We start from the raw sequence: 60,552 nt of genomic DNA, 5'->3' as shown, positions 1-60,552 counted from the left end.
AAAAATATTTTCCATTTGGTGTAAGTTCCTTATTTTTTTCTTGTTAAGAAAAAAAATCTTTTGACATTTTTTACATTCCTTTTTCCAGTTACTCAACCTAAATAACACTAATTATTCTAACGTTTTTGTTAGCATCTCTCAAACCCATTGAGGGGAAAGGGAAAACACAAATGTAGCTTTCCAAACCGTTTTTTTTTTTTTTTTTTTGCTCTCTCAACTTTCATCGATTTAGAAGTTTCTCCAAATTAAAGGATCCAACATACAGCCATCAATTATGTATATGTATGTGTATATGTAAATGTGTATGTATATGTCTGTATATATATATATATGAAGTGATTTTAAACCAATAAGAGGAAGAGGCTTTTCCACATGAGTGGGGGGTATCATCTAAATAAAATTCAAAAGTTTACTCCACAAAAAGTAAAGGCCTTTGTGGTCCAGGGTGATGCAACAAAGGTTAAGATGGCAAAACGCCTGATAATTGGTACAATCAAAGGATTGTTGAGAATCCCAATTTATTTGCTTGACCGCCATATGTACACAATACTTGTGCCTTTTGAATAGCAGATTCCAAGTTTTCTTTTAAAAAAATGGAAACACATAAATGCTTACATACACATACATAAAACGCCCAGAGAAAGATAAAATATTTACATTTCAAGGACACAGGAAGAGAAATCCAAGTTTCCCCTAAAGGGGAATTTGTTTTTATAAGGTCAGAGTTCCAAAAAATGTTTTTATTAGGCCTGGCTAGTTATTTTCAGGGTGAAATTTTTTAAATTCCCAATTAAAATTGTAAGTTTTGTACATACATAGACCTGACTGGGGGATTAGTTGGAGGCTGGCAATCACTCATTCTTCTTTTGTTTTGAAAGTTCTATTCCCCATTCTAAGGTCGGATTGTCAGAACAAAATCGCTAGTAGGTTTTCCCACAGGGACAACTGCACGATATGAGGTCTTTGCCTCAATCACTCCTGCAAGTTTCTCATTGACCTGAGAAAGCTGTTGTCAGCCAGGAGGAGAGTCCCATTTTTGGAGTTGAAAAGTTCCTCATAAGATTTTTACTTTTATCCCGACAAATTTAATGGAGGTAGCCAAACTGAGGAAAGCGTTAGACCAGCCTCTTACTTAACCACTCAGTCCAGAGCCCAGTATCTTTCAACCAGGCCCCACCCGGATGTCTCCACTGAGTGGGTATTTCCCTGGTATCTTTCAACCAGCCCCACCTAGGACGCCTCCTCAAGGTGGGTATTTTCGTGGTGTCTTTCAACCAGCGCCCCCCCAGGATGTCTCATCTATGTGGGTATTTCCTGGTATATTTCAACCAGGCCCCACCCAGCATGTCTCCACAGGGTGGGTGTTTCCCCCCAGTATCTTTCAACTGGAGGGCCAGGTACCTGGATACACTGCCAAATAAAACTCAGGATCATCAACCAATATGGGAGACCTGAGAACCAGGAAAGACTCACCAAATTTGTCTGGACTCCGCGAGGAGGTGCATGGGCACAAAAGGCCAATGCTGGTACCAAGGTTGCAGTTCCTTGGAGAGTTCAGGTGAAGGAGAGACATCTGCTCTGGGTCCCTTCATGGTCGCCAAAACCATTGACTGAAATAAATGCACAGCCTAAAAGTTGAGTTATGTTTTATTTGGCAGGAGGACTCGAGCCAGGATGACAGCTCCTCAGATGGCTCTGAGGGACTGCTCCGAAAGGTAGGGGAGGAGCTAGGATATAAAGGAGCTTTACAACAAAGACCAGGTAGTTGGAACAATAGATTACTAGTTATCTAAAGAAAACCAGGCATCTTGAGTTCAAGAATTTGAACTTTTCTATGTATGGGAGGAAGCAAACTTTTGGCCTCATTGAATTCATTCCTTTGACAAGCATCTAACTATCTAGGTTCATTATTTTGTCCTTTATCATTGTGACTCCACTCAGAGAGAACCATTGAGAGCGGCTGCAGATGCTGGGCTGTAGGCCTGTCCTTACTGGGGGGTGGCAGCAGCCACTGATGCCTTGGTTTCAGCATTTCTTGTTTACTGATATGGTTGCAGTATTTTCATTCAAACTTTCTATTCCTAATTCAGCCAGGAGGCCACCTCAACTGGCCTCAGTCCTGTAGTAGTTATGAAATACTGTTTAGGTGAATTGCCCAAGATGTTTTTCCATATGTTTCTTGAAAATTAATGTGTGGAGGTGTTTGTTGGGTTATAAATAGGAATCATAAGATTTCAGAAGAATCAGTTTGAAAGGCCAGAAGAAAATTCTCTATTTGAAGTTACAGTTGGAAGCATCATATCCAGATTTCTCAACGGAAGTTTAATTCCATTTTGTGGACACATTTTATTAGATAGATAGATAGACTGATTGATTTTAACTGAAGTATAGTTGAATTACAGTATTATATTAGCTTCAGGTGCAGAGCATCGTGACAAACTATTTTATAGGCTTTAATTCATTAGAAGTTATTTCAAAGTAATTGCTGTGATTCCCTGTGATGTACAGTATGTTGCTGAAGATAATTGCTTAATTATGTTATATATAGTAGTTTGGATTTCTTAATCTTGTACTGTTATCTTACCCCTAGCCTCTTCCTTCTCTCCAGTGATAACCTCGATTGTTTTCTATATCACTGGATCTGTTTCAGTGTGGCTATATGCATTTATTGGCTTTAATTTCTACATTCCAAATGCAAGTGATATCATACTGCCTTTCTCTTTGATTTGTTCCACTAAGCATAATATCTTCTAGTTCCATGAATATATCTGTATTTCACTTCTTTCTCCATCCATCTGTTGATGGGTACGTGGCTTGCTTCTACGTCTCGGCTACTGTAAATAGCCCTAGTAAGAATATTGGGTTGCGTGTATCTTTTCGAATGAGTGGTTTTTTCCACGTATATATCCAGGAGTGGAGTTGCAGGGACATATGGCAGTTCTATTTCCAGTCGTTTCAGAAACTTCATTTTCAAAATCATGTATTTCATTATTTGCTTAAAGAGACTGCTTTGCACAATTTACATATTTAGCTTGGACTTCTTCACTTTACTTCAGTGGAAAACCTAGAGAATGTATAAACCAAGGGCTTGTCTTCAGATTTGTGTGGCATGGAAACTTACATAGAGGAACAACAGGTGCAAAATAGATACAAGATTCTCAGATTTTCAGCTTCACTGAGAGTTGCAATGATACAACGTTCAAAATGGGGGAGCAAGAGACTTGTTGCTAAGGTGCAGGTGCATCACTAGGACTCTGGAAACAAAACGTGTTAATTGCACCTTAAAATGCATCTCTCCAGTTCCTCCCCATCATGCCATTGTGTCTACCGTCATGTCTTCCTTCCATTTGTACAACAGCACTATTACCTGAATTCAAAATGCAGATAATAGCCAGTGCTTCTTTGATTGCATAACTTGCACACAGTAGGAGGCACCATTTTCATTTGTACAATATAGTGTGATTTAGTATGTTTGCAAGTTGTCTGACAACAATATTATCATCATACATCACTCTCTTAAAGAAAATGTTCAGCAGCAAGGCATTCATTGAATGAATTGATAAAATGACACAATAAATTACTATAGAGACATTATGTTACTTATATGTATTTAGTAAAAAGAGAAACTTGATTTTTGAACACCTGCCTACAGCCAACTTCCACAAAAGATTTCACATCACCATTTTGTGGTTCCAGTGCTTTGACTGAAGTGAAGCTCCAAGGTAAATCTTTCTTCACGTTTATAATGCACCTTCCTTCTACAAGTCATTTCCTTATGAGAATTATCATATCACAAGACACCCAAAATAACTCACTGATTTATATACTTCCCTGTTGTAAAATAAAGGAAAAGCACAAGGAAGAGAAAAAAATGCTAAGAAAAATTTTACAAACATATTTTATTGCAATAGAAAATTAACCACGTAACATATCGTCTGATCCACTAATTTGAAATTCAAACTTTAACAGACTTTTGATAATTGCTCCTCTAGTACACTGCTTAGTTATATTATCTACAAAACATGCCCAGACACCAATTCTTAGCAACCTAGTGTAAAAGTCTTACATGATGCATCTAAGGAAGATTTTTCTCAAGCATTTGAAACAACTGTATTGAACAATGGGATGTTTCTCTGCTTAGAAGGATTACACCTCACTGCAACCTCTTCCTGCTTGGCCTGAGTGATGAAGGTGACAAAACAATCTGAGGGCTTCCTCTTTGGAGCAACTTTAACCAACTGGAACTTCAAACCCTAAGTGGGTATGCTCCCCTAAGCCCCCACCTAGCAATCACATTAACACACCAAGCAACTCACCATTCCTTGTTTCTTCATATCATTTTTATAACAACTAGAAACTCTTCCCTGTCCCCTGAGAAATCTGAATTATAGAACATTCTCATAACACTTGAATGTTAATATCACTCTGAATGACCAAACCAACTTTTGGCTGGAGGTCCGTCCTAGCCCAGTGAATGGCCACAAAAGCAAATCAGCAACAACAAAGAATATTTTTGCACAATATACGAAATTCCTAGTTTATCTATCAAACAAACATGTTCCCACTGTACAAGGTTCATTTTTACAGAAACCTGAGGAATATTGTTCTTTTCTAATTATTGTACTGAGTTGGCCAAGAGCAAAAGTGAACTTGTAGAATTTTTTAAATTTCTACTATTTTTCATATGCTTACTACATTCCTATTTTCCCTGCAAGTAAATGAAGGTGGAAGTCATGACACTGATTTGGCTGGACAAAAAACCCCAGGAGAAATATATTCATATACTGAATAGGAAGAAATATTCATATGCTGAATATTCAGGACTAAGGAGCAGCTTTTAGGGAGTGTTTAAGAAACAAACGAAAATAGTCCCAAGGTGGAGTCACCCACAAGACAGCAAAGCAAGACTTAACTGTAGTTTCACCCCTCAAAGAAACGCGACAGTAAACCAACCACTGTCAAGTGTCCTGAACGCCACTGAGGTAACCTACAAGGGAAGATTTCTGTCCTTCCCCTAAACAAGGCAGCCTTGCCTGAGAGAACCTTTCCCTTTACCAATAACTTTCTACCCCACCCAGTTTATGCCTGAAAAGGCTTTCCATAGTGTACAGCTCCTTGGAGCACCTCTTTATGTAGAATAACAAATCATTCAATAAAACCAACTAGATATTTCAGTGTACTCTCTTCAATTTTTGCACATTTTTGCACATTAGTCAGAGTCTGAAATAAACTGCTCTGCCACTCAGGTTCTTTTGATTAATTTTTCCTCTTACAGGAACTGCTCTCCCCTCAAATTCCAAAGGTAAGAGGAACTTTTCACTAAACATACATATCTACAACACGCGATGGAGAAAGTGACCAGCTTCCCCGAGCTTTGTTCCCACCACATAACCAGTCTCGCTCCTCCTGTGAAAGAGCCAGTCCCGGGACGCCCTGCTGCTCTGCTCATGGGTGGGGGGTGGGGGGGAGCTTTCTGCGCTGTAGCCCGCTGCGGCCTGTCTACAGAAGGGCACCATGAACACGTGTCTACTGAGTCAAGTCACAATTTTACATTAGTCTCTGTCTCTGTGTTCCGCATAGTTGATCTTCAGATACAAGCCTTAGTACACACACTGGTTACTGAGGTCTCTCTCCAAACTGTATATTCTTAAGTCTAGTGGACTGTGAGACTGCATACATTTTCTACCATACGTTACCATGGCTGTTCTTCAACATGGACTTCCTCCTGTTGCCTAAGAAACGGAACTCAAGCTAAAGGCTTAGCCACACCATTACATTTGTAAGGTATCACGCCAGTTTGTCCACCAACTTGTGATCTTTGATTGAATTTCTTACCACACTCTTGTGTGGTCTCTCCAGGATAAATATTCTAATCTCTAGTGATGAGTGAGGAGTATTATGAAACTGCTATTTCCATTGCATTTTTAAGTAAGATGTGTTTGGTGAAGCCCCTGCTCTAAGGCATGACCCCAAAGCTTTGCTACACTCAGAACATCTCTAACGTTCTGTCCAGTATGGACTACCTGGTGACTGCTGAGAGGTGAAACCCAAGTAAGGACTTTTCCCATTCAGGGCCTCTGTGATCGCCAGAATGCCTTCTCTGCTGAATGAATCTCCTGTCTACAGGCCTGGTCACACTAAACCCATGTATCTGATTGCCCTCCAGGACGGCTGTTAAATGAAGCTTAAGATGTGCACACCTGCTAAAGCCCTTACTTAACGTACCTCACCAATAGGGATTATCTGGCTCTAAGTTAGGCTTCAAACTATAATGAAGGATTTGCCGCACACATATTTGCAACCGTCCTGTCTAGTAGGAATTCATGGAAGATCTTTTTTAATTGAAGCATAGTTTATTTACAATATTGTCAGTTGACTCATGTATGAATTTTGACTGAAGACACTGAGACATTCATTGCATTTCTCTGATTTCTGTCAACTATGGTTATCTGACAGTAAGTGAGTCTTTTCCACATTCATAGCACATCCATCATTTCTCCCAATGAATCTCCTATGAATATAAATTGTCACATTTGAATGATGACCTTCCCACATATATCATATTGATATGGTTTCCCCTGTGTATCTACTCCCTGAGGCGTAGTGAGGGTTGAGATGTGAGGAAAGGCTTTTCAATACTCATTAGTTTTGAAAGGTTCCTCCTGACTATGAATTCTCCGATGCCTTGCAAGGTGTCATTATCGACCAAAGCCTTTCCCACATACATGACATTTATATGAGTTTTCTTGTGACTGCATTAGTTGATGTTCTGTGAGATGTGAGGCCTGATGTAAGGTTTTGAAACCTTTGTTATGTTGATAAGGTCTCTGTCAAGAATGAGTTCTCTGATGAGTGTTAAGCTTCCTTTTTGTGCTAAAAACCTTACTGCACCAATTACATTTGTAAGGATTCTCTTCAGTATGAATTCTCTGATGTTTTACAAGCTCTCCTTTGCAATGAAAAGCAGTGCCACACTCATTACATTTATAACGTCTCTCTTCAGTATGAACTCTGTGATGAATTCTGAGGCTTGATTTACACCTGAAGACCTTGCCACACTCACAACATTGATAAGGCTTCTCTCCAGTATGAATTCTCTGATGGTATGTAAGCACTACTTTGTGACGAAAGGCCCTGCCACACTCATTACATTTATAAGGTCTCTGTCCAGAATGAATTCTCTGATGAGTGTTCAAGTTTGTTTTTGTACTAAAAACCTTGCTGCACTCATTACATTTGAAAGGTTTCTCTCCAGTATGAATTCTCTGATGGTTCGTAAGCCCTCCTTTGCGATGAAAAGCCCTGCCACACTCATTACATTTATAAGGTCTCTCTTCAGTATGAATTCCGTGATGACTTTTGAGGGTTGATTTACAGCTGAATTCCTTGCCACACTCACTACATTGATAAGGCTTCTCTCCAGTATGAATTCTCTGATGGCTTTTAAGGGTTTTTTTATAAGGAAAGACCTTGCCACATTCAGCACATTTGAAAGGTCTCTCTCCAGTATGAGTTCTCTGATGAACTGCAAGATTTCCTTTACAGCCAAAGACTTTGCCACACTCATTACATTTAAAATGTTTCTCTCCAGTATGAATTCTCTGATGAAGTGCAAGCGATGCATTTTGAGTAAAGCCTTTTCCACAGACGTCACATTTATATGGTCTTTCTCCTGAATGGATGACTTGATGTTGTCTGAGATGTGATCTCTCACAAAAGCCCTTGCCACACCCACTGCATTTGTAAGGTCTCTCTCCAGAATGAATCCTGTCATGCTTGGCCAGATTTCCGACGTGAGTAAAGCCCTTGCCACACTCATTACACCTGTAAGGTTTCTCTCCAGTATGAATTCTCTTGTGACTCCCAAGTGCTTGTTTATGATTGAAGACCCTGCCACACAAATTACACTTGTAAGACCTGTCACAACTAGGAGTTCTCTGATGTCTTGCAAGTTTTGAATGAAAACAAAAAACTTCCCCACATACATCACATTTATCTAATTTCTCCCTTGGAGGGATGATCTGGTGTGTACTGAGGTATGACCCTTGGAGAAGAGCTTTGCCACTCTGAGTACTTTTGTACAGTCTTTCGCTGTGTGTCTTCAGGTCTCGTGTCAGTACTAAAGGATGCATAAAATCACTCCCATCTATTTCAGAAATGTTGGTTTGGACACTACTAGAAGTTCCTGGAAGTGGTGAAAATGAGGCACTACTGTTGCCTGTCTTGTCAGCTTCATTAAATAAATCAATTTTCTCTTCACTTTTAAAACTATGCAGTTCATTCTGAAAGCTTAATGCAAGTCTGTTTCCCCTGGGCTCGGTTCCTGCACCACTTGTGCCATGTTGGTCTCTCTCATCACGCACATTTCCACTACCGTTTACAGACGTTCCTTTGTAATTTCTTTCCTCATCTCTCTGCTGAGAGTCACTGTCATATGCATTTTCCTGGATGCTCCTGGGGTCACAATGTTTTCTTTCAGTCCTTTCATGTCTTTCTGTCATCGCTGTTTGGAATAATTCTCTATTGATGTTTGCCTTTAATTGTAATTTCTTGATTACATGTACATGAGACATATCTATAAAGAACCATAAGTATTCAATTCATTATAACTCATTAATAAATGTTTCACGTTAAATACAGGATAGTACACTAAAACTAGTACTAATACCAAACAGAGTTATGAATCTCCCCAGCATGATCTTATCAATGTTAGGACACACAAAGCAATAAAATTATTTACTAAAAGTGAACTGGTCACAGGTAATTCTAATAATTTTATGACAGCCTAATTTCAAACAACCTATGACAAAAGGACATAAATGAAACAAAATTCTGTAACCTATCAAAGAAAGTATTTTCAATTATAACTCCAAAGTACGTGCGAACTAACAGAAGATATTGCTGTTTCATAATTGAGGATGAAACAATTATGCTAAACAGATTTTGTATACTTCCTGGAAAGGAAGAAGTGCTAAGGAACAGAAAATAGCTGTGAAAGCACATAATTGAAATCTACAATATGTACATAATACCTGAAATTTGTGGCGGTTTAAAATAGGGAAACAAATTCAGTAGAGAAAAAGTTAAGAATTTCACAAACGAATTAAAAATAAAAATTTTTTTCAAAATACTTCCTAAGAAAAAATACACCCATAAGTTGGGGAGATGAAATATTTCCCTCAAGAGTTTTCAATAAAAATAAACTTCTGTTTGCCCAACAAACTCTCCACAGTGAGAAGAGGATCCCAAACACTATTAATGCTGTGGCTTCCTCTCTGCCCTTCTGAGAGCTGACCTCTGTTCACATTTCTCAAACATTCTGACTGATTGGAGTGCTTTTGCTTCTGTTTGATCTTTTATTTATTTATTTATTTTTACTATTTTAATGTCTCTTCTCATAGTTTAGGGCTCTTTTCTATTATCCCAAAAAGTGGAGAATATAATCAGATAAGAAACAGAAAGTCTTGACTATCTGAAGGAAGAAATGCAAAATCCTGTGTCTTTTCCACAATCACAACCCTCTTGTTTAGCTGAGGAGTGAGGACTCTGCAGCTGAGTCTGGGAAAATGTTTGATGATTTCCACACCACATGCTTCCTAAATGTATAGAACAGTGTGATATGCAGGTATCCAGCACTTTTCCTAAAAATAGAGAGTCGAAAGCCAAAAGGCAGAATACAGGAAGTTGGGAATTCTTTAAGAGTTTACCACTGAGCTTTATTGATAATTCAGCCCTGGAACAACCCTGATATAACATGAAAAGGGCAGATCATCTGAAGAAAGGGTCACTTTAAAGTCACTGTACTATATCATGTCTGAGACAACAGGGCTTTCAGATCAACCAAAACAGGGGCTGCCAAAAGGCACACAGGGGAAAATGCAAAACACCCAAAGGCAGATCTCAACATCAACAGGGACGTTCTCTCACCCACGGACAGCAGGTTCCTGCAGGTCTCCAACATCACATCCCTGTACAAGGTCCTCTGAGCAGGGACCAGGCACTCCCACTCCTCCTGCGAGAATGTGATGGCCACATCCTCGAAGGTCAGCTGTTCCTGAAATGAAAACGTATTTCACCAAGGGGTCAAGAGGAGAGTTCTTATCTCCATACAAAGTGAAAAGAGGAGAGAAGGGTAAGGATTGTTTCAGGTGAAGTAAGTATTCTGACAGATGGAAGTTAAGTATTTGGAGCAAGTTGTGTCTCCCCTTTTTATTTTTTAATTTTTTCTTTCCTGCTTTAAATTGTTACACGTCTTCCTAAAAGAATATGATATCTTCCAATTAATGGAGAGTTTCTGTCTGTCTGGAGAATCCATGACACATATGTAAATAAAACTCAGTAAATTGCCTATGCTAATGCAGTAGATATTCTGTGCTACACACAGAGTGACAGTCAATATCTAGATGAGCTACAGCATGAGTGGTGTCTTCAGAGATCACAAAGTCCACATCGGCTTTACAGAAATGTCAAAATCTCAATTACGATGATAACAACAACAATGTTTAAAACTGCTGGGAATACTTCTATAGGTTGAACATTCCTCGTAATAAGTAATTTAGAGGCATGAATTTATTATCAACATAACATCTCATTAGGAAAGATCTGTTCCCTTCTTACAAGGGACAAAACTGTGTCAGAAACACACTGAGAAACTCAACTCAACTCAAGAAGCTAAGACAATAAAAAATGTTAAAAAAAAAAAAAAAGAAGCTAAGAAATGTCACAGCAAGCACCTGAACTCAGAGGGCTGAGCTTGAAATTCAACCTTAGGAATCAAACAGTGAGTTACAGAGAAATCCTGGACAGGCTTTGGAGAAATGGAAACCCTACACTGTTGGTAGGAATGTAATTTGGTCCAGCCACCATAAAACACACTACAGACATCCCTTAAAACCTTAAAATGGAGGTACCCTTTGATCCAGCAATCCCACTGCTGGGCACTGATCAGGAGAAAACTCAAATGCAAACTAGACATGCATCCCAAGGTGCACAGCAGAAGCATTTACAGTAGCTGAGCCACATGGAAGCAACCTGAATGTACTTTGACAGAGTCTAAACAAAGGCGTTGGGGAATATACAGAGTGAAACACTACTCAGCCTTAGAAAAGAAAGAAATAATGCCAGTGGCAGCAACATGGATGGGCCTAGGGATTATCATACGAAGTGAAGTAAGTCAGAGAAAGACAGATATATATGCTACCACTCATAAGTGGAATCTAACAAAATGATAAAATTGAACTTATTTTTAAAACAGACTCAAAGACATAAAAAACATATTCATGATGACCAAATAGGAAAGTGGGGGAGGGATATACATCAGGAGTTTGGGATTAGCATATACAAATTACTATAGATACAACAGAAAAACAAGGTCCTACTGCATATAGCACAGGGACTATATTCAATACCTCAAAATAATCTTTAATGAAAAAGAATTTCTGTATGCATGCATAACTGTATCACTCTGATGCACACCATAAACTAACAGAAGACTGTAAATCAACTGTAACTCAATTAATAAAAAAAGGAAACACTAGATGCATTCTTTCTGAAATTACAGTTGAGTGAAGTGGCCTGGCCAGGGCTCCAGCCTCTCACCACTGTACAATGTGCCTCAGCAGGGACCAGCAGAGGAAGCAACGAGAGGAAAAACAGACAGGGAGTGACACAGAGACACAGACACAGAGGGAGTGTGTCAGAGAGTGGGAACTGTTAACTCTCACAAATCTAAGGAGAGGGAAAAGCTAAAGCTGAAAGGGTGGGAGAACCCATCCCACCTAAAGAGAGCAGGAGACTACACTGTGGGGCCAAATGACATCCTTCAAAGTCCAACAGCCCCCGTTCCTGGGCTCTCAGAAGGCTGCCTGCCATCACCCCAAAGATAAAGTATGTTCTGTCCTGGGTGTGTTCGCCCCAACAAACTAACAGCTCCAGGTAACACCCAATCTCACACTAGCTCAGGCTGGCTTCTTTCAGGCTGGTCCCCAACTTATCCATCATAAATCCCATAGCCCTTCACAACCCTGAGATTCTTACCTCAACTAAAGCCAATCAAAAAACTTGGGCACAGCCCCCAACCCATTGAGTTCACCAGCTCCTCTGCCCGGCCCGGAAAAAGACCCTGGACTTCCATTTCAACGCTCACACAGGCACACCTCGTGTGTGCACTTCACTGCTGTCTATGACAGTGTAACCTGATACTTTCCTTTTCTATTTCCAGTCTTTGTCTCTGGTAAATTCTTCTAGCACCCATGTACCTGTCTGTTGTGTTCCCCAACATACATTGTATCAGAGAAAATGACAAAATAAAGACAAAAACTAACACAAGAAACAAAAGGTATTACATAATGTTAATGGTCCATTCACTAATAAGATAAAAGAATTATATGTTTATACCTAACCTTACAGCTTCCCCCAAAATGAAGCAAACATGAACAGAACTAAAGAAAGAAAAAGAATCAGCTCAGAAATAGTTGAGGACTTCAATGACTCAGTTTCACTTCTGGATGGAACCAGACTGAAGATGAAAAGGAAACACAGGACCTGAACAACACTACAGACTGACTGGACATAACACACACGTACAGATCACTCCACCAACAGCAGCAGAAAACACACGCTTCTCAAGCACACATGAAATATTCTCCATGACAGAGCACATGTTAGGCCACAAAAGAAATCCTAATAATTTTAAGACACAGCGGTCATAGAAGGTTAACTTCTTGTAACCACAATGAAATAAAACTAAAATAGGAGAAAGAAAAAGGGAAACTTCTGCAAAATATGGAAACTAAGCAACTAATTCTTAAACAATCAATGGCACAGAGAAGAAATCACACGAATATTCTTAAACATTTGGATGAAAATGAAAAGACAACATGCCATAATTTATAACATGCAGTGAAGGCTGTGGTGAAAGGGAAGCCAACATAGCAAAATGGTTACAACAAAATGCAAAAGATTTGAAATCAGAAAACCATTTTTACATCTCAAGAAAGTAGAAAGAGAAGATCAAACTAAATCCAACTTTAGCAAAAAGAAAGAGTGAAATAAGATTTGACCAGAGAGAAGGAAAAGGAATTTAGAAACATTTAAATATCAACAAAGCAAGAGGTAGTGTTGGGAAAAACTTAAATGGAAAAACCCTTAACCAGATTAGGAAAAAAAGAAAAAAAGAATGAAAACCAGATATGAAACAAGAGACACTGCAACTGATATGGGGGGAGGGTATTGCTCAAGTGGTACAGCACATGCTCAGCCCCCAAGAGGTCCTGGGTTCAGTCCCCAGTGCCTCCTCCTCCAAGCGGAAATCAATGAAGAAACATAAGTACCTCCCTCTCAACAACACAAGCAATTGAAATGGAAGTCTTTTTTAAAGGACTATAAGGGAATGCTATAAAAAATAATGCCTACAAATTACATAATCTAATACATTTTTAGAAGCACACAACCTACCAAACTTTAACCATTAAAAAATAAAAAATATTGAACTGAATTATGACTAGAGAGACTCAAGTAGTAATCAAAGATTTCAAAGAAAGAAATTAAGTAAGTGCACCTAGGATTAAGTAAGTGCACTGCAGAAATTGACCATTTAAAAAACAATAATTTCAAGAAAAAAAGAGAGAGAATTATCTTTAACCCAGTAAAAAATTCTGCAGGCAAGATACTGAAACGAAACCTATTGAAAGTCACACAAAGAAAGGGGAACTAAAAACCAATACTCTCATAAATACTGATGCAAAATCCTTGACAAAGTACTAGCAAACCAACTTCAACAGCACATTCAAAATATCTGACTTGATGAGCAAAAGGATTCTATGCCTATAAGGCAAGGGAGACTCAATATACAGAAATCAATTCATTTGATAGACTACATTAACAGATGAAAGAAAAAGAAACATACAGATCATCTCGACTGATCAATAAAAGAGCATTCTGAAAAATTCAACAACCTTTCAAGACACAAACACTCAACAAAACAGAAACAGTAAATGACCTCAACAGAATGAATATCATTTACGGGGTGGGCGTCAGTGGTAGAGTGCATGCCTAGCATGCACAGGCTCCAGGGTTCAAACCCCAGTACTCAAGTAAGTAACTAATCAATAAACTGAATACCTTCCCCCATGAGCGAAGAAAACAAGTGAATACGATTAATGAAACACGTACACCTAACATCATACTAAGAAGTGAAAGAATGAAAGTTTTTTCCTCTCAGATCAGGAAGAAGGCAAGGATGTACTCTCTGCACTACTGTTTTAAAAAGTACTGAAAGTCCTGCCAGTGGAATTAGACAAGAAAAAGAAATCAGAGTCTCGCAAAATGAAAAACAAGTAAAATTAACTTGTTTCTTATACGTATGTATAACCTGTAAAGTTTCCACAAGAAAACTGCTACATGAAATAAGAATTTTATACAAGTTGCACAATACAAAACCAACATGCAAAAACCAGCTCCGTTTCTATATACAATGAACAAAGTCCATACAAAATTAGAGAAGAAAATTATTTAGTAAGTATTTAAAAAGGGATGAAATATTTAGGAATACATCTGCCAAGAAGGGTAAGGACTTGTACACTGAAAACTAGTAAACATTCCTAAAAGAAATCCAGAAGCATACACATAAATGGACACACAACCTGTACTCATGCACTACAAGTATTAATACTCTTGAAATGTCCAAACTACCCAAATTCATCTACACATTCAGTGGATTCATTATCAAAACTCCAATGGCTTTCTCTGCAGAAATAGGAAAAACACGCTAAAGGTTATAGGGAATCTCGAAGGGCCCGAAATATCCAAAACGCTGGAAGAAACATGGAGGCCTCCTTTTTTCAGATTTTAAAGCATCCTACAAAGTAATCAAGATGGTGCATTACTGGCATAGACACAGGTACACGACTCAATGGAACAGAAGAGAATGCTCGGATACAATCCTTTGCGTCTATTTAAAATGTACTGACAAGGACGTTAAGACTGCAGAGTGGAAAAAAGAGTCTCATAACAAATGGTGCTGGGAAACTGGGTATTTACCTGTAAAACAATGAAGCTGAAACCTTATGGGCCAAAAAACACAACCAACACAGTGAAAAGGAAAAAAACAGAAGAATGGAGGTGATGAAAGTGATATAAGGAATTTCCAACCGTCAAACACTTAAATTTACTTCATAGTTTAAAATATATGATGGAATTAAACACCTTCTATCACTGATATCTCTTACTCATTATGATTTCAGTCACTGACTCACTCATTCAGCTTCGATTCTCTTAGAAAATGTCACAAATTTCCCCTTATCGCTCTATTTCCAGCTTTTACCAGGTATTGGGCACGTTAATACCGACATCTACATGCAGCTTCTGTTATTTTAAAGGAGGTACTGGGGATAAACCCAGGCCCTCGAGTAAATATATATTTTTTAATATTTTGCTTTATTTATATTTTGGTTTTGTTTTGGGGAGAGGTAATTAGGTTTACTTATTTATTTTAAACATGTGCAGCTCCCTTATCTTGGTTTTTAGAGATTGGACAGTGCATCTAGATGGGCCGCTACACAACCCTGCTGCCCAACAGCACTGACACACCAGTTGTTTGAATCCACTAGTGTGAAGCCCTGCCCAGCACAATGCTCAGTGGAGACTCTTCACACGTTCTAGGTCACTGGGTCACGGGGATGGAATCTAAGTGGAGATGACAAACACTGAGGAAAGAAGCTGGGTGACTGAATGTACAGGTGTGACACAGGATACTTCAGAGTCAGACAAGATTAGCGAGTCCAAAAGAGGGCATTTTGGAAGGACAGACAAAACAATCAACTGATGTGGTGTATATATACAATGGAGTACTACTCAGCCACAAAAAAGAACAAAATCATGTCATCTGTAGCAACATGGATGAATGTGGAGTGCATCATTCTAAGTGAAGAAAGCAGGAAAAAGAAAAAAATACTATAGGATATCACTTATATGTGGAATCTAGGAAAAAGAGTGTAAAAAAAAAAGATACAGATAAACTCATTTACAAAAGAGCAACAAACTTACAGACATAGAAAACAAACTAAGGGTTACCAGGGGGAACAGTGGGTAGGAGGGAATAAATTGGGAGTTTGAGATTTGCAGATACTAACTACTATATAAAATAGACAAACAACTTTACACTGTACAGCACAGGGAATACCTTGTAGTAACCTATAATGAAAAAGAACATGAAAAGGAATATATGTGTGTGTGTATGAACGCAACATTACGCTGTACATCAGAAATTGACACAACATTGTAAACTCACTATACTGTGATAATAAAGAGAAAAAAGTCAACTGAGAATATGACTTTACCTGAGAAGGAGCCATTCCTGACTCCTCTTATTTCTTCTTCCTCTTCCCGACTTCTTCCTCAGACGAGTGGAGTCTTCAGAGATCAATCTTTCAAGCTGAAAACATTCTGTTTAACACTCCTAAAAAACATACCCACTTCCTGTGCCACAACCACACATCGGGGGAACCTCACCACGTGGACTAAATAGTCCTCTGCTGCCCGCTGTCACAGGAAGGACTCAGGACAGGAAAATACACAGAGGCCAACCAGGGAGTTCTTCACATTTCTTGGTATCTCACCCCACTCGTGGTGAGGCCTACAAAGCGATTATTTGACAAGTGTACACACTGTGTAATAATTCTCACAAGAAAGTAATTTATACTTCTGTCAACTCGAGATTACCATTTTGCCTCTATGTGGTGATTCCAAGTATACAGTCGCACTATGAGAGTAACTACAGTCAGCAGGCTGTACATTAGATGTGCGGGTTGCACTATTTTATTTTACAACTCAACGTTTGTAACCTTTGGCCTACATCTCCCCGTTTCCCTCTCCACCCAGCCCTCAGGACAACCTTTACACTCCAAGGCTCTATGAGTCTCACATTTCAGGTTTCCAAGGAGCGTTCTTCTTCTGTCCTAATACTGTCTTAATTCATGGCTGACATAAATTTTCTGTCCACCCATGTGTCAACAGACATTTTAGCTCATTCTGCATCTCGGCTGTCCTGAATAATGCAGTAATGCTCACTGGAGTGCAGATATTTCCCTGAATAGAATGATTTCATATCCTTTGGATATCTAGCCAGAGGTGTGTGATTTAAGCAAACAAACGTCTAATGTATTACATTGTAAAGCCATCAATCAGTATGACGCAGATTAGTTGTCCACATCCAACAACTCACCAGCCATCTGCATTCAGTTTGCCCTCTCAACCTGCACTATGTGTTTCCATTTCATTCTTTATCTGTCTCCCTATTTCTTTCTGTGTCTCTATCTTCGTTCCCCTCTACCTTCCCTCTGTCCCTGCTGCGCTCCTATCCCCTCCCTGGCTCCGGTCCTGCCCCACTCGGCAACGTGTTTCCCCTCTTGCTGCTCTTTCCCCCCAACCTTTCTGATTGCCCTGTATCTCCACGGATTTCTGCCTGATTCTTCCTCCACCTCTGCTCCCTGTCTGCCCTCCGGCTTACATCCCTTCTATCCTTTCACCCTCCCTTCCTCCCCACTCTCACACCCCAGGTGGCTGTGCCTCCTTCCTGCTCTTTCTCTTCCTCTGCTCTCCAAGTCAATAGCTGTCCTCTGTTTGTCTCCCGGGATCACCATGCTTTGAAGGCCATGGTTCCAAGTCTTCTAAACTCTCTTTCACTCCCTGTGTGAAGCGCCTAACCGTTGTTAGTCACCGTCTCCCCGCCTTCCCGCGGACCCAGGGCCCCTCTCCTGCTGTGGCTCTCCAATGCCCAGAGATCCTGTTCCTTTATTCACGTGTCTATATTATCCACCTGCTACTTCAAGGGATAACTCTATTTACTACCGTTTTGCAAGTGCCTCAGCTATCTCAACCACACCATCCATTCGCTAACATTCTTTTCTCCTCAGTGTTTCTGTTTTCCTCTGATCTGCTCTCTGTCTCTGTTTCAACTGAACCCCTCGCCCAGGAATTTACTGCAGGAGTGAATAAATGCCTGCGTAAAGGAAGAGACCGTTTTCTAGCGGGGTGGAATTTGGGACATTACAATTCTGGGGTGGGGGTGTTCACAGGGCTGACACAGGTCACCTCCCCCTAAGCAGGTTGTGGGAAGGGCTGACTATGAACGGGAGGCCCGCAGAGAAGAAGGACAGCCCTGAGGAGGACGCGAGGACACAGAGTCTGGGAGGACGGGGGTCTCAGGAGAGGGCCGGGCGCCCAAAATCCCGGGACTCGGTAGAGGACGCCTCCCTAAAGGAGCGGGCTGTCCGTGCCACCCTCCAGGGCCGAGAGGGCGATGCTGTGGGCGCGAGTCCACCTCGCGGAAGAGGGCGTTACACTGGCGGGGGCGGAGGGACGGAGTAGAGGGTCCTGAGCAGGAAAATATCAGAAACATAGGTGTCTCAGTGACGGAAGGCAGAAAAGCCAAGGCCAGGGACCAGCCTCAGAGCGGTTTCAGACCCAAAGGAAAAGATCCCGGACGCGGAGCGGCGCCATCTGGACTTACGTGGCCGGGGGGCCAGGTGGTGAGGATTTAGGTCCGCAGTGACTCCCACACCCTGAGGACGTAGAAAGGGGGACTCCGCAGCACAGACTTACATTAGAAACTAGGAACTTACTGCTGCTGCGTGACCTTCCCCCCGCGCTCTCCACCTCCGGGTCCGTAAACATCTGCACATCCGCGAAATCAGAGGCGGGACTTCCGGGGGCGGGGCCGCGGGGCCGCTGCCTGGGTGTCAGGGTTAAGAAACAGCCCGGTTTGCACAGGGAGTGGCGGGAGGCGTGGCAGGGGACTGTGTCACAGGGTGGGGAGGAGGTGATGTGTCAGTGGCCTTGAGATGAGTTCAGACCGTGGGAAACAAGTCCAGGATCACAGCATGTCGTAGTATGTTGTAAATAATGATTTTACGCATACATAGGTTATGTAAGGTTTAGAACAAAGAACATAGAAGTAAGCATGCGCTAGGGATATTCTGTAAGCCTCAGGACCAAAGAAATTGACACGGGAATGTGCTGGCAGAAAAATACTGAAAAGCAGGACAGCTGCATCACAGAGCGCGTGCACCACCTTGTGGCAATAGAATAAAGTGCTGTAAACTTCATGTTCGCTCAGGGTGAAGTCCGCTTTTGGTTTGCTACCTTCTGGCGCATTTATTCGGTTGGGCGGCTCACCTGCTCGAATTCCACTTCAGCCTCCCTCAGCTGACAGTTGGCGCTGTTAGCAAGATGACGTGAGTGCCCCCTCTGAAACCCCTGCCCCTGCCGGAGATGCTAGCATGAAAACTATGTGATCCCCTACCTCTCTGTGGTACCCCGCAGCAGCCTATTTGCTGACGTGGTCAGCCTGAGGATTGGGACACAGTGGCGCCCTGGCGAGATGACGTTTGGAGGGCGCTGGATTTGTTAGAAAATAAAGTCCCACTAGCCCAGCGAGAGGCAGCCAGGAGGGTGGCCTGGATGTTCTCGTCGGTTTTGCGGCATGCTAGCCAAGACGTGAGAGAATTGCAGGCGCAGGTAGAGCAGTTACAGCGCAGGGAAGAGGAACTCCAGCGGAGACTCAGCCCAGCAGAAAGGTGCCCGCGTGGTCCTAGCTCCGCCGCCTCCAAGAGCTACTGTGTCTGTGCAGCTCCGGTCCCACCTTCCCGGAGGGCAGTAAGCCCGACCCCTCCCCCGATTCCGCTGTGTTACAGCCCGTGGTGGGGCGGGGGTGAAACTGGAGGAGCCCTTGGCTCAGCGGGGACCTCCTGCGGGACCGCAGCTATCGACGCGACAAACCTACTTTATGTCTTATACATTAATGGTATTGCGAGACCTGGCAAAGCAATGTAAACAGCTTATGGTGAGTCACTCCCCTCATGGCTACTGCTCCTTTGGGTCTGTGGTGGCACTACTAGCAACATATGTAGACCGGCCCATACGTGAAGTTACTGAGGCTCTGGCTCGTCTGGGGGATGTAGAAATACTCTGGAAGGGGGTGCGCACTGCCAAGACTCACGGTGAGTCCAAGACCTATGGTGCAGTGACTTAGAAAGGGAACTTCACACAGAGGAGGAAGTTGGGGAAGGCTCCAACTTTGGTAGGGCCCCAAAAGCTAGCTCGCCGGCAGATATGATGTGATTTACTGGCGGCTGGCTTAGACCATGTAAAATTACATGGCCAGCCTTTGGAGGTGCTGATGGCCTTATGGAAAAAATTACAGCCTGAGCAACAATACACTCATTTGCCAAACTCCCATCAGGCCAAAGAAGTGGCCTTTGCTGATTTCCTCCTGGACTAGGAGGAAGGCCAAAGTGTTCAGTATGTGGGGCACCCTGACAATCAGAAACCACATTTTAAACTGACTATCCACTAGTTCCCCATGAATCAACAGCGAGTACTGCCACAAGTAGACACAGGAGCTGAGATTAGTGCATGGAAATCCAGAGCATTTTGGGGGACCATGGGTTAATATAGAAGGATATGGAAACAAGCAAATTCACGTTAAACTAGTGACTGATTTTGGACATTGGTCGTCTGCCCGCTGCTGCATATGAAGTGCATATATCCCCAGTAGCTGAATATATTCTGGGAAGAGGCATTTTGCAAGGATTACAAATACAGACAACTCAAGGGGAATTTTGCCTGAGAGTTCGCGTGGTGAAAACAGTTATCCGGGGGCATCCTCATCACACACCTATGATTTTGCCACAGGCCACACGAGTGGTGAATGTCCGGCAATGTCGATTGATCAGAGGCAATGAGGAAATAGGACAGAGTATTCTGAAGCTTGAGGAAGCCGGTTTTATTTGGGCGACCCATAGCCCGTGTAACTCTCCACTGTGGCTAAGCCTGAAGGCTCCTGGAAGATGACAGTGGACTATCGGAAACTGCATAAACTCACTACACGCGTGCACGCAGCTGTGCCAAATATAACAGATTTGCTGGACCGGATTTCCCATGAATTGGGTACTTGTCACTATGTGGTTGACTTGGCTAATGCATTCTTCTCTATAGATATAGCCCCTGAGAGCCAACAAAGTTTGCCTTCACCTGGGAAGGCAGATAATGGACATTTGTTGTGTTGCCGCAGGGATGTCTGCACGGTCCCACACTGTGTCATGGTCTAGTGGCCTAAGACCTGGCTACATGGAGCAAACCAGATACTGTCCATTTGTTCCATTACATAGATGACGTAATGCTAACCTCTGATTGGCTTTCAGAGTTGGAAGCCAGTGCCACAGCGCTGCGAGAAGCCTGGCGGGCTGGGGGTGGGCCATGAACGAGGACAAAGTGCAAGGAGCTGGATATTCTGGCAAATTCTGGGGTGTTGTCTGGTTGCGTAAGACAAAAGTGCTGCCTGCAGCAGTAATAGACAAAATCCAGGCATATTCCCGCCCTGAAACAGTTAAACCATTACAGACTTATTTAGGCCTTTGGGAATACTGGTGGGTGTTTATTCGTCATTTGGCCCAGATAGCTAAACCCCGCTTTAATCTCATTAAGAAGGGAGAAGTCTGAAGTTGGTCTGATGAGATCGAATGTGCATTTGTTGAATCGAAGTGGGCGATGGCCCAAGCGAAAGTGCGGTACAGAATAGATCCAGACCTCCCTTTCTGGCTAACACTCCATGTGGACGATGATGGATATGGTTGGGGCTAAGGGCAAAAGCATGGGCAATGGAAAGTGCCCATAGGATTCTGGTCTCAGTTGTGGAAACAGTCTCAATATCGTTGTCCTTTAATTGAGAAACAATTTCTAGCAACTTACCCATCCTTAATAGCCACTGAACCCCTGACGGGGAGGCAAGAGGTCCAAGTGCAGACCACATACCCTGTTGCAGGATGGGCACAGACATGGGCAAAGCAACCCCGATCGGGAACTGCCCAGACCCCAGCTGACGAAGTGGGGTGCTTATTTGGAACAGAGAGCCCAATACACCGCTAGCCCCTTGGCTGCAGGTTTGTATCAGGTATTAAGACCTGTGAGATTTGCTGTGCCTGCCGAACAGATGCTCCCATAAGGGGTGGACCCTGTGACCAGTCCCTTTCATGAAGGGAAAGGGCCACACCTGGGAACTGCTTGGTATACAGATGGCTCTTGTAAAGGCAGCCCGCCCACTTGGGTTGCGGTAGCACTGCACCCTGCCACTGCAGCCTTCAGGTATGAGACAGGAGAAGGCCAATCCAGCCAACGGGCTGAGTTACAGGCGGTGTGGATGGTGTTGATGAATGAACCTAGCCCCCTGCAGCTCTGCAAGGATAGTTGGGCTGTGTATCGAGGCCTCACACTGTGGATACCCCAATGGGCCCTGCAAGACTGGATGATTGGGCAACGACCCCTGTGGGGACAACAGATGTGCAAACAGTTATGGACAATGCCCAAGAAGGTCAGTATACTGTTTACCATGTACCAGGGCACCGCCCAGCATTGGCACTGGGCGATGCTGCTGCTGACGCACTAGCCAAACTCCAATCTGTACAGGCCATGGTTCCGGGACCGACATAGGTCCCTGGCACCACGAGAAACTTGGTAATGTAGGCTCGTACACAATGAGGCAGGTAGCTGAACGGTGGGGCCAGCACCTGAGCCACAGTGAAGCCAAGGATGCCTTGAGGCAGTGCCCATGGTGTGCTAAGCACCACCCGCACTGGCAGCCATGGCCCCAACAGATGGGGAGGATTGCACGGGGAATTCAGCCATTGCAGGATGGCAAATAGATTGCATAGGCCCCTTTGCTCCTAGTACGGGCTTGCGGTACCTGCTGACAGCGGGGGACACCGCTACTGGTCTAGGTTTTGCTCAGCACGTGCCCCGAGCTACACAAGACACCACTAGTACAGCACTGGAAGTTTTACGGGCCTTTTATGGGACTCCCTCAGAAATACAAAGTGACAGAGGGACCCCTTTTACTGCCCAACAGACCCAGGAATGGGCCAAGGAAAATGATATTAACTGGACATTGCAAGTGCCTTACAGTCCCCAAGCAGCAGGAATGGTTGAACGGTACAATCACCCATTAGAGGACAAACTGAGGGCTCTCCAACCACAAGGGCGAGGCTGGAACAGTGCCTTACCGCAGGCGGCACATCTTTTGAATGAACAACCTTGCCGTACAGGTATGAGCCCACTGGAAAAGTTACTGCAAGGGACCATTCGGAGGCTCAGAGTTGGGCCCGTGCAGGATGCCTGCAATGTCTCAATAATGGCGCACGTCTCAATACTATGCGCCCCCAGGGTGTTGAACTCGGGACCACAGGACACCTGGACATGGAAGAATCAGGTCCAGACTGAAGGCCCCTGGCTAGCCCTGTTGCAACCATGGGGCGACGGGCTAAAGAAAGCCCTGCAGGTAACCCCACGTGTGGGGAATGGCCTCTTAATATACAGGTCACCCTAGGGAAACAAGAGTGTCCCTACTTAAAGGAGCAGGAGCCCTAAGGCTTTGGGCAATTCCAGCAATAGCTCCTGAAGCACTTCCAGAGTGTAACCAACCCAGCGTGGGCGGGTTGCTGTGGTACCACCGCCTGGGCAAACAGCCCTTCCTGCCAGTGTGCTCTCACAGGATGAGAAAGTGGCTTGCATCCTCCCAGAAGGGAGAGAGTTGACAATCATGGTGTCCACCTCTGGTCTGTCCTTCCATCCAGGGTAACAGCAAATTCCATGTTCTCCTGGGCCCACAGAGTTGCGCAAGTCCATGTCTCTCACTTTTCGGTCTGTGCTGAACTTCCTGTAGACGCAGGAGATGGACTGCTGTGGCCCCTCCACCCCGCGTCCAGAGCTAATCGGAGCACCTTGGTTCATTGGAACGCCAACAGGACAGTGAGATCACCCTGGGAGTTGTGGCGGCAGACTATTCAAAAGACACTCTGATGTGAGCCCCCCCCCTTGTGTCTTCCTTCCATTCGTACGACAGAACTATTATCTGAATTCAAAATGCAGATAATAGCCAGTGTTTCTTTGATTGCACAACTTGCATACAGTAGGAGGCACCATTTTCACGTGTACAGTAGAGTGATTTAGTATGTTTGCAAGTTGTCCAACCACAATATTATCATCATACATCACTACCTCTTAAAGAAAATGTTCAGCAGCAAGGCATTCATTGAATGAATTGATACAATCACACAATAAATTACTATAGAGCCATTATGTTATTTATATGTATTTAATAAAAAGGGAAGCTTGATTTTCAAACACCTGACTACAACCAACTCCCACAAAAGATTTTGTGGTTCCAGTGCTTTGACTGAAGTGAAGCTCCGAGGTAAATATTTCTTCACATTTATAATGCAACTTCTTTCTACAAGTCATTTCCTTATGAGCATTATCACGTCTCAAGAGACCCAAAATAACTCATTGATTTATATACTTCCCTGTTGTACAATACAGTAAAGACACAAGGAAAAGAAAAAAATGTTTCAAAAAATTTTATAAACATTTTATTGAAATAAAAAAGTAACCATGTAACATACCGTCTAATCCCCTAATTTAAAATTCAAATTTTAACACACTTTTGACAATTGCTTCTTTAGTATATTGCTTAGTTATACTATCTAGAAAAAAATTCCCAGACACTAATTCTTAGCAACCTAGTGTAAAAGTCTTAGGTCATATATCTAAGGAAGATTTTTTTCAAACATTTCAAACATTGTTTCCCTACTGACAAGTATTAAACGTCACCACAATCTCTTCCTACTTGGCTTGTGTGATGAAGGTGACAAAACAGCCTGAGGGCTTCCTCTTTTGAGCAACTTTAACCATCTGGAAGTTCAAACCCTAAGTGGGTATGCTCCCCTAAGCCCCCACCTAGCAATCACATTTACACACCAAGCCCGTCACCATTCTTTGTTTCTTCATATCATTTTTTGAACTTGAAAGTCTCGCCTGTGCCCCTAGAAATCTGAACTATAGAACATTCTCATACTTGAACATTAATACCACTATAAATGACCAAACCAACCTTTGGCTGGTGGTCCGTCACAATCCAGTGAATGGCCACAAAAGCAAATTAGCAACAAAAACTATTTTTGCATAATATATGAAATTCCCAGTGTATCTATCAAAAACTTCCTACTGTGTATGGTTCATTTTTAAGAGAAAACTCAGGAATATTGTTCCTCTCTAAGTATTGTACTGAGTTGGCCAAGGAGAAAAGTGAAATTATAGAATTTTTTAAATTTCTACTATTTTTCATATGTTTCCTATATTCCTATTTTCCCTGCAAATAAATGAAGGTGCATGTCATTAGATGGATTTGGCTGGGAAAAAAACCTCAGGAAGAAATACATTCATGTGCTGAATATTCAGGACTAAGGAGCAGCTTTTAGGGAGTGTTTCAAAAAAAAAAAATAGTCCCAAGGTGGAGTCACTTACCCATGAGACAGCAAAACAAGACTTAATTGTAGTTTCACCCCTTGAAGAAACGCGACAGTAAACCAACCACTGTCAAGTGTCCTGAACGCCAGAGGTAACCTACAAGGTAAGACTTCTGTCCTTCCCTTAAACAAAGTAGCCTTGCCTGAGAGAACCTTTCTCTTTACCAATAACTTTCTACCCCACCCAGTTTATGCCTGAAAAGGCTTCCCATAGCATACAGCTCCTTGGAGCACCTCTTTATGTAGAAGATGGGGTGCAGCTAAATTCACAAATCATGCAATAAAACCAACTAGATCTTTAAATGTACTCTCTTCAATTTTTGCACATTATTCGGAGTCTGAAATAAACTGCTCTGCCACTCAGACTCTTCTGATTAACTTTTCCTCTCATGGTAATTGCTCTCCCCTCAAATTCCAAAAGTAAGAGGAACTTTCCACTAAACATACATATCTACACCACCTACTCCCAAACGATGGAGAACGTGACCAGCTTTCCCCGAGCCTTGTTCCCACCACATAACCGGCCACGCTCCTCCTGTGAAAGAGCCAGTCCCTGGACGCCCTGCTGCTCTGCTCATGGGCCGGGGGTGGGGGGGAGCTTTCTGCGCTGTAGCCCCCTGTGGTCTGTCTACAGAAGGGCACCCTGAACACGCGTCTGCTGAGTCAAGTCAGTTTTACATTAGTCTCCGACCCTCCCTGATGCTAATCCACACAATATTGAATCTGATAATTCAGAGTGCTGTTTTTCCTGGGAACTTGGACGTGAGTTGCCGTGCCTGATGAAGTTTGCCCCTTCATCTTACTGATTCCTTCCCAGGGAGAAAAATCAAAGGCCTATAATGTAGGAATCAAGAGACTTTAAACTTCAGGTTGAGAGGCATGAAAAGTAATGCACTTCTTTCTAGGAAACTGAAATACTGTTTAGACATGGAAGATAATGGGTCATTTCCACATGTCCTTCTGCCTCTTATACACACATCATGTCATCAGTTTTACCCTGTTGTGACTTGTTATGATTCTGCAGTTTGCTGCATTTCAGAGAACTAAACACTTATTTATTCCTAGTTTGCATTCTCTGACGGGTGCTGTGTTTTAATTATTGCTCAAAAAATTCACAAGATTCATGACATTTGTAAGGATGGATTCCCCGAACAGGAGTTCTTCGGTGAAACCTAAGGGCAGTTTCTTAAAAGTGTTTCCATGCTCAGTGTACCTGTGTACTTTCTGACCTGTAAGGATTTTCTCATTATACCAAAGCGGTTGGGACATGATGAAAAACGTTACAACATTCGTTGTGTTTGAAAGCTTGTTCTTCAACTGAAATTCTTTGTGTTCCACATAGTTGATCTTCAGATACAAGCCTTAGCACACATACTGCTTAGTGAGGTCTCCCTCCAAACTGTATATTCTTAAGTCTAGTGGACTGTGAGACTGCATACATTTTCTACCATACGTTACCATGGCTGTTCTTCAACATGGACTTCCTCCTGTTGCCTAAGAAACGGAACTCAAACTAAAGGCTTAGCCACACCATTACATTTGTAAGGTATCATGCCAGTAAGTCGACCAACTTGTAATCTTTGATTGAATTTCTTACCACACTCTTGTGTGGTCTCTCCAGGATAAATATTCTAATCTCTAGTGATGAGTGAGGAGTATTATGAAACTGCTATTTCCATTGCATTTTTAAGTAAGATGTGTTTGGTGAAGCCCCTGCTCTAAGGCATGACCCCAAAGCTTTGCTACACTCAGAACATCTCTAACGTTGTGTCCAGTATGGACTACCTGGTGACTGCTGAGAGGTGAAACCCAAGTAAGGACTTTTCCCATTCAGGGCCTCTGTGATCTCCAGAATGCCTTCTCTGCTGAATGAATCTCCTGTCTACAGGTCTGGTCACACTAAACCCATGTATCTGATTGCCCTCCAGGACGGCTGTTCCAATGAAGCTTAAGATGTGCACACCTGCTAAAGCCCTTACTTAATGTTCCTCACCAATAGGGATTCTCTGGCTCTAAGTTAGGCTTCAAACTACAATGAAGGACTTGCTGCACACATTATATTAGCAACTGTCCTCTCTAGTAGGAATTCATGGAGGATCTTTTTTAATTGAAGCATAGTTTATTTACAATACTGCTGGTTGACTCTGAGGTATGAATTTTGACTGACGACACTGAGACATTCATTACATCTCTCTGATTTCTGTCTAGTATGGTTATCTGACAGTAAGTGAGGCTTTTCCACATTCATAGCACATCCATAGTTTCTCCCCACAATGAATCGCCTGTGAATTTAAAGTGTCAATTTTGAATCATGACCTTCCCACATATATCATATTGATATGGTTTCCCCTGTGTATCTACTCCCTGAGGCGTAGTGAGGGTTGAGATGTGAGGTAACGCTTTTCAACACTCTTTAATTTGAAGGGTTTCTCCTCACTATGAATTCTCCAATGCTTTGTAAGTTGTGCATTTTGACCAAAACCTTTCCCACATGTGTCACATTTACATGGTTTTTCTCATGACTGGATTACTTGATGTTCTGTTAGATGTGAGGCCTGATGTAAGGTTTTGAAACCCTTATTATGTTTATATGATCTCTGTTGAGAATGAATTCTCTGATGATTTTTAGGGTTTGTTTTTGTACTAAAACCCTTGCTGCACTCATTACATTTGTAAGGTTTCTCTCCAGTATGAATTCTCATATGGTTTGCAAGCTCTCCTTTGTGACAAAAGGTGCTGCGACACTCATTACATTTATAACGTCTCTCTTCAGTATGAATTCCGTGATGACTTCTGAGGTTTGATTTACACCTGAAGACCTTGCCACACTCACAACATTGATAAGGCTTCTCTCCAGTATGAATTCTCTGATGACTTTCAAGGCCTTCTTTATAACGAAAGACCTTGCCACACTCAGCACGTTTGAAAGGTCTCTCTCCAGTATGAGTTCTCTGATGAACTGCAAGATTTCCTTTACAGCCAAAGACTTTGCCACACTCATTACATTTAAAATGTTTCTCTCCAGTATGAATTCTCTGATGAAGTGCAAGCGATGCATTTTGAGTAAAGCCTTTTCCACAGACGTCACATTTATATGGTCTTTCTCCTGAATGGATGACTTGATGTTGTCTGAGATGTGATCTCTCACAAAAGCCCTTGCCACACCCACTGCATTTGTAAGGTCTCTCTCCAGAATGAATCCTGTCATGCTTGGCCAGATTTCCGACGTGAGTAAAGCCCTTGCCACACTCATTACACCTGTAAGGTTTCTCTCCAGTATGCATTCTCTTGTGACTCCCAAGTGCTTGTTTATGATTGAAGACCCTGCCACACAAATTACACTTGTAAGACCTGTCACAACTAGGAGTTCTCTGATGTCTTGCAAGTTTTGAATGAAAACAAAAAACTTCCCCACATACATCACATTTATCTAACTTCTCCTTTGTATGGATGATCTGGTGTGTACTGAGGTATGACCCTTGGAGAAGAGCTTTGCCACTCTGAGTACTTTTGTACAGTCTTTCACTGTGTGTCTTCAGGTCTCGTGTCAGTACTGAAAGATGCATAAAATCACTCCCATCTATTTCAGAAATGTTGGTTTGGACACTACTAGAAGTTCCTGGAAGTGGTGAAAATGAGGCACTACTGTTGCCTGTCTTGTCAGCTTCATTAAAAAAATCAATTTTCTCTTCACTTTTAAAACTATGCTGTTCATTCTGAAAGCTTAATGCAAGTCTGTTTCCCCTGGGCTCGGTTCCTGCACCACTTGTGCCACGTTGGTCTCTCTCTTCATGGAGATTTCCACTACCGTTTACAGACGTTCCTTTGTGATTTCTTTCCTCATTTCTCTGCTGAGAGTCACTGTCATATGCATTTTCCTGGATGCTCCTGGGGTCAAAATGTTTTCTTTCAGTACTTTCATGACTTTTTGTCATCAGTGTTTGGAATAATTCTCTATCGATGTTTCCCTTTAATTGTAATTTTGTGATCACGTGTATATGAGACATATCTAAAAAGAATGATAAGTATCCCATTCATTACAACTCATTAAAAAATGTTTCATGTTAAATACATGATAGTACACTACAACTAGTACTTATACCAAACAGAATTATGAACCTCCCTAGGATGATCTTACAAATTTTAGGAACACACAGAAAAATAGGATTCTTTCCCAAAAATGAAGTGATCCAAGTAATTTTAATACTTTTAGGACAGCCTAGTTTCAAACAACCTATGACAAAAGGACACAAATGAAACAAAATTCTGTAACCTATCAAAGAAAGCATTTTTCGATCGTAACTCCAAAGCACATACCAATTAACAGTAGATACTGCTGTTTCATAATTGAGGATGAAACAATTATGCTACACAGATTTTGCATACTTACTGGAAAGGAAGAAATGCTAAAGAACTGAAAGTAGCTGTGAAAGCACATAACTGAAATCTAGCGTATGTAAGTAGTAACTGAAATTTGTGGCAGTTTACAATAGGGAAACAAATTCAGCAAAGGGAAAGTTATGAATCTGACAAACAAATTAAAAAAAAATTTCTAAATAATTCCTAAGAAAAAAAATGTACCCAAAACTTGAGGAGATGAAATATATTCTTCAAGACTTTTCAATAAAAATAACTAAACTTCTGTTAGCCCACAAAATCTCCACAGTGAGAAGAGGATCCCAAACACTATTAATGTTGTGGGGCTCTGCTGAGAGCTGACCTGTGTTCACACTTTTCATACATTCTGACCCATTGGGGTGTTTTCGCTTTTGTTTTTTGCTATTTTCATGTCTCATCCCATAGTTTAGGGCTCTTTTCTATTCTCCCCCAAAATAGAGATAACATTCAGATCAGAAACAGAAACTCTTGCCTATCAGAAGAAAGAACTGCAAAATGCTGTGTCTTTTCCAGAATCACAACCCTCTTGTTTAGCTGAGGAGTGAGGACTCTGCAGCTGAGTCTGGGAAAATGTTTGATAATTTCCTCACCACACTCCTCCTGAGTGTATAGAACAGTGTGATATGAAGGTATCTAGCTCTCTCCCCCAAAATAAGAGTCAAAAGCCAAAAGGCAGAAGACAGGAAGCTGCAAATTCTTTAAGAGTTTGCCACTGAGCTTTATTTATAATTCAGCCCTTTAACAACCCCTGATATAACATGAAAAGGGCTGATCATCTCAAGAAAGGGTCAGTTTAAAGTCACTGTACTATATCGTGTCTGAGACAACAGGGCTTTCAGATCAACCAAAACAGGGGCTGCCAAGAGGCACACAGGGGAAAATGCAAAACACCCAAAGGCAGATCTCAACATCAACAGGGACGTTCTCTCACCCACGGACAGCAGGTTCCTGCAGGTCTCCAACATCACATCCCTGTACAAGGTCCTCTGAGCAGGGACCAGGCACTCCCACTCCTCCTGCGAGAATGTGATGGCCACATCCTCGAAGGTCAGCTGTTCCTGAAATGAAAACGTATTTCACCAAGGGGTCAAGAGGAGAGTTCTTATCTCCATACAAAGTGAAAAGAGGAGAGAAGGGTAAGGATTGTTTCAGGTGAAGTAAGTATTCTGACAGATGGAAGTTAAGTATTTGGAGCAAGTTGTGTCTCCCTTTTTATTTTTTAATTTTTTCTTTCCTGCTTTAAATTGTTACACGTCTTCCTAAAAGAATATGATATCTTCCAATTAATGGAGAGTTTCTGTCTGTCTGGAGAATCCATGACACATATGTAAATAAAACTCAGTAAATTGCCTATGCTAATGCAGTAGATATTCTGTGCACAGAAACTCCTTCAGGGGAAACATCTGTTAATCATTCACCTTAAGAACATTGGGGTGGCGGGATAGGGAATTCTTGGAGAACAAGTTTCCCAGAGCTGTGTCCTGTAAATAGGGTTATCAACTCCTGAATACCAGACCTTCATTCCATAAGGCAGCTCCCCGCAGGGGCTGTGTCCTGTACGCAGGGCTGTTAACTCCTGGATACCAGACACTCACTTCATGAGGCAGCTCCCGGCAGAAGTCAGTTTTTAAAGGACTATAAGGGAATGCTATAAACAATAATGCCTACAAACCACATAATCTAGAACGTTTTTAGAAACACACAACCTACTAAACCTCAATCATTAAAAAATTAAAAAAAAAATTTGAACTGAATTATGACTAGAGACTCAAGTAGCAATAAAAGATCTCAAAGAAAACCCAGGATCAAATAATTACACTGCAGAATTCTACCGTTCAAAAAAGAATAATTTAAAAAAAAATAATAATCTTCAATAGTGCTAAAAATTCTGCAGGCAAGATCCTGAAACGAAACCCACAGAAAGACCCAACAAGAAAGGGGAACTAAAAACCAAAACTCTCTTGAATACTGATGCAAAATCCTTGACAAAGTACTAGCAAACCAACTTCAACAGCACATTCAAAATATCTGACTTCATAAGCAAAAGGATTCTATTCCTATAAGGCAAGAGGCACTCAATATACAAAAATCAATTCATTTGATAGATCACATCAACAGATGAAAGAAAAAAAACACATAGATCATCTCAACTGATCCATAAAAAAGCATTCTGCAAAATTCAACAACCTTTCAAGACACAAACACTCAACAAAATAGAAACAGTAAATGTTCTCAACAGAATGAATATCATTTACGGGGTGGGCGTCAGTGGTAGAGTGCATGCCTAGCATACATGGGGTCCAGGGTTCAAACCCCAGTACTCAAGTAAGTAACTAATCAATAAACTGAATACCTTCCCCCATGAGCGAAGAAAACAAGTGAATATGACTTACGAAACACGTACAGATAACATGATACTAAGAAGCGAAAGAATGAAAGTTTTTTCCTCTCAGATCAGGAAGAAGGCAAGGATGTACTCTCTGCACTACTGTTTTAAAAAGTACTGAAAGTCCTGCCAGTGGAATTAGACAAGAAAAAGAAATGAAAGTCTCACAAAGTGAAAAACAAGTAAAATTAACTTGTTTCTTATATGATAAGGTTACATATATGTATAACCTGTAAAGATTCCACAAGAAAACTGGTACATCAAATAAAAATTTTATTGAAGTTGCACAATAGAAAACAAACATGCAAAAATCAGCTCCATTTCCATATACAATGAACAAAGTCCATACAAAAAATAGAAGAAAACTATTTGGTAAGTATTTAAGAAGTGATGAAATATTTAGGGAATACATTTGCCAAGATGGACAAGGACTTGTACACTGAAAACTACTAAACATTCCTAAAAGAAATCCAAAAATATACACATAAATGACAGACAACCTGTACTCATGCACTGCAAGTATTAATACTCTTGAAATGTCCAAACAACACAAACTCTTCTACAGATTCAATGGAGTCATCATCAAAATTCCAATGGCTTTCTCTGCAGAAATAGGAAAAACACACTGAAGGTTATAGGGAATCTCAAAGGGCCTGAAATATCGAAAACGTTGGAAGAAGAAACATGGAGGCAACCTTTTTTTAGATTTCAAAGCATCCTACAAAGTAATCAAGATGGTGCGTTACCGGCATAGACAGATACAGAGATCAGTGGAACAGAAGAGAATGCTCGGATACAATCCTTTGCATCTATTTAAAATGTACTAACAAGGACGTTAAGATTGCAGAGTGGAAAAAAGAGTCTCACAACAAATGGTGCTGGGAAACTGGGTATTTACCTGTAAAACAATGAAGCTGAAACCTTATGGGCCAAAAAGCACAACCAACATAGTGAAAAGGAAAAAAACAGAAGAATGGAGGTGATGAAAGTGATATAAAGAATTTCCGACTCTCAAACATTTAGATTTATTTCATAGTTTAAAATAGATGATGGAATAAAACACCTTCTATCACTGATATCTCTTACTCATTATGATTTCAGTCACTGACTCACTCATTCAGCTTCGATTCTCTTAGAAAATGTCACAACAGATTTCCCCTTATTGCTCTATTTCCAGATTTTACCAGGTATTGGGCACGTTAATACCGACATCTACATGCAGCTTCTGTTATTTTAAAGGAGGTACTGGGGATAAACCCAGGCCCTCGAGTAAATATATATTTTTTAATATTTTGCTTTATTTATATTTTGGTTTTGTTTTGGGGAGAGGTAATTAGGTTTACTTATTTATTTTAAACATGTGCAGCTCCCTTATCTTGGTTTTTAGAGATTGGACAGTGCATCTAGATGGGCCGCTACACAACCCTGCTGCCCAACAGCACTGACACACCAGTTGTTTGAATCTACTAGTGTGAAGCCCTGCCCAGCACAATGCTCAGTGGAGACTCTTCACACGTTCTAGGTCACTGGGTCACGGGGATGGAATCTAAGTGGAGATGACAAACACTGAGGAAAGGAGCTGGGTGACTGTGAATGTACAGGCATGACACGGGATACTTAGAGTCAGACAAGATTAGCAAGTCCAAAAGAGGGCATTTTGGAAGGACAGACAAAACAATCAACTGATGTGGTCTATATATACAATGGAGTACTACTCAGCCACAAAAAAGAACAAAATCATGTCATCTGTAGCAACATGGATGAATGTGGAGTGCATCATTCTAAGTGAAGAAAACAGGAAAAAGAAAAAAATACTATAGGCTATCACTTATATGTGGAATCTAGAAAAAAGAGTCTAAAAAAAAACCCACACAGAGAAACTTATTTACAAAAGAGCAACAGACTTATAGATGTAGAAAACAAACTTAGGGTTACCAGGGGGAATAGTAGGTGGGAAGGAATAAATTGGGAGTTTGAGATTTGCAGATACTAACTGCTATATAAAATAGATAAACAAGTTTATACTGTATAGCACAGGGAACTATATTCAATACCTTGTAGTAACCTATAATGGAAAAGAACATGAAAAGGAATATGTGTGTGTGTGTGTATGAAGGTAACATTACTCTGTACATCAGAAATTGACACAACATTGTAAACTCACTATACTGTGATAATAAAGAGAGAAAAATCAACTGAGAATATGACTTTACCTGAGGAGTGATTCCTGACTCCTCTTCTTTCTTCTTCCTCCTCTTCCCGACTTCTTCCTCAGACGAGTGGAGTCTTCAGAGATCAATCTTTCAAGCTGAAAACATTCTGTTTAATGTTCCTAAAAAACACCCACTTCCTGTGCCACAACCACACACATCGGGGGAACCTCACCACGTGGACTAAATAGTCCTCTGCCGCCCACTGTCACAGGAGGGACTCAGGACAGGAAACCACACAGAGACCAACCAGGGAGTTCTTCACATTTCTTGGTATCTCACTCCACTCGTGGTGAGGCCTACAAAGCAATTATTTGACAAGTGTACACACTGTGTAATAATTCTCACAAGAAAGTAATTTATACTTCTGTCAACTCGAGATTACCATTTTGCCTCTATGTGGTGATTCCAAGTATACAGTCGCACTATGAGAGTAACTACAGTCAGCAGGCTGTACATTAGATGTGCGGGTTGCACTATTTTATTTTACAACTCAACGTTTGTAACCTTTGGCCTACATCTCCCCGTTTCCCTCTCCACCCAGCCCTCAGGACAACCTTTACACTCCAAGGCTCTATGAGTCTCACATTTCAGGTTTCCAAGGAGCGTTCTTCTTCTGTCCTAATACTGTCTTAATTCATGGCTGACATAAATTTTCTGTCCACCCATGTGTCAACAGACATTTTAGCTCATTCTGCATCTCGGCTGTCCTGAATAATGTAGTAATGCTCACTGGAGTGCAGGTATTTCCCTAAATAAAATGATTACGTTTCCTTTGAATATCTAGCCAGAGGTGTGTGATTTAAGCAAACAAACGTTAAATGTATTACATTGTAAAGCCATCAATCAGTATGACGCAGATTAGTTGTCCACATCCAACAACTCACCTGCCATCTGCATTCAGTTTGCCCCCTCAACCTGCACTATGTGTTTCCATTTCATTCTTTATCTGTCTCCCTATTTCTTTCTGTGTCTCTTTGTTCCCCTCTAACCTCCCTCTGTCCCTGCCGCGCTCCTATTCCGTCCCTGGCTCCGGTCCTGCCCTACTCGGCAACGTGTTTCCCCTCTTGCTGTTCTTTCCCCCCAGCCTTTCTCATTGCCCTGTATCTCCACGGATTTCTGCCTGATTCTTCCTCCACCTCTGCTCCCTGTCTGCCCTGTGGCTTACATCCCTTCTATCCTTTCACCCTCCTTTCCTCCCCACTCTCACACCCCAGGTGGCTGTGCCTCCTTCCTGCTCCTTCTCTCTCTTCCTTTGCTCTCCAAGTCAATAGCTGTCCTCTGTTTGTCTCCCGGGATCACCATGCTTTGAAGGCCATGGTTCCAAGTCTTCTAAACTCTCTCCAACTCCCTGTGTGAAGCGCCTAACCGTTGTTAGTCACCGTCTCCCCACCTTCCCGCGGACCCAGGGCCCCTCTCCTGCTGTGGCTCTCCAATGCCCAGAGATCCTGTTCATTTATTCATGTGTCTATTTTACCCACCTGCTATTTTAAGGGATAAATGTATTTACTACAGTTTTGCAAGTGCCTCAGCCATCCTCAACGACACCATCGATTCTCCATCATTCTTTTCTCCTCAGTGTTTGTACTTTCCTCTGAGCTGCTCTCTGTCTCTGTTTCAACTGAACCCCTCGCCCAGGAATTTACTGCAGGAGTGAATAAATGCCTGCGTAAAGGGAGAGACCGTTTTCCAGTGGAGTCGAATTTGGGACTAACAATACTGGGGAGTCACAGGGCTGACTCAGGTAATCTTGTATGCGGGGTGGGGGAAGGGCTGACTACGAAGGGGAGGAGCAGGACAGCCCTGAGGAGGCCGCGAGGATATAAGGGCTGGAGGGAGGGGATCTCTGGTGAGGCCGAGCTCCCCAAAATTCCGGGACCCGGCCTCCCGGGAGCGGGGCGGCCGGCGCCGCCCTTGAGGCTGGGGGCGCGAGTCCACCTCGTGGAAGAGGACGTTACACGGCCGGCGGAGAAGGGAGGGAGTAGAGTCATGAGCAGGAAAATATCAGGAAAGGCAGCGCCTCAGTGACCGAAGGCACAAAAGCCAAGGCCAGGGAGCAGCCTCAGAGTGGTTTCAGACCCAAAGGAAAAGATCCCCGTCCTGGAGCGGCGCGTCCGGACTTCCGTGGCCGAGGGGGGCCGGGTGCTGGGGCTTTAGCTCCGTAGACTCCGCGCTGCACACTTACACCAAAAAAGAGAAAGGAGCTGTGCCCCACAGCCTCCGATCGGCGACCCCCGCTTTCGCTGCCGGAAGAATGTGAGCTGAGTTAGAGGCGGGACCTCGTAGGCCGGGGCGTGGGCGGAGCGCCAGCGGCGGGGCGGGGCGAGGAGGGAGCGCAGCTCTTTAATTGGTGCGCTGTGAGACGGGGGGCGGGGGTGCTGCTCCATATGTTAAAACGGCTCATTTTAAGTTATTCTCTGGAACAGTTTTACGGTAAAATCTTACAGTTGTGTAGACCATTTAGGTAGGAAACTAAGATGCTACCTCATAACAACTTGAAACCGGTTTCAATAAAAAGCTGCTTGGACTTAAGAGTGTAGCTCAGGTAGCCTGTGTGCTTAGAATGTGCGAGATCCTGGGTGAATTCGCAGTCCCTCTATTAAAATTCAAATAAATATAAGGAACCTAACTCCGACCCCGCCCCACCACCAAAGAAAAAAGCAAATTCTGCCGGAAAGAGGTTCTCTTGCCCCTCACCTGAAGCTCAAGAAATGCACTGGTTGGGAATTTGGTCTCCATGTGGTTGCTGTTGGCAGTGGTGGATCTACAAATATTTTCTTAAATTACAATTAATTTAACCGTTTTAAGGAAATAAGAGCTGGACTCTGTCTCTGTATCACAAACTTGAATGAGAAATAAAAAACGCTCCCCGGATAGAATGGGCCATTTCATACTGACAACGTGACACAACACCTTTTCCTCTCTGTTCTTCATTCGGTCAGGAGGCCAAACTCAACACTCTGCTGGGTTCCATCAACTCAGAGACAAAACCTAGGGTCTGAGACTTAAGGACTACAACATACGATAAATTCGATCACTAACCGTTGCTTTAAAAAGAGCAATACATTTTCAAATGGTTATGAATTGCATTTTCTTTTTGCTAACGAGTTTTACTTGCCTTTTAAAACCACATTTTCTCCCCAGTTTTATTGACATGTACTTGACATACATCGCTGTATGACTTAAAGTGTCCAGCAAAATGTTATGACATTTATTGAAATAATTACTGCAATAAGAAAAACTGCATTATTCTTTAAAACAGTTGCTCTTTTCCACACTCTTAAGACCTTTAACTATCTTTGACAAAAACTTGTTTATAAAATTATACTTACATATATAACTAAACATAATGTAATATCTAATTGATTATATGTTCATTATGAAGGTAATTAAAAACGTGTTCCTTTTATTTTCAAATGGTAATCTATTTTAGCTCCTTTCTTTATGTTCTATTCCTAAGAGTTCTGCCAAGTGTGGGTAACAAAGCCTGAGAATAATTAACTTGCAGTATTAATAAGGAGATTTATTTGTGTAATAGAGAAGAACAAATGTGACTCCACATTAGGTCTGTTTCTTCTATTTTAACCTTTGTATTATTAACCTAAGCAAAGGTTATTTACTTTAAACTTTGTATTGCTCTTTTTAAAGTAAGTCACTTAAAGTCTCACCAGTGGTTTTACATCTGCAGAACACTGAGAACTGGGGTGATATTTTGAGGATTGAAATTGCTTCACATTGTGATCCTAAATTTTATATTCACTATATTCCCTAAAGTATACCTTAATAAATATTTTATGACCAGGAAAAAAATGCAAATCACTAAAGAGAGATTGCCCATGAGCTCAAATGATACATAATGGCCCATCTCTGGGAATGCTGCCTCCCAGGCAATCAGTGTTCAGCTACAATACCTTTCAGTAGCTCACAGAAACATCCTGGCCCGTGAATGACTGCCAGAAAGACGAAATTAACACATCCCCTCAGGAGGCTGATCGGAATCAGGAAATATCTGACTATACTCTCCCTCTTCTTTTAGTACAAAAGAAGCCTATATACCAACTCAGGCAAGATGGTTTCTGAGAAGAGTAATCCCCATCTCCTCTGTCTGCTGATGGTCCAAATAAAGCCGCTATTCCTTGCCCTAGCAACTACTCTGTTCAATTTATCTCCCTGTCATGAAGTGAACAGTATGAGTTTGAACTCAGTAACAACAGGGAGGTATATTCTTTCATGTGAGCCCTAAAGAAAGTAAAATTAGATTCTCAAGGATACAATAACTTCATTTCACCCCTCACCATTTTTCAGGCACTATCTGTTAGATAACTTCTACTACGAAGTAGGTTTTGTCACATCCCTGCATGTGAAACATTTCATCCATAGAGACATGAGAATCCACTGAAATGTGATGATGTTTAGATAGGGAAATTAGTATATTTAAAATATTTTCATTGGGGAGGGTATAGCCCAGTGTTAGATCACTTGCTTAGCATGCACAAGGTCCTGAGTTCAACCCCCAGGACCTCCATTAAAAAAATAAAATTCTTATTAAATTCAAATTAATTACCTTCCCCCCAAAATTAAAAACATTGCTTTTCATTTAAAATATTTTCAAGCAAAATGGGCAGAATGTCCTGATGTAGCACACATATGAGTACAAGGTGATCTATCACATTTTTAAGAGATGCAGTAACTCCGATAAACATAAACTTGACTAGGTAGACTACTCCACATCAGACAGTACTGCAGCATTTCTGGGAAAACTGGAAGGCTGCCTGCAAAAGACTCTCTAGCACCATACACAAGAATACTCAAAATGGATTAAAGACTTAAACCATAAAACTCCTAGAGGAAAACACAGGGAGAACACTACTGAAGTTAAATCACAGCAATATTTATTTTTGAACAAGCTCCTGGACTAACGAAAATGAAAGCAAAAATTAACAAATGTGATCCGGGAGGTAGGAAGGAATAGACGGGATTTCAAAATGTAGAACAGATAAACCAGATTATACTGTATGGCACATATATACACGATCTTGTGGTAGCTCACAGCGAAAAAAATGTGACAATGAATATATGTATGTTCATGTATAACTGAAAAATTGTGCTCTACACTGGAAACGGACACAACATTATAAAATGACTATTACTCAATAAAAAAAGTTTTAAAAAAATGTGATCTAATTAAACTGAAAAGCTTTTGCACAGCTAAGGATACCATCACCAAAACTAAAATGAAAAGACAACCTACTGAATAGGAGAAAATATTTTCAAATGATGCAACTGACAAGGGACTAATTTCCAAAATATACAAACAGCTCATACAAGTTAATGTCAAAAAAACAAGCAGCCCAATCAAGAAATGAGAAGACCTAAATAGACATCTCTCCAAAGAAGACAGACAGATGGCCAACAAACACATGAAAAGATGCTCAATATCACTAATTGTTAGAGAAATGCAAATCAAAACTATAGTGAGGTATCACCTCACACCTGTCATAATGGCCATCATTAAGTTCACAAACGATTAATGATGGAGAGAGTATGGAGAAAAAGGAATCTCCTACACTGCGGGTGCAAATGTAAATTGGTGCAGCCACTCTGGAGGACACTGTGGAGGACACTAAGGAGTAAGTCAGAACAAATTTCCCTCTATTGTTCTGTTATCCAGATTTTACCAGGTATTGTGCATATTAACACCCGACTTCCATGGGCACCTTCTTTATCAGCTTTACAGAGGGGGCAGTGCATCATGATGGAGGCGCTAAGTAGTCTCTCCTGCTGAACAGCACTCACACCGTGTCTGGAATATATGGGTGTCAAGCCCTGACCAGTGGAGCCTCTTCACAAGTTCCAGGTCCCGGGGTCCCGGGGGTGGAGTCTAAGTGGGGAGGACAGGTGCTGAGGGAGGGTCCTGGGTGACTGTGAATGTACAGGTGTCAGGCAGGACACTGCAGTCAGACAGGATTAGCGAGTCCAAAGAAGGGCATTTCAGGAAGGACAGACGGGCAATCCAGTGAGAATATGACGTTACCTGGGAAGGAGCCATTTCTGACTCCTTTTCTGTCCTCTTCCTCCTGTTCTGGGATTCTTTCTCAGGCAACATGAGTCTTCAGAAGTCAATCCTGAAAGTTGGAAAGATGCAGCTTCATGCTGAGAATCAGCACATCCCTCCCTGCGCCAGAACCACACACACAGGGGAGACCTCACCACGTGGAACAGAGTCCTCTGCTGCCCGCTGTCCCAGGAGGGACTCAGGACAGGAATCTCCACACACACACCAACAAGGGAGTTTCCCCACACTGTCCTCAGATCACCTTCCCCTCCTGGTGAGCCCCTCCCCTACACGGCAGCAGTGGGTGCCTCAGCTGGACCCGATAGCCCCCTTCAGGTCACAGACCAGGCCCTGATCCATCCCCACGCAGAGCAGAGCCCCCTCCCCCTCAGCCCGGATCCCAGCCCTCAGGATGGGAGGACTCAGTCAGGATGCTCAGTGAGGCATCCAGACTGGAATCACCTGGGGGTCCCCGAAGTTTTATTGAGGTTGGATCTTACAATATGAAGGGAAATCTCTGGTCTGAGGGTACAAAGCATGTACATACAAAATGCCCCATCAAACTAATATGAAGCCTGGGTTGAGCACCAGAGGAGGCAATCCCAGCACACCTCCCACTTTCCTTAGAACAGGATAAGCTCCCAGGAAGAGGCTGGAGACACTAGCAGGGACCTGAGGATGACACAGGGCTGTGTAGACATAGTGAGGAGCCTGGATTTTGTCCTGAAGACAAGTTAAGAGCCAATGGAGATCTGAGTGCAGGACTGACATAATTTCTCCTCAAATTACACCTAATGCAGAGAAATACATCTGACTGTGATCACTTCTACTCTGAGTCTATGTTCTTGTCTCCATCCTAGCATTTCTCTTTTCCTTTTTCATTCTGGGAGGATTGGTACCCATTTAAAATTAAATACAACTGGACACTCTCTCAAAAATAACTACCATACACAGTCACACAGCCAATTTGGCCAATCATTTCAGGGGTCAGTGTTGCTCAGACAGACAATTTCTGTTTGACTCTCTCATCTCTGTGTTACAGGTGGGCTCCCTGAGACGCAGAGGAGAGCTATTTCTGAGAAAGTGCTGGATGGAGTGAACAGAACCTGGTGTAACTGAATTCTGAAATGGGATCCTGAAGGGCCAATGGGCAGAGTCTGTCCTTCTCATCCTTCCAAATTAAAACACCAGGACCATTTTTTCACGTTCTTCAGCAAAGGAAACTTCTCCTTCAAAGTATGATCATACTGATACCAAGCATTTAATTCTTTCCCTGAAGACTGCAGTAAAAATTTTAAAGACAGAGAAATGAAAAAAAAAAAAAGGCATTGGTGTAGAAAACACTTTAAGGGGTCAGCTTAGAAATAAGCTAAGCAAACTTCTTCATCATAAATAGACAGGCTCTTTTGGAAAAAGGTTCCAAGTCAGTCCAGCCCATCCTTCATCACATGCAGAGACAGTCAAGAGGGACCTCAGGGAACATCTTCATGTTACCTCACAGCTCACTATTTTAACAGATCACAGGAAAAGGAAGAAAACTGAATATTAGACTAAGTGGTTACACTAGGTTTTGACTGTTAACATAAAAGATAATTGATATCTTTACCAACTGCTCATCATAATAGGCTAAAATTATTTTCTAATTACCAAAGAACTTCTCCAATATATTAGATAAAGAGGAGAAAGCAGGAAGGCCTCAAAAAAAAAAAACCCTAAAACAAGTTAAAAGAAGAAATGATTTGTGATTTTTTTTTAATCTAAAAATTCCGGTGTCAAAGTTTTAAAAGCATGACAATAAATCATATATAGAAAAGAAGGAAATGAGTTTATTATAGAAGACCATGAAAGCTTATTCCAGAAGCTAATAATTATTTACAGGGAAATTGAATGAACTAAGATTTATTCCAATCTGCAAAAAGAATTATATGTAAAGGAACAGAAAAGTAAAAGTAAATCCATCATCATCAAAAAAAAAAAAACACCGACTTTTAATGTCCCATTTAAGAGGCATCATGTAGTGACACTCACTAATTGCTTTGCCCACGAGTTCTCTCCGTAATCCTCTAGGCCATGTCAGGGCAAGGCAAGAGGGTGACCCACAACCTAGTGAATCAAGCCACTGCCCCCTGATAGAAATAATTACAAAATGCACATACAAACTTAATAGATAAGAGTTTTGCCATTCTCATCCTCATCAGAATAACTTAAATTTTAAATGTACAATATTCTAAAGCCACAAATCATAGATCACAACTTAATTGTGCAGATCCAAACTCACCACCCAACCGCATGCAGTTTCCCCCTCTACCTGCACTGCTATGTGTTTCCATTTGTTTATCTCTCTCCGTATTTGCCTCTTTTTGTCCCCCTCCACTCTTCTGTGTCTGCCCTCCCCTCTATTTCTTCACTCACTCCTGTCCTGCCCCACTCTGCAATTTCTTCTCTCTCGTTACTCTTCCCTCACAACCTCTCTGTCTTAAATTCTCTTCGTATTTCTGCCTCTTTTTTCCAATCTCTGCTCCCTCTCTACCCTCCGGGTTACACCCCTTCTATCCTGTTATCTTCTCTTCCTCCTCACTCTCTGGCATCCCCTGGTGGCTGTGGTTCCTTGCTGCTCTCTCTCTGCCTCTGCTCTTCTTTGTCCTTTCTCTTCCAGCAGCATGATGCTTAGGCCATGGTTACACTTTTTTATCCTCTTCCTCACTCTGGGTGAAGTGACTCAACACTGTTGCCCCCTCCCCACCGCAGATCCAAGGCCCATCTTCCCTAGGTTGCTCTCCAATCCATGGAAAGTCCGCTTTTTTGTTCACTTCTCTAATTTATCCAAGTGCTACTTTCAAGGGTTAATCTTTCTTTTTGTACCTTTGGCAATGCATTCCTACCCAAAGAGGTCGTTTTCCAGCGGGGTGGAATTTGGAACGTAACAAAACACTGTATGTCTAGGCTGAGCCAGGTCACGTTCCCCTACGCGGGGTGGCGAGAGGGCTAACTACGAAGGGGAGGCCCGCGGAGCAGAAGGACCGGCCTGAGGACAGAGGGGCTGGGAGGGAGGGGGTCTCAGGAGAGGGCCGGGCTCCCTAGAATCCCGGGACCCGGGAGCGGACGCGGCCTCACGGGAGCGGGGCGGCCGGTGCTGCCCTTCAGGGGCCGAGAGGGCGAGGCTGAGGGCGCGAGTCCACCTCGCGGAAGAGGACGTTACATGGAGGAGAGACGGGCACCGGTAGTATATGGGTTTAAGAAGGAAAAATATCACGAAATGCGGTGCCTACATGGATCGAAGGCAGAAAAACCAAGGAAAGAGACCAGCCTCAGGGCGATATCAAACCCAAGGGAGCGGCGCCGTCAGGCTTTACGTGGCCGGAGGGCCGGGTGCTCCAGTTTTAGGTCCGTAGTGACTCCCACATCCTGAGTAAAACGGACAACGGAACACAAACAGTAGGAAGCAGAAACTTACTATCTGCTACGGGACCATCCCTCCCCGCTCTCCGCTTCCGGTTCTGTCAGTATCTTCGCTCGCGAAGTTAGAGGCGGGACTTCCGGGGCCTGGGCGGGGGCGCTCCGGGCGGGGGCGGGGCGAGGAGGGAGCTTAGGTCTGCGCAGGGAGACAGATAAAATCGGGAAAGAGGTGGGAAGGGGATGGTGCTTCCCCGTACCCTTAAACGATTCATTTTAAGTTACTGTTTGCAACAGTTTTAATGTAAAAGCTTACCGTTGTGTGGAGCAGTTATCTCGAAAACTAAGATGTTTCCTCCTCAGAAGTTGAAAACGCTCTCAATAAAAAGCCGTTTGTGCCAGCAGGCCTTGTCCTGCTTGTGAGGCGCAATGAAGTCAGTGGTTGAGAACCTGGGTCTGCAGGTGGTCGCTGTGGGGCGGTGTTGCATCACGGAATACTTTCTGTAAGTTGAATTAATTTAAGAAGTTTTAGAAAACGAGAGTTGGACTTCTCTCAGTATTACAAAATAGAATGAGAAATACAAAACTCTACCTGGGTAGAATGGACCATTTCAGACTGACACCGTACAGAACAGCTTTTCTCTTCTATTCCTCATTCAACCAGGATTCCAACTCAGCTTGCTGTCACTTCCAGAGACTCAGGGACAAAACCTCAGGTCTGAGATTGGAGGACTAAAGCATGTGGTAATTTCTGTCACTAACCAATTTCTTTAAAAAGGGAAAACATTTTTAAAAATTGTTATACATTGCATTGTTCTTTCTTTTCTGCCACACTGTTTTATTTTCCTTTTAAAACCACATCTCCCCAGTTTTATTGACATGAACTTGATATACATCACTATGTGAGTTTCTGGTGTACAGCATAATGTTCTGACTTACATGTATTGAAATACTTATTGCGATAAATTTAGTAATCATCCATCATCTCATGTTGATACCACAGAAACAGAAAACAAAAAAAAATTTATGAGTACTGCAATATATTTTTTTAATTTTTTGTTGCAGTTTTTTTAAATTAAATTTTAAATCAAATTTTTTTTAGGACGCAGGTAATTAGGTTTATTTTTTTATTTATTTTTGATGGAGGTACTGAGGATTGAACCCAGGACTTTGTGCTTGCTAAGCATGTGCTCTATCGCTGAGCTATATCCTCCCCCCAATATTCTTTAAAATACTTGCTAAATTCCACACTTGTGAAAATTACCTTCAACTATCTTTCAGAAAAAATTCTTTATAAAATTATACTTACATATTTAGTAACTGAACATAACGTAATCTCAAAGTGACTATATGCTTAAGACCGTAATTAGAAAGTTTCACTTTTTATATTCAAATTGTTATATAATTTAGTACTTTCCTTTGTCTTCTATTTCTGAAAATTCTAACAAGTGTGGATAACAGAGCTTGTAAAGTATTTAGTCTTCAGAAGACATTGGGATTTATTTACATCTAAAGAAAAATTAAGTTGCAGTCCTTATAAGGGCAGTTGGTAAGTGGTATATTCTTTTTAATATGAACCATAAAGGAAGTAAAGCTAGAATACCAATATGCAATAACTTCATTTCAGTCCTCAATATTTTTATGGCAATAACTGTGAAATAGCATCAACTATGAAGTATTATCACATCCCTACATGTGAAATATCTCATCCATAGAGACATGGGAATCCATTGAAATATGATGATGTTTACAAAAGGAAATTTGCATATTTAAAATATTTTCAGGTAAAATGTGCAGAATGTCCTGATGTAGCACACATATGAATATAAGAAACTATGTCACATTTTAAAAAAGACACAGGGATTCAAATGAATTTTGTGAGCTTTATTAGGCAGATTACACTGTATACACAATATTTCTCAGTAGCCATATTGGTAAGAAGATTTTATGAACCTGTGAGTGAAAAACGTTGTCTGCCATATCAGCAAACAAAAGACGGTATGGCCACCAAGCTATCAGCCGCTACCACTGCCCCAGACAGTGAACCTGAGGGAACCCAGGATGGAGAAAAAGAGGCTTCCTGTTAGACAAGCCCTCACCCATGGCAGCCACTCCCAATGGTTCAGCCAAGGGGCCGGGGAAGGGAAAAGAGTAGGATACTGACCTTATATCGTTAAGACTGCATATCAGAGGGATGATTTCAATGAACTGAGAGTCTTCCAGCTTCCCATGTTTAGCAAAGAGCTGAATTCATGACCTTGAGAAGTCTGTTTTGTTTTTCATTTTCTTTTCTTTTAAAATGGAAGTCCTGGGGATTGAACCCGGGACCTCATGCATGCTAAGCATGCACTCTACCACTAAGCTATACTCTTTAATGAAGAGTAATCTTTTGATATGCTGACTACATGGTTTTTGTTGCAAAATTCGTATGTATCCTGGCACCCCCCACCCTCCCTTCCTCCTCAGAGCAGTCTCTCAGAGCTATGTGAGGGACTGCCGCCCAGGATGCAAGAACTCAGAAAGTCCGCCAAATAAAACATAATCCTCAACTTTTACGTTGTGCATTTTTTTTCAGTTGGCAAACCCAATGTCTTGCATCTTGTATCTAGACTAGCACTAAAATGACTAATGGCGACATCTGCTCCTCGTGACAACCAGCAAGTCTTTGTCTCCTCAGACCCCTTTGTTTCAGACCCTAACCCTGCAGCTGTCTGGTGCTCAGGCCCCGCCCTGATACCATCTTTCTTTCTCCTCTGCAAAAGCCTGCCCCTTTAAACCCAGACCTTCTGAGGATCCAAATGCTAAACCCCATATTACTGTTTATAAGTTAGTAGCAATTGCCCTACATTTTTTATAATAGGAAAATATACTCGAAAACTCCCAGAAAACATTTTCTCTCCATGTTAGCTTTAAAACAGCTTACAATTCTGGAAATATATACATACATAATTTACATTTGAGCTATGAACTCCATAGTGTAAACCTGATTATTTCTGTGGCTGTAATGGAAATACCATGGCAGTGAAACTTCAGACTGAAGCTCCCTATAACCTGCCTCTCCATGCCTCAGTACACACCATACGATAGTAATTCCACATGCCTTTCTTAGGGCTGAAATTAGACCCATGGTTTACATACGTAAATGAAATGAAAATAGAAATATAGTAGGACTATGGAAAATAGGAGGAAATACAATTTCAAAAATAAGGATTAAAATGAGACTACCTTCTGTGCTTGGAGTGCTCAGAGAAACAATCGGAAAAGATCAATGTTCATGAATTTCCTCTAAGTATGAACACAAAAAATGGGATTGTTTAATAGATAAACTTGAAATTTCACCTATTCACTCTCCAACACATTTTTTATTAGTTTGCACTTTTGCTTTCTTTTTTGAAAACGAAGGCGCCCCACTCAATGTTTAGTTTGGATGTCAGGTCTAAGAACTTCATACACTAAAGTGTTAGAATATTTGTCACATAATGAGGTTTCCTGGGGAGAGCAGGGTAGACCTCCCACATTGGTCCAAAAATGGCTAGAGAGAGCAGAGAATGGAGATGGGCTCGCCTTATGGTGGGTACCGGACTGGGCTGAGTGATGGTACTTCTCTGCGGTGTGAACCCACAACTACTGCCAAGGAAAGGCATGCTCAGTTTTTAGTAACAGCTTGCCGTGCTCACCTGGGCAGAACACAAAGAGCCTGTAGTAAGTCTCAAAGTGTCTGGAGGATGGTTGTACTATTTCGGAATACAATATGCCAAAATGCTCTATCTGTAAAGCTGATAAAGCAAAGCGCAACAAAGAGGTATGCTTGTATAGACATAATAGGAAGTTACCATAATCACAAGTACATGTGAAGATAACCCATTTAAAAGGGTGAATACACAAAAATACTAACTACATTCAGTAGTTGAAAAATAGAAATAATTTGCTTAGGACGTTATATCCTGATATGACGGCTTCATATCCTGATTCAGCCACCTGCTGAGATGGGATTCATTAAGTTTTTAAACCTGCCTTTGTCCTAAGTTCCTTCATTTAAAAAAAAATAAGTATTTTACTGAAGTACAGTCTGTTTACAATGTTGTGTCAAGTTCTGGTGTACAGCATGTTTCAGTCATACATGAACATACATATATTCATTTTCATTTTTTTTCACCATAAGTTACTACAAGGTGTTGAATATAGTTCCCTGTACTATGCAATATAAACTTGTTTATTTTATATATAATAGTTAGTAACTGCAAACCTGGAACTTCCAATTTATTCCTTCCCACTCCCTTCCCCCCGATAACCATGTTTGTTTCCTATGTCTTTGAGTCTGTTTCTGTTTTGTAAGTTTGTCTTTCTTTAGATTCCACATACGAGTGATACCATATGGTATTTTTCTTTCCCTTTCTGGCTTACTTCATAAATAACAATCTCCAGGTCCATCCATGTTGCTGGAAATGGCATTACTTTATTCCTTTTCATGGTTGAGTAGTAGTCCATCATATAAATATACCACAGCTTCTTTATCCAGTCATTTGTCAATGGACACCTTCATTTGTGATATGAGTACAAACATCAGTAAATATTTCCAAGAAGAAAACTCAATCTGTATTATGCATTAAAGCATTAATAACAGTGACTCTTATTCAAAGTGTGATAGTAGAATTCAAAATTAAGATCACTTATCAAAGAGTTATTATTTTCAGTAGGGAACAAATTCTAAGTGGAAGATACTGGGTGTCGGTTGTCATGCTAGAAATGGCACAAATTTTATTTTCTCTACAAAATCCTCTGTCTCTGAATGTGAATCCATCACTGGGAAAAGGCAGGATGGCTTCCAAGGATTTGGCAATGGAGAGTGTCTCCTTGTCATAAACTACAGTTGCCACCTTGGGGACTTTCTCACTCACCCATATAACTTCATTCACTTCACTGTGTGCTTGCTAAACTCCACATACTTGATTTTGAAGCACCTGACTGTAGCCAAACCCAAAATAAAACATTTTAGTTCACCATTTTGCCACTCCAAAATGAACTAAAGCACTAAAGGAATTATCTTTCTTCATGTTTAACATGCACCTACTTCGTATACGTACATTATCACATCACAAAAGTCCTAAAACAACCCACAGATTTAACCCTTGTTGTAAAATGGGAAATAAGCGTGGAAAAAAAAATAATGCTAAGGAAAGATTTATTTAAAACATTTTATTATAGCAAAAATTAACCATGTAACATCTTAATATCGTAATTTGAAATCAAAATTTTAAGTCTTTGGATAATTGCTCTCATAGTCAATTATTTAGTTACATTGTTTAATAAACATTTCCAAACATTTTTAGTAAACTAAGGTAAAAATAGCTTAGACAGTTTATCAAAGTATTTCTGACGCACTTTCGACAACCACTTGAACAATCCTTTGCAGGAAGAGAAATGTAATAAATTATTGGCATGAAGAAAAGTGTGGTCTTTCCTAACCAAGAAAACAGGAGTTTCAAGACTAAACATTTAGTGTTTTATTCAAGAGTCTGACTCCATTTTTTGATGTTTGAGTATTGAGAACTATTATGCCTCACCACAACCTCCTCCTATTCAGATGATCTGGACAAGCTGATTAAAAAAAAAAAAAAAAAGGCCTGTGGGTTTCCTCCTCTGATACCAAATGATGTTCAGACCTTAAGTGGGTGATCTCCCCTGAGCCCCAGCCCACTTTTTAAATCCTGAGCGCCTAAAGGTACATACACCGTTAGCTTCTGTTACAAAGTACTGACACGGGATAAAACTATGTTGGTGGAAGGAAGAGGATTCTCCAAGGGTTATGACAAAAGTGATTCAATTTTATTAATTAAAACAAAACACCTATGATACATTCTGAATAAAAGAGCAGCAAAAGGGAATGGCAGCAGTTACACATGAACTGTGCACATACGTATCCTATTCCTGTTCTTTTGAATAAATTTGCCTCTCAGGATAACTGCCCTGTCTTCGGTTTCCAAAAATAAGACCAATTTTAAAAAAAAATTGTAACCCACAGCCCTTACCTATGGAAGGCACCATGAACAGAAGCATGATGAGCCATGTCACAGTTTTACATTATTCTCTGCCCACGCTGTTCCTATTTCACACAATATTGAGCTTGGTAACTCAGGGTCCTCATTTTTCCAGGGAACATGGATGTGAATAAACCACACCCACTGACGTCGGCGCCTTCTTACTGAACCTTCCTAGAGACCCTCATAAAAGTCCTGTGATGAAGGCACCAGATTAAACAGACTTCAGGTTGAAAGGCATAGTCATTTTGCCTTTTCAAAAAACTCAAATAACTTAGCACTTAAACACTGAAGATGATGGCACATTTTCACATCATACACACATCATAAGTTTCACCATCCTGAGACTTGTGATGATTCTGCAGTAAGACCTCCGATTCATCTCAGAGACCTGAAGACTATTTATTCCTAGGATGCATTCGCTGATGTGGGCTCTGTTTTAAGTATTCCTCAAAAAACTGAATCAAGTTCATTACATTCCTAAGGATTCTCCCAAAGATGAGTTTTATGGTGACCCCTGAGGATGCACTTTCTTAAAAGTATTTCCAAGTTCAGCTTATCTGTATACTTTCTGACCTGTATGAATTCTCATTGCAGCAAAGACGTGACCACTTGAAAACATTTTACAACATTCATCACGTTTGGAAGCTTGTCCTCCGACATAAATCCTCTATGTCCCACATTCTGGATCCTCAGGTAGAAGCCTTTAGCACACATATTGTTTTGTGTGGTTTCTCTCAAAGACGTGAGTTCTGCAGTCCAGTGCACTGCAGGCCCTCCATAAAGCTGCAGCCCTACATCTACATGGCGCTCCTTCAGCATGGAGTTGTGCTGTTGCCTAATATTTGAACTCAAGGTAAAGGTTTCACCACATTTACTGCATTTCTAAGGCATTGCTCAGTGTTTCCCAACTTGTGATCTTTGGGTAAAATCCTTGCCACACACACACTTTGTGTGGTTTCTCTCCATGAAAATTTTTCCGGTATCTACTGAGGAATAAGCAGTAATTTAAAACTTTGCCATAGTCACTGAATTTTTAAGCATGAGATACTTGGTGATCCCTGAGTTTAATGCACAACCTCAAAGTTTTCCAAACTCTAGCGTATGTGTAACGTTTCTGTCCAGTGCTGATTACCTGATTATTGGTGAGATGTGAGCCCTGAGTATAGGTTTTTCACATTCGTGGCATATGAGAAGAATCGTTTCAGAATGAATTCATTTTCTAAAGGCCTGACCAAATTAATACATTTACCAGGCTTCTATCCAATATGGATTTTCTCATGAAGCGTGAGATGTGAATGCCCGCTAAAAGCCTCACCCCATTCATTACATTTTTAAGGGCTCTCGCTCGTGTAGATGATCTGATGGTAAATTAGGCTTGAAAGCGCACTGAAGGACTTGACACATTCGTAACATTTAAAAGATTTCTCTCCAGTATGAATTCTTTGGTGGATCATAAGGTATAAATTTCCACTGAACATGCTGACAAAGTCATCACATTTGTAAGGTTTCTTTCCATTGTGGATCATCTCATGGTGAGACCCAATACACAAAAGCTTTGCCACATTCATACTTGTATGGTTTCTCTATACTATGAATTCTCCCAAGAACAGTAAGGTGTGAATTTTGAAGTCTGAATTTTTAAAACTTCCAACATATAACACATTTATATGGTCTGTCTCATGCATGGATTTTCTGATGTGTGGTGAGGGTTGAGACCTGAGTCAAAGGTTTTCCAGACTCAATTTGGAAGATTTCTTTGCAAAATGTATTCTCCGATGACTTGTAAGGCATGAATTGCGACTGAAGACCTTGCCACACTCACTACATTTGAAAGGTTTCTCTCCAGTATGAATTCTCCAATGAACACGGAGATGTGGTTTTTGACTAAAGACCTTGCCACACTCACATTTGTAAGGTTTCTCACCTGTATGAACTCTCCGATGACTTACAAGGGTTCCGTATAGACGAAATACTTTGCCACACTCATTACATTTGTAAGGCTTCTCTCCAGTATGAACCCTCTGATGAATTTTAAGGTGTGACTTTTGAGTGAAGACTCTACCACATATATCACATTCATATAATTTCTCTCCTGTGTGAATTTTCTGATGCCTACTGAGGTTTGAGCTTTGAGTAAAGGTTTTGCCACACTCACTACATTTGTAAGGTTTCTCTGCAGCATGAACATTCTGATGACGTGTAAGGCATGAATTTTGACCAAAGATTTTACCACACACATCACATTGATATAATTTTGCTCCTGGGTGGGTGATCTGATGTCTGGTGAGATGAGAGCTCCTGAGAAAGCTTTTCCCACCCTCGTCACGTCTGTGAGGTCTTTCCCTGTGAGCTGTCTGGTGTTGCGTCCTCACTGAAGGATGCATAAAATCACTCCCACGTGTGTTAGGAACACTGGTTTGGACACTGGGGGGAATTCTCTGAACTGGTGAAAATGAGGAACTACTACTGGTAGACTTGTCAACCTCATCACATTCATAAACTTGCCCTTTACTTTTAATTATACGCGGCTCATCCTGAAAGCTTAATCCAAGCCTATTTCCAACAGGCTTGACTCCTGCATCCCTTCTATCAGGTCGACGTCTTCCACCCGTGAGATGTTCCTCGTGGGTTACAGGCACTCCTTTGTCATTTCTCTCACCATCTCTCCACTGACACTCATACTTATTTTCCTTGATTTCCCTGAAGTGAAAACGTTTGATTTCATGGCTTTCAGGTCTTCCCAACATTGTTGTTTGGAATACTTCTGTATTACTGTTCGCTTTGGGTTGTAAATGTTTGACCACATGCACAGGAGGGAGATCTGCAAGACAAAGAACCACAGGTATCCTGCTCACTACAGGTAACTGGCTATTTAGAACTGAAAAACTTATATAGGACTGAGAAAATGAAGAATTTTATAAAACTATTTTCAAGAAAACAGAAGGAGGGTATAGCTCAAGAGGCAGAGCACATACTTAGTATACACAAGGTCCTGGGTTCAATCCCCAGTACCTCCTCCAAAAGTAAATTAATAAATAAACCTAATTACCCCACCAAAAAAAGAAAACACAATCTTTTTCACAATATCTGCTATACAACTATGCACCCATAAAGAAAAGGCACTTTACAACCTTACCCAGTAACGCATAAGAGCTGTACTGCATGAGATATGCTGACAGATCAGCACCTGCAAATCACAATTAAAAATTAATACAGAAAACATTCTCCAGTTATCCAACAGCCAATAAACAGAGCAATCCCAACTTACACAGAGCCTGTAAATTATCTACGTTATTGACTCCAAATGTATGTATAAGAGCAACAACTCTAAAAATTTTAACTAGGGTCAGACCAAATGGTGTTGAGAAAATTGCAAAAGCATACAACATATAGTGAGGAAAAAGGGATATAAAAAACCTGACAGAATATTCTCTTTTTTATACAAAAGTAGCTTCTTAATCTTTACTAAGAACCACACAATATTTTAAGCAATCTGACAGCACTCATTTCTTTCCAATGGCTTGAAGTCAATTAACACGATTTTCTAAATCAGGGCAGCAGACTCAGATTACGTACAAGACCCCAGGGGACACAGAAAGCAGGGAGAGGACCCAGATGTGAACCCTGACAGACAGACTGAACAAGATTCTTAAGCATAACTGCTAATCCAGACAGTACAGAAAAGAAAATATTACAACAGAAGTGGGAGTTTAGAAATAAAACATTCAGGGAGATGCAAGAAGAGGCAAGCAGTGTGACTAATACAGTTATTCAGCCGTCCCTCCTGGAAATGGTCTCTGAGTCATCACGGCTGCACATGGTGATTTAGGCTGTGTCCTGAGAAAGGTGATCAATGGATGAAGAGTGGTCATTTTTTCCCCTGTTTTTAAATGAACTATTTTATTAAGATAGACATATTAAGGTATGCAAAACAGCACATAATGTTGAAGCTAATCTGGGAGTGGTAAATAAATGAACATAACTGCTAACAAGCAACAGCCAGAATTTAAAGCAGTTCTAGCAGATTCCCAAGGCCAAGTAAGAGGGGTCATTTTTATACTGAGTCATGTGGAAGGTGGAGGGATGGCTTAGGGAGGGATGTGGAAACTGGGAAGCTCAGAACAACTTAAATGTGCTAACGAATAACCGTGTTTCCATCCACATCCAGGTGCCGTGTAAGGAAAGGTCAGGACAGAGAGAGGGTCTGAGTGGAGCACGGGGCACATGCACACGTGGGAGCACAGCCTGGGACTGCGCGTCTGTGTGACTGTAACTGCATCATTCACGCCTGCACCTAACGTACTGACCTCGAGAGAAAAGATGAACTGATTTAGCAAGTAGCATGATAATGTGTCATTTTTAACTATGGGTATGCAACAGAACCAAGAGATGTAAGAAGTTAGAGACCCGGATGTTGTAGGGAGAAATAGGATTACATCTGTTACACTACTTACTAAATATTACATGAGTTCCTTTTTCATGCATATATTCAAGAAAAACATACATTCTATTCCAGGAGATTCTGTAAGAATGTTCTTAGAGAAACCAGAAGGAAAAACTAGGAGGGCATCAAAAGGAGATGGATGAGTTTCTTTTGCTCACACACGTGCAGATACAAAGAAATCATATCAATGGTAAAGTAGGAGCCCATGATTTTGAAAGTGAATCCCTCTAAATCCGAGCTCCCCTGCTGAGTCTGATCATCCTCATTATCTAAAATCATATTCCCTTTTTGTCCCACAGCTGTTCCCCTCAAGACTGAGAAACATCAAAGTAAAGAAGGGATGGAAATGGAGTGGGACCCTGAGGGGCCCTGCTGGGTACAAAAGCCTTTCCACATCGCCCATTTCCTGTTTGGAGAAAAGGCTTTAGTCTCCTAGACCTTCCCTGAGATCCAAAGAGTAGATCCACTATTAGGGCAGTGAGGGACTGCAGAAAGAAAGGAAAATCAAGTCCAGGATAATCTTTTCCATGATTGGTAGTGTAAACCAATGCCTCTATCTATGACCCCAAACTGTGGCTTCAACCAAATGGCCCAGAGGTTTAAAAAGTTGATGATACCCAGAGGGTCAACAGAGAACTGAAATACTTAACCCATCACATCAGTTCTAAGTGAATAACAAACTGCCTCCACCATCACTTTTGCTCTCTCGGGTGGAGGGTACAGCTCAGTGGCAGAGCACGTGCTTAGCATGCACAAGGTCCTGGGTTCAATCCCCAGTACCTCCTCTAAAAATAAATAAATCTAATTACCCACTCCCATCAAAATAATTAAATAATACAATAATAAAACAGAGCGCCCTCTCCCAGAAAGAAGTTAAGGGACCACAAGACCGGGATTTAGAAGCTTGTTTTATAGGATCATACAGAATAATCATGAAGGAAGTCCCAGCGTGGTCCTAAAGCCTGCAGCTGCAGTTTTACAGGAAAGCTGGGATCCCAGACACTCTCCTCCCCTTTCTCCTTTTGCCTTGAAAAATCTTACATCCCGTCCAGCCAGCGAGATGGAGCTGAGACAAGGCTAGGTCTCCATCATCCAGGTTGGTGCCTCCTCAACTAAGAAACATATCTCTGCTCCAAACTCTGAACCTAAGGCTTGTCTGGACTCACTGTGCATCGGGCACAAGAACTCAGGCTCGACATCATGTTTGATGAATGTTCTCTGTTAGGAAAAGGTGTAAGACTCTGTTGAAAACCGTGGTTCAAAGGAGCAGCTCCTCAGAGCTCTCATTACACTCAGTGGTGAAAGAATGAAAGCTTTTCCTGTAAGGTCAGGAACAAGACAAGGATACCTGCTCTATTTCTAAAAAAACGTATTACTGGAAGTCTGGGTGAGAACACAGAGGCGCAGGGGGCAGGGACAGGGGAAGGGAGGGAACGATGTATGTAACTCAGTGGTAAAATGCAAGCTTATCATGCATGAGGTCCTGGGTTCAGCAAAATACTGAAACTCCTAGCCACAGCAATTGAAGAAAGAAATCAAGGTTATCAAAACCTGAAAAAGAAAAATTATCTCATTTCCTAGATAACAAGGTTTTTACATGTACAAACTGTAAATATTCCACAAGAAAACTGCTACATCCAAAAAAATTTTAGAAAGTTGCAGGATACAAAATCAACATGCAAAAATCAGTTGCATCTCTATACACAATGAGGAATGTCAAGACAATTGGAAAACAATCCTATCTACTACAGCATTACAAAAAGAATGAAATACTTAGGAATAAATCAGCAAAGGAGGTGAAAGACTTATATACTGAAAACCATTAAACACTGCTAAAAGAAATCCACAACATACAAATAAACAGAAAGACATCACCCGGAGGGAATGGGTAATAGTTCAGTGGTAGAGTACGTGCTTAGCATGCACGAGGTACTGGGTTCTAGCCCCAGTACCTGCATTTAAAAAAATAAATAAATTGGGGAGGGGGGAAGCATTAAAAAAGAAAGAAAAATATCCTGTCATCCTGTACTCATGGAAGACTTAAAGCTCTTTAAAGGTCCCAACTACCCAAAGCGTTCTACAGTTTCAATAGAATCCCTATCAAAATTCCAATGGCAATTTTTTCAGAAATAGAAAATCATGCTAAAAGTCACAGAGAATCAAGTGAACACAAACTGCCAAAAGGCTCTTGAAAAAGAAGAAAGATGAATGCCTCTCCTTTTTAGATTTCAAAACACATTATAAAAGTATTCAAGATGGTGTGGTACTGATATAAACAGACACATAAACCAATGGAACAGAACATAATGCTCAGAAATAACCCTTTGCATATAGGCACTGAGACAGGCACTGAGGGGGGGCCCTGGGTGACTGTGGATGTACAGGTGTCAGACAGGACACTGCAGAGTCAGACAAGATTAGTGAGTCCAAAGAAGGGCATTTCAGGGAGGACAGACTGAGAATCCAGTGAGAATATGACTTTACCTGAGAAAGAGCCATCCCTGACTCCTTTTCTGTCCTCTTCCCCCTCTTCTGGGCTTTCTCAGGAACATGACTCTATCCTGAACATTGAGAAGATGCTGCTTAATGTTGAGAATCAACACATCCCTCCCTGTGCCACAACCACACACACAAGGGAGACCTCACCACGTGGAACAGGAGGGACTCTGCTGCCCACTGTCACAGGAGGGACTCGCGACAGGAAGCTCCACACACAGAACAAGGGAGTTTCCCCACACTGTCCTCAGATCACCCTCCCCTCCTGGTGAGCCCCTCACCCACAATGCAGCAGCGGGCGCCTCAGCTGGACCCGACAGCCCCCTTCAGGTCACAGACTAGGCCCTGATCCATCCCCACGCAGAGCAGAGCCCCCACCCCCTCAGCCCGGATCCCAGCCCTCAGGATGGGAGGACTCAGAGTCAGGATGCTCAGTGAGGGACCCAGACTGGAATCACCTGGGGCCCCGTACATGGGAGCACAAACTTGGATTAATAAACTTCAAGACTGGAATCACCTGGGGCCCTGTACATGGGAGCACAAACTTGGATTAAAAACTTTAAAACTGCCTTGCTAGCAGAATGGGTTAATGAACTTTAAAGCTGCTTTGCTAGCAAGAAGCTGCTACAATCTGCCTTGCCCTAAGAAGCAAAAAAATGCTTTGCCTGCATAGTTCGAGGTCATAGATTAAGGGCTGCTTCTGCATATGGAAAACCATAAATTGTCCCTTGCTCTAACCAGCAGGACGTGCTTCGCTTATCAGAGGCATAGGTGTACAGCGTAAGGCTGCTAACACTCATGGAAAGCCATGACCTTCGCCCTTGGCTGGAAACAGCTGGGCTTGCTTCGCCTGCCAAGATAGTCTTTGATCATTTACGGAGACTTTATTGTGGTCTGGTTTCTAGTATCAACCGTTCTTATCTAGTCCCTGAAAAAGGAACATTGTGGCCTTTCTCATTACTGCTTAAAGTTTAATATAACCATATATATCTCTTTGGAAAATTTATGTCCTATGCCTGTACACGTACTTGCTGAACTTTTACATTTCATTGACGTATGCAAGTTTGATCTTTGTAAGGTCTTTGTGCCTGCCTGGATACTTACTGTTATCAATCGTATTCTCTCTAGCTTCTGTACTATTATAACTTTTTCCAATACATAGGTTCAAATTAATGTTTCTGTTTTTCATGAAGCTGTTAATCTGTATCCCTGCACCTGCACCGTACCCGTTGCCTATTCCTATGATGTATTTTGCTTTAATCCTGTGTTTAATTATTCTCAATAAATATGAGAGCTTTGGAGGAGCTCAGGGAGTTAGTCTCTGGCTCCCTCTCACTCTTTTGATTTGATAGTCTTGAGTAATTTTGTCCCACACAAGTGGGACTTCTGCTGGACAAAACCCACGCCCTTAAATATCATTGAATTTGGGCCCCACAGCTCGCCCATGTATTTACAGGGATGACGACAGAATAAGATGTCCTCCTACCAGAAGAGACCATTTTCCAGCAGGGTTCAAGTTGGGACGGAAGAACACTGGATGTCACAGTGTGGCCAAGTCACCCCTCCTCCATGCGGAAGCAGGGGGGAAGGGCTGAATACAAAGGGGAGGCCCGCGGAGCAGGACAGCCCTGAGGAGGACACGAGGACAGAGGAGCTGGGAGGGAGGGGGTCTCAGGAGAGGGCTGGGCTCCCCACAATCCTGGGACGCGGGAGAGGACGCGGCCTCGCGGGAGAGGGGCGGCCGCCCGCCAGGGGCCGAGAGAGCGAGGCTGGAGGCGCGAGACCACCTCGCGGAAGAGGACGTTAAACGGGCGGGGGCGGAAGTCAGTGAAGGGTTCCATGAAGGAAAACACCACCAAAGGTGGTGTCTACGCGGACTGAAGGCCGGAAAACCCGAAAAACGGGAACAGCCTCAGAGAAATTTGAAAGCCAAAGAGAACCGACCCTCGACCCAGCACAGCGACGTCTGGATTCACCTGGGGTGCAGGAGCGGGTGTGGAGGCTTTAGGTTCGTAATGACTCTCAAAACCCTGAGGGTATAGAATAACGGGGACGGCGCAGCACAAACTCACATTACAAAAGAGAAACTTACCCTCCACAGCGTGACCTTCACTCTGCGCTCTCTGCTTCCGGTTCCGGAAGAAACTGCGCGCGCGGAGTTAGAGGCGGGACTTCCGGGGTGGGGTCCGTACGTACCGATACTAGCGGGGGCGGGGCGAGGAGGGATCGCCAGTGGGCGGGACAGGGGCAGCGCCAGTGGGCGGGGCAGGGGGCGGGGAGGGGATGGTGCTTCCTTGTACCTTTACCTGCTTATTACTATCTGTAACAGTTTTAAGGTAAAAGCTTCCAGTTGTGTGATTCAGTTATGTCGAAAGCTAAGATATTTTCTCTTAAGGTGGAAATGGTGTAAATAAAAAGTATTTTTGTACACAAGTTGCTCTCCTGTCCTACTGGTGAGACTGAAGCAATTCCGGGGTATGGGGATTTGAGTCTCCCAGCGAGGTTGAAATATGGCAGTGGTTGGATCCAGGAACACTGCCTGCTCATAAAAAAAACCTTTACAACAGGCAAACAGAATTTGGATCTAACCATTCTCTTGAGTTCACATTTGAAACCTGGCTTAAATTTAAAAGTAAACTATGTTTTCTGTGGGCACCTGTCTGTCTCTATATATGGGTATATATGTCTTGGAGATGTGGGCCATTACTTTCCTTTTCTACTTCTGTATGGTATAGCTAAAATTAAGTTGTAAAAGAGTTCTATTTCACTGGCTTAAAAAACAAAGAAGCACTTACGAATTAAAGAAATATAACAGAAAGTTAACTAAAATGTTTTTCTAGTTCATGTGGTCTAGAATTAAATTTTAGTAAATGAAAGCTAGCGTAAGTTTGTGGTTTTAATTTAAAAAGGCATGTTCTTGGAGCGGTCAGAACTCAAAATAATGCAGGCATATAGTTTTTATTCTGCCTGGGCTTATTGATTAAGTTTATGTTACCTGTGTCACAAAATTGTCAGCAAGAAAAATAACTTGGTATGATACATTTTTTTGTGAGTTACCAAAACATCACTTGAAAACAAGTGAGTTGAATGGATATGTATAAGATAAAAGTTTCGAGGTAAACTTTTTAAATCGCTTTCCCAAATCTGTTTGGCAACATGAAATCTTACACTTTTGCTACGGTAAGTTAAATGATTGGTAGTCAGTAAATATCTAGTTTGTTCCTAAATAAGATAAAAATACTGAAAATTTACTAAATCTAGGGTTAATCCATTTTGAGCTTCCTTTACAAATGACGTAGAGATTCAAATTCTATTTACAAACCAAAAACAGACTCACGGACATAGAAAACAAGTTATGGTTACCAAAGTGGAAAGGGTGGGGAGGGATAAATTATATGTTGGGGGTTAATAGACACTCATTACTGTATATAAAATAGATAAACAACAAGGACCTACTGTGTAGCACAGGGAACTATATTCAATTTCTTGTAGTAACATTTAATGGAAATGAGTCTGAAAAGGAAATCTATTATTTGAGATGATAACAAATTCTAAGTGGAGGATGTTGGGTGTCGGTTGCCATCGTGAAAGTAGCACAAACCTCACTTTCCCTGCAATTTCCGCCAGCTCTGAATGTGACTATCGCCCTAGGAAGTAGTAGAGTAGCCTTCAGCCATTTGGCAGTGGAGATTATCTCCTTGTCACAAACTGTAGCTGGAAACCTGGGGACTTCCCATCTTATTCCTCCTTGTATTTTCTTTTACTTCATTGCAT

At 41.8% G+C, this 60,552-nt stretch overlaps 3 protein-coding genes and 3 long non-coding RNA genes across 20 annotated transcripts; 3 read left to right on the top strand and 3 right to left on the bottom strand.

The window, feature by feature from the left end:
* Positions 1 to 1,629: 1,629 nt before the first annotated feature.
* LOC107032999 (uncharacterized) lies at positions 1,630 to 18,686 on the bottom strand. 6 transcript variants are annotated; one of them, XM_072968496.1, is made up of 4 exons: positions 18,509 to 18,686; positions 16,338 to 16,456; positions 9,928 to 10,054; positions 1,630 to 8,575 (listed from the first exon to the last, which is right to left on the bottom strand). In XM_072968496.1, exons 2-4 carry the CDS (start codon positions 16,350 to 16,352, stop codon positions 6,831 to 6,833), a joined length of 1,887 nt encoding a protein of 628 aa, XP_072824597.1. In that variant the 5' UTR covers positions 16,353 to 16,456; positions 18,509 to 18,686; the 3' UTR covers positions 1,630 to 6,830. The 6 variants fall into 6 exon arrangements, with proteins under 6 accessions (XP_072824597.1, XP_072824599.1, XP_072824598.1 ...); XM_072968498.1 differs by having other exon boundaries at positions 16,338 to 16,432; XM_072968497.1 differs by having other exon boundaries at positions 18,621 to 18,673.
* On the top strand, positions 18,472 to 24,127 carry LOC140698354 (uncharacterized). The gene is made up of 3 exons (XR_012076103.1): positions 18,472 to 18,539; positions 19,115 to 19,232; positions 23,625 to 24,127. It is a non-coding gene; the product is annotated as an uncharacterized lncRNA (long non-coding RNA).
* A 3,622-nt stretch (positions 24,128 to 27,749) lies between these two features.
* LOC140698347 (uncharacterized) lies at positions 27,750 to 43,897 on the bottom strand. 6 transcript variants are annotated; one of them, XM_072968524.1, is made up of 6 exons: positions 43,859 to 43,897; positions 40,384 to 40,474; positions 35,831 to 36,014; positions 34,353 to 34,648; positions 30,685 to 30,811; positions 27,750 to 29,364 (listed from the first exon to the last, which is right to left on the bottom strand). In XM_072968524.1, exons 5-6 carry the CDS (start codon positions 30,716 to 30,718, stop codon positions 27,872 to 27,874), a joined length of 1,527 nt encoding a protein of 508 aa, XP_072824625.1. In that variant the 5' UTR covers positions 30,719 to 30,811; positions 34,353 to 34,648; positions 35,831 to 36,014; positions 40,384 to 40,474; positions 43,859 to 43,897; the 3' UTR covers positions 27,750 to 27,871. The 6 variants fall into 6 exon arrangements, with proteins under 6 accessions (XP_072824625.1, XP_072824627.1, XP_072824628.1 ...); XM_072968526.1 differs by having other exon boundaries at positions 35,831 to 35,994; XM_072968527.1 differs by lacking the exons at positions 40,384 to 40,474; positions 43,859 to 43,897 and adding an exon at positions 36,535 to 36,669 and having other exon boundaries at positions 34,353 to 34,439; positions 34,525 to 34,648.
* Positions 36,322 to 42,167, top strand: LOC140698355 (uncharacterized). The gene is made up of 3 exons (XR_012076104.1): positions 36,322 to 36,605; positions 40,449 to 40,678; positions 41,447 to 42,167. It is a non-coding gene; the product is annotated as an uncharacterized lncRNA (long non-coding RNA).
* A 5,079-nt stretch (positions 43,898 to 48,976) lies between the features above and the next one.
* LOC116282193 (zinc finger protein 415-like) lies at positions 48,977 to 58,908 on the bottom strand. Of its 5 annotated transcripts, none has more exons than XM_031681546.2 (4): positions 58,871 to 58,908; positions 56,767 to 56,843; positions 52,975 to 53,025; positions 48,977 to 52,659 (listed from the first exon to the last, which is right to left on the bottom strand). In XM_031681546.2, exons 3-4 carry the CDS (start codon positions 53,000 to 53,002, stop codon positions 51,560 to 51,562), a joined length of 1,128 nt encoding a protein of 375 aa, XP_031537406.1. In that variant the 5' UTR covers positions 53,003 to 53,025; positions 56,767 to 56,843; positions 58,871 to 58,908; the 3' UTR covers positions 48,977 to 51,559. The 5 variants fall into 5 exon arrangements, with proteins under 5 accessions (XP_031537406.1, XP_072824632.1, XP_072824631.1 ...); XM_072968531.1 differs by lacking the exon at positions 58,871 to 58,908 and adding an exon at positions 58,755 to 58,827; XM_072968530.1 differs by lacking the exon at positions 58,871 to 58,908 and adding an exon at positions 58,265 to 58,459.
* LOC140698360 (uncharacterized) lies at positions 52,633 to 54,178 on the top strand. Its single transcript, XR_012076109.1, has 2 exons — positions 52,633 to 52,698; positions 54,007 to 54,178. It is a non-coding gene; the product is annotated as an uncharacterized lncRNA (long non-coding RNA).
* Positions 58,909 to 60,552: the final 1,644 nt, after the last annotated feature.

This window comes from Vicugna pacos, chromosome 9 (assembly GCF_048564905.1).
Source record: "Vicugna pacos chromosome 9, VicPac4, whole genome shotgun sequence".
Classification (NCBI taxonomy): Eukaryota; Metazoa; Chordata; class Mammalia; order Artiodactyla; family Camelidae; genus Vicugna; species Vicugna pacos.
The sequence above is the reverse complement of the archived record's forward strand: the minus strand, read 5'-3'. Positions and strand labels throughout refer to the sequence as shown.

What these genes read in the sequence shown, in the direction of transcription:
- LOC107032999 (XM_072968496.1), bottom strand. An exon ending in CAGGAACCTGCTGTCCGTGG is followed by an intron (nt 8,576 to 9,927) that starts GTGAGAGAACGT and finishes GGTTCTTTATAG; the next exon opens with ATATGTCTCATGTACATGTA.
- LOC140698347 (XM_072968524.1), bottom strand. Translation starts at nt 30,718, where the DNA reads ATGTTGGAGACCTGCAGGAACCTGCTGTCCGTGG. An exon ending in CAGGAACCTGCTGTCCGTGG is followed by an intron (nt 29,365 to 30,684) that starts GTGAGAGAACGT and finishes CATTCTTTTTAG; the next exon opens with ATATGTCTCATATACACGTG.
- LOC116282193 (XM_031681546.2), bottom strand. Translation starts at nt 53,002, where the DNA reads ATGCAGTACAGCTCTTATGCGTTACTGG. An exon ending in CAGCTCTTATGCGTTACTGG is followed by an intron (nt 52,660 to 52,974) that starts GTAAGGTTGTAA and finishes TTTGTCTTGCAG; the next exon opens with ATCTCCCTCCTGTGCATGTG.